This window comes from Lactuca serriola, chromosome 1, assembly GCF_051521515.1.
Source record: "Lactuca serriola cultivar US96UC23 chromosome 1, Lser_US96UC23_V15, whole genome shotgun sequence".
Lineage (NCBI taxonomy): Eukaryota > Viridiplantae > Streptophyta > Magnoliopsida > Asterales > Asteraceae > Lactuca > Lactuca serriola.
This window is the reverse complement of record NC_136408.1, coordinates 46,259,566-46,331,654: the sequence shown is the minus strand read 5'-3', so window position 1 is coordinate 46,331,654 and position 72,089 is coordinate 46,259,566. Positions and strand designations below refer to the sequence as shown.

Here is a 72,089-nt window from a genome sequence, read left to right as displayed (position 1 = left end):
ATTTCATTATGGTAAGTTTAATTTATGGAAACTAATTAATAATATATTAGAAATGGAAAATGAAATAAATGACAAGTGGAAAATAAATATATCTCTAAATTATGACAAAATGACATGTGGCAAATTGAATGAGAAAATGACATGTGGCAAAAAAACCTTCATTTATTATAGTAGATATGAAACAAATCTATTACAATAATCATCAATTGTTTTGGACCATTTCATAACTAATCCATTGTTTGAGTCTACTAGCAAAACATATCAATATACTTAAATAAACAAAAACAGGTAACATTCAAATCACTTCAAAAGAAACAATTCATATTATTTTTCCTAAATTAAATACTTAAAAGGTAATTTAGCATGTCACTATGTAAAACTTGTCGCACCTTTGGTGTTAACTCTCTTCTTCCCCTTTACTCCATTATGTGAAGAGTGCAATTTACAGGTCTTGAAGTTATGTCATTTGTTATGACACTTTGCACAAGTCATTGTTATTCAACTTGTTAGATATGAAGATTATTTGGAATTTTAAAGACTGAAAGTTTTTGGGCTTTTTTGTGTTTTTTTTTTTCAGTCGGGCTTGGCCTTTTAGGTTTAGGTCAGATTTTCTTGATTATATATTTATGAACAGCCGTATTTGTAACATTGTAGCAGAAAAGCGTATGTGGAATAAATCTCTCTCTCTCTCTCTCTCTCTCTCTCTCTCTCTCGCTCGCTATGGTTCGACAGTGGATGTAGCCTATCGCAAGATAATGTGAACCACTTAAATCCATGTGTTCTGTGTGCTTTGATTTCGTTTCTGATCTCTCGTATTTCTCAGAACTGTTTTATTTATCGTTTATTCATACCTAACAATTGGTATTAGAGCTATAGCTGAAGACGGGAAGGTGAAGATCGATAAATTTGAAGGCCATGATTTTGGATTCTGAAAGATGCAGATTGAGGATTACTTATATTAGAAGAAATTACACTTACCGTTATCTGAAGAAAAACTTGAAAAGATGGATATGGCAGAATGGAACTTGTTGGATCGACAGGTCCTTCGCATTGTCAGATTATAATTGGCGAAAAATGTCGCTTACAACATCTTCAATGAGAAGACCTGTAACGCCCTTTTATATATTGTATGGAAGGAAGTGCAGGACCCTGATATGTTGAGGAGAGGTTGGACAGAGGGTCATGGGGAGTATCGAAGTGGTACTCAAAACGACGGTGAGGATACATCAGGTCAGGAGCAGGCTTCAGACTGCTCAGAGTCGGCAGAAGAGCTACGCCGACAGAAGCCGATCGGACCTGAAGTTCCAGGTCGGGGATATGGTTCTCCTGAAGGTGTCACCTTGGAAAGGTGTCATCCGGTTCAGGAAGCGGGGCAAGTTGGGCCCCAGGAAGCGGGGCAAGCTACAACCTGGGTGGGCAAGGTGGCGTATAGGCTGGACCTGCAAGCCGAACTTAGTCAGATCCATATCACCTTCCATGTCTCCTAGTTGCGGAAGTGCCTGGTAGATGACTCCGCGATAGTACCTTTAGAGAATATTCAGGTGGACGGCAACCTGAACTACATCGAGCGGTTGGTAGCCATCCTCGATAGGAAGACGAAGGATCTGAGGAACAAGAAGGTTAAGTTGGTGAAGGTGCAATGGCAGCATCGCAAGGGCTCAGAATGGACTTGGGAGTCAGAGGACGAGACGAGGGAGCACTACCCTGAGTTATTTCCAGATGCATCATACTTCTAGGACGAAGTCTAAAATAAGCGGGGGAGATTTGTAACGTCCGGTTCCTGATATGTATTTTAAATTAAAACAATCATTTTTGTAAGGGGACTTGACGAGTTGGAGTCCCAGACTCGTCGAGTAGGAATGAATGAATGGACACGAGACTTAAAGTCTACTCGACGAGTAGGGCTGCCAGTGTGAAACCCCGATTTTCAGGGTTTGCACCCTATTTAAAGACCTTGACACCCCCATTGTGGCCTCCCTTATCACCTCCCATAGCCAGAAAACCCTAATTCGTGATCTTGAGCTTTGTGAGTGTGTGTGAGTGAAAAAGAAGTGATTTCTTGGTGTTTTCTTGAAGGAGGGAAATCTAGAAGTGCTTGGTTGAAGGAAGGAGCTTTGGATCCAAAAGAAGAACTCCATTTCTAGCTCATTTGATGTATAAAGTCTATACCTTGTCTATTCATCTATTAGATCCCTTCATGGAGTAGTTTAGGGCTTTAAGGAACCATTTTTGGAACCATTCATGGATGCAAGCATGTTTGGGGTCAACACTTCAGATCCAGAGTCTTTGAGGGACTCCATGGCATAAAGGTGCCAACTTTATGGCCATGGGAGTCCAATGCATCATATGAACCACTTTTTAGGGCTATTTGAGCTAAATAGCCCATGCATGAACGTAAAGTTTGTAACTTTACGTGTTGTATCGACCCTAGGAGGCCAGATCTGTGTTCTGGATGCTTTAAGCCCGACTAAAATCGACTGGATAAGTTTGGACTTTGGGGGACTCGAAAGAGACCGAAGGGGAGGCCAGCACCCAGATATGCTAGGCAGTTACCGGTTGAAAGAGACTAGCACCCAGATATGCTATGCGTTATGTGATTATATGGTATGTGGTATGATGGGGGAACTCACTAAGCTTTGTGCTTACAGTTTTCAGTTTTTGTGTCAGGTCCTTCTTCTTCGAAGGGAAAGGAGTCGGCACATTTGTAGCGCATCACACACATGATTTTCTACACATGAGATTCTTGGGATTTGTACTCTGACATTATTACTATTTTATGAGATGGGTTTGAAACATGTGACCTATGGTTTTAATGAATTTAATTAACTTGATGAGGTTTCTTATAAATTGTTATATCAAAAATGAAATTTTTGGTCTTGAATTTTGGTATGTTACAAGACCACATTTGGATTGATAAAAGAATTGTCCAACATGTATGAAAATCCATCCGCAACAAACAAGGTGTTCCTAGTTAGACAATTAGTAAACACGAAGATGTGAGAAGGAGTGTCTGTCACAGACCATGTCAATAAGTTCAACTCGATAATATCCAAGGTTAGGATCTATTGAAATTAAATTCGAAGACGAACTCCAAGCTTTATTATTATTATCTCCGTTCCCCGAAAGTTGGCCTAGAACAGTCACTACAGTCAATAGTTCTTTAGGAACTATGAAGCTCACGAAAGCATCGGAGATTTGATTCTCGGCGAAGATGTTTGGAGAAGGAATGCAGGAGAAGGTTCCACCAATTTACTCAATACGGAAGAGAGGGGAAAGAAACAAAACAGAGGTGGATACGGAAGAAAAAGGTCAGAGTCAAGGAAGAGAGGACAATCAAGAAGCAGAAAAGCAATTGTCTGCTGTAACTAGAAATAGGAAATTTCAAAAAAAAATGTCCTAAACCTCCTGCAGGTAATGGCAAGAAACGGATGAATGTGGATAAAGACTATGATGATGCTCTGATTAGCTGTGTAGAAATTTCAGTCGAGTCTTGTGTGTTGGATTCAGGAGCATCGTTTCATGCTTGCCACAACAAAGATGGTAAATTTTGAAGATCACTGGTATTAGAGATGTAACATTAAAAACTTCAATGGGTAATACTTGGATTTTGAAGGTTGTGAAATACATTCCTGGTCTGAAGAAAATGTTGATCTCAATGGGACAATTGGATGAAGAGGGACATGATGTAAAGTTTGGAATAGGTAAATGGAAGGTTATTAAAGGAAAATTCGTCATTGCTCAAGGAAAGAAGAAGGGAACTCTATATATGGTGGAGTTAACCTCAAGAGAAGCAAATGCAACTGTTGGAGACAGGGAGTCCTCTACTTTATGGCACCAAAGACGTGGCTATATGAGTGAGAAGGGAATAAAGATGCTTGCTTCAAAGGGCAGGATCCCACAGCTGAAGAATGTGACAGTCGACTTCTGCGAACCATATGTACTCGGTAAATAGAAAAGAGTTACTTTCGTGAAGACGGGTCAACCACCTAAATCAGAGAAGCTTGAGTTGATACATTCTGATGTTTTCGGTCCCACATTAGTTTCATCAACAGGAGGTTCCCGATATTACGTTACCTTTATAGATGATGCTACAAGAAAGGTATCGTTTACTTTCTAAAAAAATAAATATGACATTTTCTTTACTTTTAAAAGGTTCAAACATTCTATGGAAAATGAGATGAATCTGAAGATAAAATTTTTGAATTTATATAATATGGGTGAATACAGCAGCAATGAGTTTACTGATTATTGTGCAGAACACGAGATCAAAATGTTGAAGATTGTGCCACAAACACCTCAACAAAACGACATTTCAGAGAGCATGAACAGAACATTAAACGATAGAGCTAAGAGCATGAGGTTACATATAGGGTTTCCAAAAATGTTATGGGCAGACACAGTGAGCACAACTGCTTACCTTATAAATCGCGGACCATCAGTCCCCATTGGGTTTAAAATTCCAAAAGAGGAATGTCAGAAAAGGGAAGTATCGCTCTGTCACCTTAAAGTATTTGGTTGCAATGCTTATGTTAAGGTTAAAGATGCAAAAAAAAAAAAAAAAAAAAAAAAAGACAAACTTGAAGCCAAAGCTAAGAAGTGTATCTTTATCGGGTACGAGATGGATGATATGCATTATAGATTTTAGGATAACCAAACCTTGAAAGTGATCAGGAGAAAAGATGTCACTTTTAGTGAAGACGCCCTCTATAAAAATGATCTAACTACAATTCTGAGCAAAAGCAAACAAAGTCAGAAGGTGGTGTTCGAAGAATTGACAGATATTGATGTTTTTCAACCTGAAACAGGTGAAGGATCAGAAAATAGTGGGAGCGCTGAAGAGATAGTAAATAATGAATTCAGTGGGACTTCTGAAGATAAATACTTAGAAACCGAAATCACATATCAGTTATGTAACGACCCAAAGATAGTACCAAAAATTTTCATTTAAAGACCATTAGTTTTCATTTTGATTTTATCAAAAGCCATCATTCATTACAATATTCCAAAACATCAGAGTACAAAGACATCAAGTGCGGGGCCCTTCCCTTTTGAATTGGAAGTACCTGAAACCATAAACATAAACTGTAAGCATAAAGCTTAGTGAGCTTCCTAAATTACCATATACATAATATATATCATATAACAACGTGTGGCTATGTCAGGTCCGTATCAACCCTCGGGTCTGTATCAACCCAAAATAACAACAAATAGGTTTGTTGGGTCTGAATCAACCCCCAGGTCCGTATCGACCCCGAGCCCATATAGCTCAATACATAAATCATGCAAGCACACAAACAAAGTCATAGGATATAAATACTTCTAAACATACAATACAGTGGGTAAGCTTTGGTGCCTTCGGTCCACTTAAGATGGTAGGAAGACCCATCTTACACACAGACGAAAATCTGAACTGACACGCTGCTCCGAAATCCTCACTACCGATCACCTTTACGAACAACAGTAAACAAAACTCAGACTACCATTCAAACACCTAAAATACCCCCAGGTCAAACCCTAGTCAAAATCCAGGTCCAAGTCAACCCAGTCAACCGGATTGACACAATCAGTACGTGGGGAGTACTCCTTGTGTACATGAGGCATACCTTACAGTTGAACGAAGATCGAGGCGCTGACCTCGTACGCTCATTGTACCCTTCGGTACGCCCTACGTACGAGGCTGCTTGCCAACCTCCTAACTAAGTGCTTCGTCCTTTAAGCACCTACGTCCAAACTTCAGATCTAGGTGACATAAGATGCTCTAAACCATAAAGTTGGTCTAGCATGGCTATTAAGTCCTTAACACCAAAAACCCTAGCCTCTTAACCCATTAAGACCATCTAGCACTTGCATGGGGGGGGGGGGGAACTAGTGACCAAGAACCCAACTTTATGACTTAACACCCCTAAAAACCTATGAAAGGATAACTCAAATTCCTTGGAGTACCTTCTACTCATAAAGAATAAGTTTGGGACCAAAAAGGAAACAACTAGATCAAAAACTAGATGCAAGAGATTTCTTCATCAAGTTTAAAACATTTTTACCTCCACAAGGTGCATAAGGGGGACAAAATGTTAGATCTAAACCCTTGAGTGAAACACCACCACTTCAATGCTCTTCCTTCTACTCCAAAAGCTCCAAAATGACACCAAAAATGGCTCAACAAGCTTCACATTGCACAAATACTTTTTAGGGTTTTGAAATGTGGAGGGAGGCTGAAGGTAAGAAGGTGCGTGAAGCCATAAAGGTGTTTAAATAGGGTCTAAACCCTGAAAATTAGGGTTTGCACCATGCATGCATACGTGCAGTGTTCTAAGGCACTCCGGAGTACGCCCTGCGTACTCCAGAGGACTTTATATTTACGAATTTGCCACCGGGGGCTAAACTTGCAGATTAAACATTACTCAAGGGTTAAAACGATGTCACACCCCCAAACCAGGATGGCAGAAATGTCTAAGGGTGGACGACTTCATGAATCTTATCACAACAATATGTATAATAGTGATCAAAGAAAAACACACTCATCATAAATATAATTGATACATTGTCGTAAGAGTTGCATGTTTCAAATTCAATTATAATATGATGATAAAAAGATTTGTTTGACGCATTAGCGTCCCATCCTAAAAAGCTTGTAATTACCTGCTTCAATGATTTCCTAAGAATACAAGTAGTTTTGAAAAATGTCAACAATTAAGTTGGTGAGTTCATAAGAGTTTGTATGAAGAATTGTAAGTCTTTCCTTGTAAAATGACAGTGTTCGTTTCCAGAAAATCCAATATTTTCCTTAAAGATGGGTGTAGTCTTAAAAACCCTAAGACCGAAATGTACAAGTATTTTAATACTTAAAATAGTAATATGTAGTTTTAATCTTATTTAAAACCATTTGAATGTATGTTGCCCCGTAAACTAAATGTACCGTTGGTTCCCCATGTGAGTTATTATAATCGTGCTAAAACATAGATGGCCTGTTATGACGTTTTTCAAGCATCGGAATGTTAGACGTTTGTCACCCTAGACCTACCGGTCTAGCTGTTGCAAGCAGCTTAGGTGCGGGATTGTCAGTCCCATATAGATCTATACACAAGTATCACACTCTCTTACGATAGATTCTGGTTATAATACAGGACTTTTGTAGGTACTCTGGTAGGTACGATGAAGACATTGACTCACAAAAATTGATCCAACATGTTTACGTTTTGTTGTAATGAAAACCTTTATATGTATAACTATCACTTTTCCATGATAATAAAATAGTATAAAAGAATTATATAAATCCTTTGTATAATTATTCGTCTCGTTCAAAAATGTCGCAATAGTGTTAATGTCCCATAAACTATACTTGTTATAGTTTATTATAATATTTGATTTGTACCCATTTATATATATATATATATATATATATATATATATATAGAGAGAGAGAGAGAGAGAGAGAGAGAGAGAGAGGCTAGCAGGCTTAGATATTCATAAATAACAAGTGTTTTACACATCTAGCACCAATAAGTGAGTCCTTAGTATGAAAATGTTCATTTTTCTAGTTTTTGACTTTTAACGTGACAAACGGTAAATGGTGAAATATAACTATGTAAAACTTATTTTTATATTTTTGTGATATTTAAGTCAAATTAACTTTATATGTTTTAAACAATATATTTTTGTTCAAAACCTACAAAAATGGTACCATAACCTAGTTATGACCATTTTTGTTAGAAAATCCACTTTTACATAAAATGATAGATTTTTAAGTTTTTTTCTGTAAAACTAAATCTTTTGTATTTTTAACTAGTTTCAAGCAATATGTTCCAAATAACATATTTTGGTTTGTATCCCACAAAAATGGTATAATAACTTGGTTATAACCGTTTTTGCTTGAAAAGTCATATTAGGTTAGGTTTTATAGTTTTGTGTTTATAACTTTTTCTTAAGAAAAAGTTGCATGTTTATACTTGTTTTTCATAGTTTTGTATTTTAAACCAACTTTTACATCTAAATGTTCATAATGCTAGGTAATAACATTATTTCATGTATTTAGCACCTTTACACATCATATAAGTAAGCATGCATAACAACTTGTATATTTATACAAGTTTACTTGTATTCTCCCTTAAAACATGGAAAAGTCTAAAATGAAGGGGTATGAACTCACATTATGTGTATTTTCTTGGTGGATGAAAGGTTTTAGATGGAAAGATTCAAGTAAGAACACTTGAAGATTTAAAGAGCTTATGAATAGTAACACATGATAATGTGTATAAATGGATTGAAACTAGTTTATAAGTGTGTAGAATCACTAGATTATGAAGGAAATACTTACCAAAAACTCAAGAACCGCTTGGAAGAATTTAGCTATGGAAGATGAGACTAATTTCTTGAAGGAGTTGAAAAATGAAGAGAATGATGATGAAGAAAGGCCTCTCGGCCGAGACCTAAAAGAAAGAGGGGGAAGGGGGTTGGGGGTAGGTAGGGTGGGTTATGGGGGGTGGTGTGGGGGGACATGGATTATACAAATGGTAAACTACTCTAAGGTTTAAGTGGTTGCCCATTTAAGATGAAGGTACAACTTAATAACCGGTGACTTTTTATTAAAGAAAAGTCAAACCTTTATAAATTCTTGGTATTATTATAAAAATGATGATGTTTTTATAAAATAAATATGGTATAAAGGATGTATAAAATATTTAATTTGAATTATAAAAATTCAAATTATTATAACAAACATTATTATCAAAATAATAATATGTTACATTAACATTAGGTTGAATTCCAAGTTTGTTTCGTTACAGATTTGGTGTTTAGCCGGGTATAGTCTTTGTCGCATTTGGTGATGAATTCACCAAAAATTTGAATTTGTTGCCTTTGCTATGAATTTGCCACGTAGTGTTAGGTTTATGAACTCCACAACTTTGTGTTACAAGTATTATTTATTCCCAAATAATATATAGCTGAATTATCGAGTTGTTATGTTACTACCCTAATTAGGGTTTATATTTGATAGTTGGCAATCCAGAGAGGTACTTTGTATTATAATTTGTTAATAGTACATTACAAACATTAGGGGATATCCTAATTCTCCTAAATTTCTAATACAAGTTAAGTTGACCTGTTTGACGATTGTTGACTTTGTTTGACCATATTTGGATGTTGTCACAAACGAATACCTAAATTCTAGGTGTTACAAGTTAGAAAACGAAGCCCCAAATCAGACATGTGTTGAAACTCCTAATCTTAGAAGATCGACCAGAGATCGAAGACCCACTAGCAAATATTCTCCATCGGTTATTTACTTGTTACAGACAGAGAATAGAAAGCTGGAGTCTTATCCAGAGGTATTGAAGCTAAAAGACTATATAAAATGGAAGAAAGCCATGAAGGAGGATTTGGATTCACTTGACAAGAACCATACCTGGTCCTTGGTTAAATTACCAGTAAAAAAGAGAGCTTTGCAAAATAAATGAGTCTTCAGAATCAAGAATGAAGCTGATGGCAACAAGAGATATAAAACCAGACTAGTTGTAAAGGGTTTCCAATAAAAAGAGGGGGTTGACTACAATGAAATTTTCTCGCCAATTGTGAAGATGACTATTATTTGGTAGGTCTTGAGTATTGTGGCTGCTGAAAATTTATATTTGGATCAGTTGGATGTCAAGACTGAATTCTTACATGGTGACCTTAAGGAAGATATTTACATGTCCCAACCAGAAGGTTGATGGGTTTTGGTCATAAGACATCCTATGTGCTCATACAAACCCTAATGCTTGGATCTAGGTTTCTCTATTGTACATGCTTTGAATCCAAGACTATAAACCCTAATTCTAGCATATGGAAATCAATATTAACATATAATTAGGTTTATGATATTACCTTGATTGTTATGTAGCAATAACAATCCCAATTCCTCCTTGAATTGACTTTGGAAGGCTTAGAGTCACAAGTGTCACTCCTCTAATGGCTTACAAACACCATAAGCAAGTGGAGAAGGTATAAAGAAAGAGGAGAGGTGTTAGAATTCGTCTCTAGGACTTCTTGGGAAGGGTTGGACGAATTCATGAGCCTTAGGGGGTTTATATAGGTGTAAAGATTAGGGTTTTAGTCCTTATCCTTATCTAGTTGCTTGCCCACCAAGCAACCATAAGATAAGTCTTAGAAACCCTTATCCTAGTCGAATTCTAAGGCATTATCTCCTTAAATTTGTTCACCCTATATTTAAGATAATCCTTACCTTATTTTGTAACTATCACATAATTACAATTCAGCCCCTCTAGTTTAATTAATTACACTTGATCAAAAAATTAATTCTTAATTAATTATTGACCAATATTAATTAAACAAATATGATTTCTCCTTTAATATATTATTCTTATAACATATTAATAAATCATAATAACCTCTCTCTCTATTTATTTCTCCAATCAAGTTGCTTTGGTGAAGGCAACCCAAAAGGACCATGCACCATCGGGTCAAGTACATACCAAAATAGTTATGGACTTAGACACTAATCCAGCAGTCTCCCACTTGGATAAGTCTAACAGCTATTCTGCGTATGACTTCAGATCCTGATCTGCAATCGTAGCTTTCCAAAGCCGCTGTCAACTCTGATCATATCAGATACGTGTGTCCTTAGATAAGGGATCATATATTCCTCCATTCTAGATATCATATGAGATATGATTTCAAATCATTCTCTTTGTACTACTTCTCGATTTCTGATTTATGACGACTGACTAATTGAACAAATCAAATTAGCCCTAGCCCGGCCGAGCATTTACGTTTGTCATCACTAAACCATCGAGGGGCCCAAAGATATCGCTTTTATCCTACTTTGGATAAAAGGAACGGATAAACTTTGATACAATGCTTGCTTGCACTCACTTACCGAATCACACACAACAATATGTTTTATAACACCAAGTTACTAGTACGTTTACATATTATCAATGTGCAACCGATTCGCAAGATACAACTCACACATCTCGGTTTCAAGAATATAATATGTTATCGTCTCACCAATCACTCGTGATACAATCCATGGAGTGATCCAAGTGAGCGTGGGTTTAATCCAATGCTCAAATCATATTCGTAAGCACTCATGAATGTTGTAGCAAACATTTGCTTATGTCTAATACTTTTCTAGACAATCCACACACCAATTCATGACAGTCTTCATTCATATCTACTTCCAACATATGAACGACTGTGGCCCGTTTGAATAATTCGATTATTCTTAATAAACTCAATTATTCTGGAAGTCAAAACATGCAAATGTGAAACACAAGAATAGTACTAATCCCATATGGCCTCAAACCTTTGAGTATACATAAAACGCCTTTTATTTATCACCATATTGATTACTCATTATTTGTCGTTTCGGGTAATCAACTTCTTACTTGAATTCCAACACTTGTCCCATGCTCCTAGCATGCACACAATGTTTACCTATGGTTCTTGCTTTGTGAAATAGATCACATTGAACACATTTCCAATCCTTCTCATTTCACAACTCCAAATCCGTTTTTCATAAGTTAAAGAATATCAAATTCTTGTTACTTATAGAATATGCTAGATTCTAACATTCTATGCAACTATCCTTTCGTAATGTCACTGCACCAAAGTCACAAAGACTATTGCCAATGATATTACAAAGTCCTCTATCGGAGATTGTTACAAGACAATTCCTTAGATATGATGCCTCTCACTCAAAGTACATTCCTTTGAACATCCTTTTGCATAAAAGTTTCTAATCTAGACATAGATTTTCGATATTCAATTCTCAATATGGACACGCTTCCATACTTTCCATATGACAACAACATAGAATCTTTTCTATTCATAATAATGTCGATATTGTCCATCCAATATGGAGACATTTCCATATTTTCCAATACTATACTTCCAACTACTCACAAGCGACCAATCCTCGTCGAACTTTGGATTGTCCTTTGATAGTTGTTTAATGATTTTAGTCAAAACCGATTCTGTCCTTTTTTCCTTCTAAATGTGCTAGACATTTGGAAAATTTTAGAATGGTTAAACATTAAAGCATTCGCAATCAATCCTATACCCGAAGCGTATGGACACGACGCATAATGTTTTATTTGCTATGTTCTCAAAATTCGAATTGTGAAGAGGAATGTCGTAATCATAATCAAAATTTTAAGAACACACTATGTACCCTTGACTAAATTCCACAACCTAAGCCTTTAAATTTGAATTGAAGCATAATATTCTCTCCCTTAATTATAGCAAAACAACTCTTCAACTATTGCGACTTTGCAAAGTATGACTCTTGTTTTCTATAATTAATATTGCTAACCTTGCAATACTTTCCTTAATAATCATACAATCATAACATTTATGCTCCCACTATCATGATGATTATTATAAAACATAACACTTATGCTCCCACTAGCTTCGACATGTATTCATAAACATCTTAACTTTCAGAAAGACAATACCTATTGACTTTCTTAAGTCCATGTTTCTAATACTTAGTGCTTTGATAATCTTTTATCAAGGCTTTTTGAACTTATACACCTTTGCCTTCAATAGTTCATATGTGTGTCTAAACACTTAAGTCTAATTGCCAAACCTCACAATTCAAATTATGGAAAGGGATACCGTAACCATAATCGAATTCGAGAATGCAATTTTACAATCACTATCTTTTTTAAAATCTCTCTTAGTGAAAGCATTTCCTCACAATCATTTTCATGAAGGAGGAAATCTTATGACACTTAGATTTAAACGGTGTATGTGTTCCTATCCATGTGAATTTGTCAAAACTAAAGTTTACGACAAATTCAAACTCATATGGACCGAACTTTCTTAATCTTGATTTCTTGCCTTATGGTAGCACAGCTACCCACCATGTCTTCCAAGTAGTTAAGCAGCTCACCCTTTCCTATCAATGTACCTTTCATTGATTAAGGTGCTTTGCCTTTTATGCGTTCAAAATGAGAACTCATAGGACTCATATGCATAATTAACTCAAGTGGAACGGCACAGAAACAAAATAATGTCAACACGATAGGTTGTAAACCTCAACTCGTGTGCTAGTGATGATCGGTAAGGTTTATTTGATTTGTTCTTGAAACCTTTCAAGACCATTAAGACTCCCACTGACTCCTTGACATATAAGATTCTCTTGTCAAAACATTTCTTGACAAACAAATATTCAAGAGTTAGTGTAGTTTTTATCAAAACATTTCATAAATTGGTCCTAGTTGGTCTTTGTCTTATCCAAGACATCACAACTTTCCACATTTGATGAATGTTATAAACCTTCTTAATACTTATCCACTCAATGTCACAATCTTAACTTTAAGACTTGTTTTGGAACGAAGTATGATTGACTTCTTGATTTAACAATTTCCTCAATTCTTGATTCCTCTTCTTAAACATACAATTGTACTAAGACTCACTTAGAGGATCAATTGAGATATGGTTCTTAATCATTAAGACCTATCATAAAGCATAAAAGCTACTCTCCCTTCTTCTTAGAATGGAAAAACTTTTATCTTTCTGCCTACTTGATTCTTCTTATTCGTTTTGCTATTGATTTAAACTTTTTCAATCAATTCATAATTACACTTAATCTTGTAAGTATAATCATATTTACTAAACCTTTAGTGAATCATGACGAATATCATTATTACTCTTATGGTGGACCTGATCAACACGCAACTTTGTGTATTCGATCTCCAAGTCCTTCACTTGACACTTTGTCAATGAATTTGTCTAATTTCCAAATATGAAATTTCTCAATCATCGTGCAACCAAGTTGCATGATTCCAAATTTCTGTCCAATTGAAACTTGGGCGATGAGAAACTCTCCCTATTTGGTAAATTCTTGACATTCCATAATAAGAACCAAATCCATTATAGAAACATTTTAACATCAATTTTTTCATACACGCCATTGCAAGGATAAATGAATAAAATTTAAAATCAAAATTTATTTTATTGCGGAAAAAATTTGTCCTTACAATGCAATTCATTGAAAAACTTATGCTAATACATCTTTCTTAGCAATCTAATTGTAACTCTAAGTAGTAGCTCAAGAATCTAATCTTCGAGAAATGCGATCGAAATCCATTCCTCACACGGTTAGATTCTGCTCACTTCTTCCCTTAAGCTTCGTTTCTTTTCTTCGATCCTAAAAAACATCAATTGTAATCTTATCACATTATGTATTAATAATCTAGAATGAAGCTTAAAAGAGTTAGTCAATGGATTTTACCTATATAAGAGCCATACGTTTCGACTCTCCCATCTCTTAGATCTCTTAGGTAAATGGGGCAACTTTGTCTCCAATGCCCTTTCTCTTGGCAATAAAAGCAAATTGACTCTTTTGGAACATGACATGGAACTACTTCAGACATTGCCTTTCTCTTGTGATCAAACTTTTCGATCATAGCATGTCTTTCGTTGCCATTGTCTATATCCATAGAGGTCTCGAAGGCAGATTCACCAATCAACTTTGCTTTTCTATTGCGCCAAATCATTGCTGATTCAGCAGCAATAAGCATATAGGTGAGATCTATAAGGGTCACGTCGTAGTTCATCATATAATACTCTCTTACGAACTCACTATATGAGTTAGGAAGTGACTGAAAAACCCAATCAACAGCCATTTCCTTACATACAACGGATCCCAACATTCTTAACCTATCAATGTGTGACTTCATCCCTAGGACGTGTGCACACACCGACTTTCCTTCTTTATGTTTACTTGCCAAAAGGGCTTGAGTGATCTTGAACTTTTCAAGCCTTTGAACTTGTGGGTTAGGGAGAATAATTGGAGGAGGAGGAGGAAGTGAAGTATGATCTCTTGTTCCTTTTATACTTCATTATACTTAGTTACTTTTATACTTCATTATACTTATAATGGAAGGTTTCTTCCTATCCTACCCGTTCGGCTAATGACCCTCCACTAGTCAAGAGTGCGGTGGGTAAGAGTGGATACCCATTCAATCGCCATTTTATAGGCAATTTCCTTAAACACCCCTTATAGACCAACTTCGTGAATGAGGCATACTAACGGTAAGACTGACTTTTACTCATACATATATATAATGTTAGACTTTTAATGTTATATATAGTATAGGGTGTATTTTATACTTTTAAAATATTAGGTGGTCAAATTTAACAATTATACCTTTAATTCAATTAAATTGTAAACCAAAACTTTATGGATTTATTAAGCCTCTTTTAATTATACACCTTAATTAATTAATAAAACCATAAGGGTGAGATTTGAACTTTTTCAAAACTATACTAGAGTTTTAGAATTTAACATTCCTAATTAAACTTTTAATCAACTTTTAAATTCCAAAACTTGAGGGCAAGTTTTGAAACATTTCAATACATTGGGGTTTAGAATTTAAATATACATCAAAATTAAACTATTAATCAAAATTTAAATTCCAAAACTTGAGGGAAAGTTTTTGAAACCTTTTTCAAAACATTAGGGTTTTAACTATTTAAATTTCAAAACAACAAAACTTTTGGGTTCAAATTTAAACTATAAAACCTAAAGGGCAAAATATGAAACTTTTCATAACAACAAGGATCAAATAACAAATAATTCAAATTAACATTTAATCACATAATTATCCATATTTGATTTACATAATGATTTTTGCAAAACAATTTATCAATTTAGTCAAAATAATTAATCAATTATCACATAAGGAAACAATTATCTTATTAATTGATAAATATCTTCCATTAGATCAAAAATATAGTCATATATATATATATATATATATATATATATATATATATATATATATATCAAAAAATCGGATTTATATTGATCTAATATGATAAGGTAACTATCCATAAGCAAAAACAGCAAGAGATCGCGAAATACCCTCCATCTGACGAGTTGACTCGTCGAGTCAAGCTTGGACTCATCGAGTCTGCATGGACTCGGCGAGTTCAGCCATGGACTCGGTGAGTCCAGCCTCCAGAAACCCAAAAAACGAATTTTCCAGTTATACAATGCATCAATACAATTGAAACCAAGCTAGGCTCTGATACCACTGATGGGTTTTGGTCATAAGACATCCTATGTGCTCATACAAACCCTAATGCTTGGATCTAGGTTTCTCTATTGTACATGCTTTGAATCCAAGACTATAAACCCTAATTCTAGAATATGGAAATCAATATTAACATATAATTAGGTTTATGATATTACCTTGATTGTTATGTAGCAATAACAATCCCAAATCCTCCTTGAATTGACTTTGGAAGGCTTGGAGTCACAAGTGTCACTCCTCTAATGGCTTACAAACACCATAAGCAAGTGGAGAAGGTATAAAGAAAGAGGAGAGGTGTTAGAATTCGTCTCTAGGACTTCTTGGGAAGGGTTGGACGAATTCATGAGGCTTAGGGGGTTTATATAGGTGTAAAAATTAGGGTTTTAGTCCTTATCCTTATCTAGTTGCTTGCCCACCAAGCAACCATAAGATAAGTCTTAGAAACCCTTATCCTAGTCGAATTCTAAGGCATTATCTCCTTAAATTCGTTCACCCTATATTTAAGATAATCCTTACCTTATTTTGTAACTATCACATAATTACAATTCAGCCCCTCTAGTTTAATTAATTACACTTGATCACAAAATTAATTATTGACCAATATTAATTAAACAAATATGATTTCTCCTTTAATATATTATTCTTATAACATATTAATAAATCATAATAACCTCTCTCTCTATTTATTTCTCCAATCAAGTTGCTTTGGTGAAGGCAGCCCAAAAGGACCATGCACCATCAGGTCAAGTACATACCAAAATAGTTATGGACTTAGACACTAATCCAACAAAGGTTTCCTGGTAAATGATCAGGAGAATTTGGTATGTAAATTGAAGAAGAGTTTATTTGGACTGAAAACAACCCCAAGGCAGTGGTATTTACAATTCGATAGCTTCATGTAGAAAAATGGGTACAAGAGATGTGAGATGGACCATTGTTGTGAAGTTCAGGTCCTCTTACATTATTCTTTTATTATATGTTGATGATATATTGGTTGTTGGATCAACCATACATGAAATCAACATAATGAAGTAGTAGCTCTCAAGAGAGTTCAAGATGAAGGACTTGGGAGTTGCTAAACAAATTCTTGGGATGCGCATAGTTAGAGATACAGTTGTGGGAAATGTGAAGCTTTCATAGTAGAAGTATATCATAAAGATTCTAGAAAATTTCAACATGACTGCTGCAAAACCAAAAAGTACACCTTTGGGAAGTTAGATAAAAGTTTCCAACAAAAAGTCCCCAAAGACGGATAAAGGCAGAGAAGAAATGGCCAAAATCCAGTATATATCAACAGTTGGAAGCTTGATGTATGTTATGGTGTGCATCAGACCGAACATTGCACATGCAGTGGGAGTTGTGAGCTGATTAATGTCAAATCTTGTTAAAGAGTATTGGGAAGGGGTTAAGTGGATGCTATGTTACTTGAAAGGTACTTTTGAAGTCGCTCTATGTTTCAACAAAAATAAAGTGGTTTTGGAAGGATTCGATGATGCTGATTTAGGGGGATGTGCGGATTTAGGAAAAAACACTACTAGGTATGTTTTCACATCGGAGGTACATCCATGACTTGGATGTCCAGACTTCATAAAAGTGTTGCCCTTTCAAATACGAAGACATAATATATAGTTTGCAGAAGCAAGCAAATAGTTGATATGGTTGAAGAATTTTCTGTCAGAATTGGGAATAAAACAAGAAAACTGTGTTCTCCATTGTGACAATCAAAGTGCAGTGCATCTCACGAAAAATCCGATGTTTCACAGTTGAATGAAACATATAAAGATGTGATATCATTATTCATTTCATACGAGAACTGATAACTGATGGTACACTAAATCTGAAGAAAATCCTTGGTACGAAGAATCCAACTGATATGTTTACTAATGTGGTACCAACTGATAAGTTGAAGTTGTGCATGGCTTCAACTAGGCTTCCAAGAACTTGAAGAGGAGGTAGGGACTAGGGAGAGAGAGATAGATATATATATATATATATAGAGAGAGAAGTGTTCCAGAGGATACAAACTTGGTTGGCAGTTGAATGATGATCAAGCCTCCAAGTGGGAGATTGTTAGATATGGAGACTTATCATCAGATCTACAATTTTAAAGACTGAAAGTTTTTGGGCTCTTTTTGTATTTTTTTTTCTTTCAGTCAGGCTTGGCCTTTAAGGTCTAGGTCAGATTTTCTCGTTTATATATTTATGAAAGGGTGTATCTGTAACATTGTAGCAGAAAAGCATGTGTGGAATAAAATCTCTCTCTCTCTCTCTCTCTCTCTCTCTGGTTCGACAGTGGACGTAGTTCTTAAATCTGTTTTATTTATCGTTTCTTCATACCTAACACAACTTTCTTGCTTGGCTCTTGTTTCATTGACACCCATCTTTTTTTTTTGGCCTCCCTACATACATAATTACTTTTTGGTTAGTAAATGAAATAAAACATTGCAATGATAGTTGAAATACAAACATGTGTGTGAGTTCAAGAGGAGTGAAAGTGAATTCACTATATTTTTTGGCCACATGGTATAACCATTAATTATGTAATTATGTTTTGGCCACAGCCCACATGGTATAACCATTAATTATGTAATTGTGTTAAATTACATGGGAGCCCATGTTTACATCCTATAGGAGGGATGCACCCACTCCTCGACATTTGGAACATTATTTACATTTTAAATTTTATCCAAAATAGCACAAACATTATGTGTACACGTCAATCTTGTAATCTCTAAGTCCTACAAGTGCATGTTCTCTCATTTAACTTAATAATAAATTGATATGGTACTGCACTTGTCACTTGGTATTTTTCTGACCCATTGTAAACTACTTTATATTGATATAGAGACGCTTCTAATTTTATCCCCTCAAAAAGTGCAATAGAAGTAGGAGTGAAAGGACCATGACACTTGAATAGCTTTTATACAATACATAACATTTCCATGAGATACTCTCTACGTATTCTAAGTAGGTAATGATAGGTTTATCTCTACCATTATCTAACTTAGACTTAAACACCTCACAAATATAATATTATTTATATGTACATAAATCTTTGAAATGTACAAAATTTTTAGACAATTTTTTGTCTCACATCAATAGTAATATGACATTCCACTATCAATTAATGATCTTTTGAAAATGCATCAAATGTTGGTTATAAATGTACAACTTCACATTTGTCATGATTAAATTTTTGTCCTTTAATATAATATTTGTATAATACGTAATTACATGCTAATATTATAAAGAGAGTCAAAATCAAATAAAAATTTAAATAGTTAGTAATGCTCGAATTATACAAGAGGCCACGAGGGTTTGCATGCTCAAATACATACAAATTTGATGAATCGATTATGAAAATAATGTTTTTTTCCCTTATAAAATGATTACTTAAACTAGTCGTCCTTAAAAAAAAAATACTTATGATCCGTAAGAAAAGTCTGGTGCCATATAAGGTCAACGGTCAGCCTAAAATATATTTTGGTTAGTGTTAAAAAAAATTTAGAAAGTTTTTATTACATAGTTTTTTGTGTTAGACTAAACCTGGTTTAAAAGGCGACACTCATAATAATATAATTATAATTTTATTTTTGATCATTTATTTTATAGGCCGCTACTATTATTGTAATTATTAAGCATTTTCAATATTATGTGGATTGACATCTATTGTGTGGACGTGTGGATAATGCTATTATGTGAGAATGACAAAGAAAATATGTTGTTTGATAATATGAATACGTTCAATCTTATATAGTTATTTTAATTATTAAGCATTTTCACTAATTAAATAGTCTATAAAGTTATTATACACTTTTTTTTAATTATTCTCATTCTGTCAGAATGTTATCAGGATGTTTATTGAGTCGTATTCTGTAATAATTAAAATAAATAAAAAACGATGCATGAGAACAAAAATAAATTAGAGTTGGTGAGAATTCATTAAAATAACAATAGTTCTGTGAGATTGAACATATTCATATTACTAAACAACATATTCTCTTAGTAATTTTCATAAAATAACATTATCCATACGTCCACACAATAATTGTTCACCCAGATTATAACCTAACCCAACCATATATAATAAAACGTTATGCCCTTTTAAGTATTAACGACTAGTTGTGAAACCCGTATATTATACGGGTTAATTAAAACATAATGTTAAACATGAGCGATTAAATGAAAAAATTATTTTGAATTTGAAATATGAAATAAGTGAAAATTATGAGAAAAAAACGTGCAAAAAATTAATTAATTAAAATTATGTGTTTAATTGTTCGACCCGTGTACTAAACGAGTTATTATAATAAAATGTTAAAATACAAATATTTAAAGTGTAAATTTATTTGAAATTGAAATTGAAATTTCAAATTTGAAATTAATAATTATTATAGTAGGTTTAATTTATGAAAACTAAATTAATGATATAGTGGAAATGAATAATGAAGTAATTGACAAGTGAAAAATAAATATATTTCAAAATTATAACAAAATGACATGTGGCCAAATAAATGAGAGAATAACAAGTGGCAATAACATTTTCATTTATTGCCACATTTTCATTTATTAGGGTAGAAGATTTGTTCCCGAATTGATATGTTACAAGGCCCGATCATCAGAACTTCGGAATCTCACTGTCAATTAAAAAGAAAAATCATTATGATTTTCCTATCACACAACTCTAAATTTGCAGTCCCGATAAAACCTCGTTTTTCTTGCGTTCGATATTTTATATATCTAGTCATAAATAGCGACAACACCTACAAATGGAGGTTAATACACTAGCCACTACGCGATGTTGACAAAAAGGATACCAACTCCCACTATAGTATATAGTATATATTAGTTACCAAAAAGAGTTTTCCTCACATATCTACTATTCATTTCAACTTTGATTCCTGCCCATTGGATAGTCATATCATACACTCATTTTGGCCGTTGGATAGCCGTCACGTGATGTTCTCTTTCTTTCGCTCTATTCACAAATCCATTTCATATTGTTTTTTTACAGAATTAAAAAAGCTAATTCCAAATCATAATTAAATTGTAAAGGACAAAACTTCAAAAATAGTTCTTGTGGTTTTCGAAAATATCAAGTTTAGTTCCTAAGTTCAAAAAACCTTACAGATGGTCCATGTGGTTTCAAAACTTTTAACAAATGGTCATTTTCGTTAACTGCGTTAGCTTTTGGCCGTTAAGTAGAGGGTATTTATGTCATTTCACTGACACATGGACCATTTATGAAGATTTGCTTTATTTTTTTTATAAAAAAAAAGAAAAAATATAATTATTTAATATTAAAGGGTCTCTCACACACACACTCTCTCTCTCTCTCTCTTATGGTGAAGAAAACTTAATCACCACCACCACTGGAAATATGCAAAACCACCACCTGAAATCAACCACTAGTCGACTTTCCTTTCCACCTCTAACAACAGTTATCACTAACCACTGGTAAACCACCAAAACTAACCAACGACATCAAATCTGAATGAAATTCAAATCTCAAATCAAAACAAAACCTGGAAATCAAACCTTAAACTAAAATTCAAAAATCAGATCAGAACCAAAACCTTCAAATTTATTGAAACCATCATACTTAACCACCACCACAACCGGTAGTCTACACCACCACTAGAAAATAGAGCACCATTGTCGCCCCTTACCCTCTAACCTCACATGTTGTAATGTGTTCATCACCATCCCCATCACAGTCTACACAATCAAGCTTTACACCACTTATCACCACCAGTCGACACCTGCACTCTCCTCCCGTCACCAGAGCTGATTCCAACTCTTAGATCTAGAGAATGCAGCAGTAATAAGAGATCAGATTCCTTCCATATAAATCATCGAGTTCTGAAACCCTATTAAAGCATCAACTTCTATAAATCCTATTGAAGCACTGGTAACAAAATCAGGGATGTTCGCTTTCGTCTTCGGTGTGCTGGAAACTCGATTAAAGCATCAATTCTGAAACCATCGACTTTTGGGATTTTTATTGATTCAATTCCAGTGGGGATTGATTTGGGATTTTTCTAAAACCTAAACCTTCAAAGACAAAGGACCTGTAAAAAATCTTGGCGATCCAAATCCAGTTGGAGTTGGACCGGTGAAAACTGAGAATTTCGGGTCTTGATCCCAAAATCACCGGGTGATTCGAGTGACCCGTTTGGAAATGGGTCTGGGATTTTAATTTTTAACTTTGATCCAAGCAGAACTTTTTGGCTAGTTGTACTAGGTTTACAAATATTGTCATTAGAGTTTTCTTGAATGAGAACAAGAGAAATTGCAATTCCTTCAGAACCAACTTTCTCAGATGGGTGTTTTTTTTCAACGACATTTGTGGGTTTTTCTGGGTTTTTACTGAATCCAAATGGGTTGCTGGGAAAATTGATTAACTGTTTGTTGGTGTCAAGAATGGAGGTCGGTGAAAGATTTTTAGGCAAGAATCCACCATTGAAGAACCTTGGAGAACCAAGAAAAGATGAAATAGATCGGGTCGGGTTCTGTGGAGTAGGGGGTGAAAGAGACGAAGCTTGGTGATCCGCCATGATCGGTGATTGTTTTGTTACAGCTCTGGATCTGTTCCTCAACATCACTAACATGGAAACTAAAATCTCCTAACAGAATAAAGAGAAAAACAAAATGAAGAAAAAGATTGACAGATTACAAAGTGTTGGTGGAATCAAAAAAACCCTCAAGAATTTGTTGTCCAAAAGGAGAACGAGAAATCAAGAAAAACAAGAAGTGATTCGAATCAACACCCAGGTGTTGGTGACAAAATTGAGATTAGATTTTCTGAGATTCAATCTCCCCATTTAATCTCTACTCTTCGAAAATGGCGACACAATTAGCATCCGAGAGAGAGAGAGAGAGAGAGAGAGAGAGAGAGAGAGAGAGAGAAAGAGAGTGTGTGAGTGAGTGGGACCCTTTACATATTAACTTTTATTTTTTATTTTTAATTAAAATAAGAAAAAACCTCATAAATGGTCATTGGGTGTTGAAATGATGAAAATGCCCCTCACTTAACGGTAGAAAGCTGACGAAGTTAGACGGAAGGACTAAACATTAAAAGTTTTGAAACCACAGGGACCATCTGTGAGATTTTTTGAAATTAAAGACTAAACTTGATGTTTTCAAAAACCATAGGGACCATTTTTGAAGTTTTTTCAATTGTAAAGCCTTTAATACAATATAATAAATAAAGATTTTGAAAATAGAAACTTTAAATTTGCACATAGTAACTTTTATATATTTACATTTTCTACCTTCAAATATTTTTAGTCTAACAGTTTTAATACCTCTTAATATTAAAAATAAATTATTGGTATTCGTAAGTTTCAACTTGTGATCCCTTATTATATTTTGAAGTAACGTTTTTCATCCATTATATAATTTTCTATAGTTTTCGTTTGTATTAATATTACTTTTGTTATTATAATTTCTTAATTAATTGTTATTTGTGGTATTAACTAAACAAGATACACTTTCGACTTTTAGTTTTTGCCGTTTTATTCATACATAAATCTGTTTATACTTTTATGTGTGCTTAATAAATGAGTCATCGTACAACGCACGCAACTACGCTTTCATTCACATAATTATTGTTCATTTGCTTTAATAATTTCAGTCCAAAAAAGACTAGGTCCCGATATACATTTTAATATTTTATAGAATATAATATAAGATGTGGAATAAACATTTTCATAAAGATAGCAAATTTGTTTATGTTAATAAATTTTTCATATTTATATTTTCTAACCTAATATTTTTTATTTTTTGATTAAACAGTTTTTATCCTTCATAATTTTAAAGTTAATTTATTTGTGTTTTTAAGTTACGATTTTGATATTACATAATAGTTTTTATAGTTTTCATTTTTATTAATATTACTTTTTTATTTAAACCTTATAAGCTGTTATGATATTTATTGTGGTATTAAATCATAAAATTAATACATTCAAGATACACTTTCAAATATTTATTTTTGTCTGTCTCCTCCATACATAATTATTTGGTTCGAAATCATATGTTATACTTTTACGTTCCACTTTACGGATAACTATTTGCAATGTGAACCAAAAAAGTATACAAATAGTTACGATCTAAACACACTTGAATTTTTAAACTATATTGAAAGCCGTCTCACAATTTCTCCTACGAAACTTTATCCATGTCGCATTGTGTTTTTCAACATATCAGATTTCCGCAGCATCGCGCGGATGGTTCAAACCCTAGTTATTATTAATGTTAAACGTAGTTTATATAGTGAAATAGAATTTGCGGAATTACTTTTGGGATAATCGATAATATAATCACTTTTTTTTTCAAATATAGGTAATTGATCTAATTTTTTTAATGTGTTAGAAATGTTTATTATGTCCGATTCGGAGTCAAGCTAATGAATTTCGTAGTGTTGTATTTTCTGATGAGACGTGACATAAAACATCTCGAAATCTTGTATTTCGGGCTATTTGGATAGAAAATACCTTTCGAGCTTATTTCGTTGTTCATTTAAGACACTCACTTTGGACTCCATAATTTTTCATGTTTATGTGAGTGGATTAAGGTGCCAATTTTATCTCAAGCACCACCGCTACACAATTATGTTGTTGAAAGTGAGTTTATCCAACCAAATCGTGAATAAAGGTTTTACAGCCTCCATGTGTATTGCTGCAATATGGAAAAAGGTGTATCGGAGATTAGTTACGCACATTAAGAGTTAAGACGGAATTGGAATTAGTTTGAGTTATTCTCGTAGCAATATGATGCGCAATAAAAATCATTTTGAATACGATATTAGTTTTCAGTTTCATTCTTATTAAAAATTGTTATTGATTGTTAAAATTTCATTTTTCGGTTTTTACTCTCATTAAGTCTTGTGATTGATGGTCAAAATATTTGTAGAATTCTGTCATTTTCAAACTACTTGCACCTACGGATCATAACAGTAATACCCCCCTCAAAGAAATACTAGGAAACCATGTTCCTAATGGTTGTTAGGAATGAATATAACTAAATCTTGCATGTTGCCTACAAAGTAGGCAAAAAAGAGAGTTGGGAACCATAGGATGGTTTTAAAAAGTTTGTATAGGCTACGTCATGTACTTTTAAGTAAATGTGAATGACTTGACATTATTTGTCAAAATAAATGAGCAAGGCGTACATCCCTAGGGTGTGTTATATATTGTCAATGCCATCAATACGTTATCGTAAGATGAATGCAATCTACATATAACAAAGTTGATTGAGATGTTTTGTGGCACAATACAATGATGATATTCTCAACACCACAATGTCTAAGATAAATATATAAACATTGACATATAACTACTTTTTGACATTGTGTGACTGTGGTGCTAATATCTTCTACAACATACCTATGTAATGAAATCACCCCTTATGCATAGATTAGGAGTGAGCTTGGTAGATATCGAATCCCAAATTACCGGTACTTCAGTACCATTATCCATTAATACCGAATTTGAAAAGCACCAGCAAGCCATGTTTGAAACTCTGTAACTTAGTCAATACTTATCTGCTAAGTAGATCTAGAGCTTAACTTAAAGCCAATATAAAGAAGAATATGTCAAAAAAATCAGCTTATTCCAAGCTCATATGAGAGAATTATGGTTATTCAAAAAGAATTTTTTTTGCACAAACTAACAATAATAACCCTTGTTTAGGGCAATGTAGCTCAGCCAATACTTATCCAATTAAGTAGATTCTAGATCCTAAATTGTAGACAAGACATAAGAATATGCATAAAAACATTAGCTTATTCTGAGATCGGATGAAAGAGTTATGATTGTTCAAAGATGACGAAAAATTCTGCACAAACTAAAATCGCTAAAAACAATGATAACCTCCCATGTTGAGCCTAACCAATGGTACCATACCGAAATTACCGAGAACGGATTTTTAAGATTTGGATGAGACAAATATCAAACTGACTTACCTTATACGATATCAGTATCGATACCCGTTCGGTTTGGTACCAATGATACTTTTGTTCACCCCTAACATAGAGGGTGCTTTGAATAGGATGCTCAAGTATGGAATGATGTCGTATACAAGATATGACTTTTATATGTCAGAATTTAAAAATAACAATAATCAAGTACACTATGTGGTCACTTGATAAAGACGATGAAATCATTAGAATTTACATAATGTTTTTATTTCTTTCATTTCTTTTACATTCCAACTATTTATTAATATGCATACATAGATGAAGTACATTATTTTCCAACACCCTTCGCATAGGAAACAATATATCATGATCAGGTCGTTACCGTCTAGGAAAGTTGTTGCATTTTATCTTTTATGTAAACGAATTATAATTTGGATTCACAATGTCACCTCTTCTTTTTATCTTTTACGTTTCAAACACTAATATTTAACCATAAAATCCAAAGACTTGACCTTATTATTAAATTGCAATATCAGACGCGAGTAGAATCAGAAATTACATCTAGACCTAAAGAATTCCATCCCAAGGCTACGAGATTTTTAAACCCCACTGATCGAAGCCAAGAACCATATTTTCTTTTAGAACCACTATATAATGACAGAATACGATTTTTCAATACTCATCAAAATCCCTAGAAACCATAAACCGATATAATTTACTCATTTTAGACCCATGTTTATTAGCCCATATAAACCATTTTAACCTCATTGGAAGATCAAATAGATCTCCATCCCAAATAAATGTATTAAAAACACTATTTTGACAATGGGAAGATGTAGATTTCTCACTAATCTCATGTACCTCATTAAAATCACCAAAAACAATCAACAATTTCAAAAAGCGATTTCCCTCCACTGTTACAAAAAATAATATCGCGAAAAATCTTTTCTTTAGAAATTAACATCGAGTTCCATATGGAAATATTGCACCCAATTTCACTGCAACATACGAGTCTCTTGAATAGCATTAGGCAATGTGTAGTCTTTCCACATTTCATGCATTGGTTTAAACGTTTCAAAGCTGTAACAAAATATAAACAATAAACTTTCAAAAAAATCTTATTAATCCTTAAATGGGAAATCTAATGGATGCATTGTGTGGCCCTTCTTGGAATCTAAAACTAAGATGGCTTTCTTCAAGCTAAAGCTAAATCCTTTTTTTTTTTTTTCATTTTTCATTTTTTATTCCATTCCATCATAGAGAGAGGAAAAAGAAAACTCACTTGTGAAGGTCTTGAGGCAAATCCAATGATCCGTATTTCTTGTGTTGTTTCATTGACATGTGTTTTTTGATCGTTTTGAGTGGCTTTGTAAAGCTTTTTTAAGTGTAATGTTGCCAGATATTTTGCTATTTTTTACTATATTATCAAGATAGAGACAGTTGTCAATTTTCATTCTTCTAGATCCCTGAATGTAATTTTGGGCAGAATCACCTCTCTCTAGAACTTCATGCAAAATCTTGTCCACCACATTTACCTACACTTATCTTGTTTAGTAGTTGTACTTTCAATATGAACAAAACACTTATCTTGTTTAGTAGTTTGGCCTAAGAAAGAATATTTGCCTACAAATACCAAAAGTATTATCAACTGCAAAGACTCCAATATAGCATGATCCTTTTTTGCTAATAACTAACATGACTTACCACAGAAAATGAAACTAACCCTTTTTTCATCTAAAATAAACAAATTTTTATCTCAATAACCTTTCAAGTGATTTATTAACATGCAAGAAAATGATATTTTGAACTTGTAATTGTTAAGCAATTACGATAATTACAGACGCATCAATCTTTTAAGTGATTTATTAACACGCATGTAATCAAAATATTCGGGCATGTAAATATCCAGACTTCATCAATGCCATTGTAAAAATCTTGCACACATAAAGAACATTTTTTTTTTTTTAATTTAAATTAGAGTAAATAGTTGCTTGTTTCCACAATAAATTGGTACCTTGGTTTATGCCACCATAATCAACGCCTTTTTTCAATAAATTGATATCAAAACATGAAAAAGCAAACATGAAGCAAAATTAAATATAATAAAACAATGTAAATCAAGATGGGTTAGCTCAATAACCTTTTTTGGACATGGTGTTTGCAGCAGATTTAGACTTCAAATCAGCAGAACTTTCATGAAATTTTGTTTTGCTTAATTTTACTTTATTTTGTAACTTAATGTAAAGATATATTATATAAATTACAGAAATAGTAAAATTTCATTTTATTGATTGAAGTTCCATCTTCAATTTGGCTGCTTGTTCCTTGTTTCCTTCTTTCTCATACCCATTAATAAAAGCAGAATAAATTCCCGAATTCGGTTCATATCCTCTTCCCACCATTTCTGCTTGAAGCTTCATACCTTCATCCATCCTCCCCTCATTGCACAAACCCTTTATCAAAAGCTCATAACTTTCACCCTTCATAACCACATTGTTTCTCTTCATTGCAAATCTTGAAACCTTCAATGCTTCTGAAACCTTATTCTTCTCACAAAGTTCCTTAATCAACACATCAATGGTAGACCCCAATGGTGTAAACTCTTTCCTACACATATCCTTATACAAAAGCATTGCAGAATCAACATCCCCAGTTTTACAATACCCTGTTATCAAATGCTCATAAGTGACACAAGTACTTTCTTCTCCATCCAATCCCATTTCTTTGAAGAATTCTTCAGCTTTATCAACCTCTCCAGCTTCACAAAGGCCACCGATTATGGTGTTATAAGCCATGGCATCATGTTTTAAACCCTTGTTTCTCATTTCTTCCCACACTCTCATGGCTTCCTCCATTCTTCCATTATCACAATAAGCCGCCATTAAAATGTTGTAACTGTATGCACTGGGTAAGCACTTGTTCACAATCATATCACTCCACAATTGTTCTAAGTTCTCAATTAAACCGTCTTTATAGAAAGAATGCATAATTATGTTATAAGTATGTACATTAGGAACAACGATTTTGACACCAAGTTTTTGATCCCCAAATTGGCGAGTGGATCCGAGAAGTTCGTTGTAAACTTCATATCCAGCAATGCTCCCGTGGTGTTTAGAAACTGACATGATTAAAGAATTACAAGTGCTAATCATTGGGGATATACCTTTAGTGCGCAACATCCGGACAATCTCGATAGCCTGATTGATTCGTTTGGATTGAAGGCATGCTTTGATCAGTAAATCAAACACGAAAGGTGCAGAATCACACGTTCTGTAAGTCGTAATCAAAGTTTCGAAGATCAAAGGTGGAGTCCTTAAAGGCGAATCGGTATTAGCATCAGGAAATTTACGAAGCGCGGATTTAATCAGAGCTAGGGCATGGGATTTTTGGCGGGAACGAGCGAGGGTGTGGATGATTGTGGCGTAGGATAAGAGGGAGTGGTGGCACATGGAGTGTTGGATGGAGAAGAGGAAGAAACGGAGAGCTAAGTGAGGAGTGTTACGTAGTTGAATGGTGATTTGGGAAAATTGGGAAGGATCGAAACCGGATGGGAAGAGCGTACGAAGGTGGGTCCATCGGGATTTGGAACGATGGTGTTTGAGGACGGAGACGGCGGTGGCGACTGCAGTTTCATTGTCGGATGGTGGCTGTGAAGAGGCAGAGCAAAAGCGGAGGGTAGGGGTTGGGTTCAAGAAGATGGGGCGTTTGGATACTGTATAAAACAACGCCATTAATGGAGGAGGATTTGAAATTTGAAGCTTGTTCCAGCCTCCCCCGACTGCTTAAAAGAAAGAGGGTAATATAGTAATCTTCAAAAATCCCTCTTGAACTTGATTCCGATTTCCTGCCAAATGTTATGTCAGGTTTACTGATAATTTTCCAAAATTACCATTTTGACCAGTTATATCCAGTCAAAATGGTTAATTTGAACAAAAAAATCTGAAAAATTTATGGTTGAATGAAAAAAATAAGATAAAAAGGTTAAATTGAGTTGCAAAATTGCCATAATGTTTCTGTAATAGTACAGTACCTTAGGTGAACTTAAACTTCATGCAATCTTTTTAAATTTGCTTTTAACATTTGTAGTTCATCAGAATGATATGGTTAAAATTTGCTTTTATTACTTTCTACTGCATAAATTAACATGAAAAGTCAACATGTTAAAACCAAATTTTAACATGGGTAAAGGAGGTTAAATTTGCTGTATACATCCATACTTTTAAGTTTTAAACCGTGGATGTCTTTGTATTTGCTATCTCATCTCATCGTCTTCTGTGGTTTTAACTTTTACGAGTTCTTTCTAATTTTCTTTAATTTTTGGTATTTAGTACTTTTATGTGTTAGTGAAACATGTTTAAGGCATTATCGAAAAGAAAGGAGGCATACAGATCGAAATTTTTTATGATATCAAGACTAAACAAGAACCAAAATTCACACGAAATTAGTTGGGTTCAAGACCATGTTATGATCAATCAAGAAGATTGAGCTTATTACTAAATGGGTATGGAGCTAATGTTATGATCAATCGAGGGCCATTTAGCTTATGAGTTAGAGCAAGGTGTGTAGAAAATGGATGGATAGAGCACGTTCGGCCATAATAAACAATAAATGAAAGCAATTCAAAAACACAAGTCACATATCCACAGTTGAATAGAGCACGCTCGGCCATAATAAACTCATAAACATGTTCGAAGTGGCGTAATGCGGGAAAAACAAATTTGAAGGTAAAGGGGAATGAGAGGAAAGAATTGAGAAAATTACAAGAAAGAGGGAAGGCGGCGAGCATCAATCAAAACACGGGAGGAGCAACGGACAGTGACAGATGGCGGAGGAGCAAGGAAGGCGGTCGTCTCTCAAGGAAGCAATGGCTATGGGGTCGCCAAAATCGACATGTGGCTGTGTTAGGTTTTCAAAACAACGGGGAAAAGTAAAGACGTAACCATTTATTTTATTTATTATTTTCTTTTTCCGGTTCTCCATTATCTTATTTATTCGAATTTTTTTTTCCGGTTTTCTTTATACCAGAGAATAAAAAAGCTAAATAAATGTTTTTTTATGTATAAGTGTGTAGCTTTTTTTTTTAACATATATGGTCATTCTTTTTCATGTTTTCATGTTCATAAAATACTATTACGACCGATTGTTATAGGTACAAACGGTTACCAACGTCATTAACAATTCCAATAAAATTCCGATCATCTCCACCGATAAAATTGATTTTTTTGCAAGCTCTTGACACATCATAAAACACATACTCTCTCTCTCTCTCTCTCTCTCTCTCTCTCTCTCTCTCCATTGGGTTTGTTCTTCATGAGGTATGCTCTACTTTCCTTTCAATCTCGAATATGGATTTGTTTTCAAAAGTTTAGAAAAGCTCACAACTCTTTCTCTTCTTTTATTTCAATCTCAAGAGTAGAGCAAACCCCGACCTTAAAAAATTCAACCGTTGTAGTGCTCTTTGAAACCCTAGCACAATTTCAGTATCCACCAACGAGCTCTTGAAATGCTAAGAAAACAATGATTTTAATTGTGGATTTTATATTTGTGTTCCGGCATAATCTGTGTGTTCTTTGTGCAAGAAATTAAGCTTTAAGGGTACAAAACCTACAAATCATTGTGGGTGTGTGTGTGTGTTCTTGTGTTACAAATCTAGACAATCGTAGTGTGTGTTATTGTGGAATCGATGTATATGTTTGTTCTTGTGCAAATCGATGTGTGTGTATGTGTGTGTGTTCCTATACAGATTGATGTGTGTATATGTGTTTTTTTATAGAATCGATGTGTGTTAAAGCTATAAATATTGTCAAATGTGTGTTTTGTCATGGATTGAAACCCATAAATCCTGTCAAAATTCAAGATTGTGTGTTCTTGAGTTATTGAGAAAAATTATGTATCGACAAACTAAACCTATAGTAGTCGATCATAATGTTATTTTTAAACATGGAAAACAAGTTTAATAATCATATGCGTACAACATAATAATAATAAATGACTAAATATGTAAAAAACTAAAATATATTACCATTATAAATCTTTAACCATTTTCAGTATCAAAGAAACAAGGAAATAAAATCAATTACTATATTTCTTATATCTCATTTCTTTTATGTACCAAAACCATTCTTTTTAATTGCTTTTGTCTCATATCCATATGTTCTATATGTAGTGTGATAGTCGTTGTCGTTGGATACCACTTATTTAATTTACTGTAAACAAAATCATTTATATATATGTAGTGCGTTGGTCGTTGTCATTGATGAACCCAATTACCTACCTATTAGGACTACGATATGAATTAATGAACGTCTCCCCATAAACCGTAATGACCTTCAAGGAGTTCTTACTTGTAAGGAAGATTGGAAATTAAAAAGGCATGAGAAATCTAATAGGAGCATATCGTACATTGCATTAAAAAAATCGTCCAAAAGTGTTGTATTCAAGTTATTGAGGTGTATGTCCAGAAAATAATGTAATATCTTGTTAGTGATTTCTATCACTAACATTACATAAGTGTAATGTGATTGATTTTGTTGATCTATGTTACCTTGATAAATATTAAACAAGTTAGGGTGTGTCTGCAGTGCACATTTGTTTAAGTTTGTATTGGTTGAAAGTACATTGCTATTTAGGGGCGAAGCTGTAACGACCCAAAAATCAAGACTAAAAATTTCTTTTAAAACATTACTAAAACCATATTTACAAAACTGTATCATAAATCATAACATAATTTTTAGAGTATTAATTCAAAACATAATCTCATTATCAGAGTCAAACATTCCCAGGCTAACTGACTATGGTGTGTGCACTGATCTCTTCCCGAGCTCCTCTTTTGAAAAATGAGTACCTGAAACCAAAACTGAAAACCATAAGCACGAAGCTTAGTGAGCTCCCCCAATCTACCACATACCATGCAATAACATATAAAGCACATACTGGGCCTTGCCCACTGCATCGGACCGAGGTCCGGACTAACTGGGGCCTTGCCCCTGCATCGAACCGAAGTCCGGAACTGACTGGGACCTTGTCCCCTGCATCGGACCGAAGTCCGGACTAACTGGGGCCTTGCCCCCTGCATCGGACCGAAATCCGGAAACTGACTAGGACCTTGTCCCCTGCATCGGACCGAAGTACAGACTAACTGACTGGGACCTTGTCCCCTACATCGGACCAAAGTCCGGACTAACTGGGGCCTTGCCCCTGCATCGGATCGAAGTCCGGAACTAACTGAACATCACATAAAATAAACATATCAACTAGCATGAACACACATATACTGCATACTGCATCGGGCCGTAGCCCGGAACACATAACACATAAATCCGGTCTGAGCCACGAAGGCATCAAACATACTAACTACTGCATCAGATCAAAATCCGGAAACTACTGCTAGCCAAACGAGCCGGCATTGTGGCCTTAGACCCGTTCCTACTGGAAGGAAACTCACCTAAACTGCTGAGCTCCGCCGATAATCCTCTGGCTGCTGATCGACAATCCCCTGAGTCGCTGCTCCTCCAGCTCTCCGAGCTACCAATATCAATATGACACTTAGTCTGACAATCCTCTAAAAGTCAACAAGGTCAAATCTGGACAAAGTCAAAGTCCTGGTCAAAGTCAACCTTCCAGGTCAACCCTACTCGCCGAGTCCACCTAATGACTCGTCGAGTTCATATGCTCAGGGTCTTTCTATTCGCGTCTCGACTTGTCGAGTCAGTCCATGACTCGCCGAGTCCAACTATTTCCGAGTCCTGACCTGTCCAACTCGCTGAGTCTCCACCCGACTCACTGATTCGAATCTCAACACGAAGGGATTGGGGTTTCGCGACCTGACTCGCCGAGTCCACCAATAGACTCGCCGAGTCCAAGGCAATCTTCAACCAACTCGTCGAGTTGTTCTTCCAACTCGCCGAGTTCATGCTTAACTTCATCCGACTCGACGAGTTGTTCATCCCACTCGTCGAGTTCCTCCTCATCTTCATGCTACTCGCCGAGTCCACTCGAAGGACTCACCGAGTCCATTCAGATCTAAATACATGCAGAGGACTTTTGAGTCATGCATGGACTCCAAACTCGGAATAGGTCATAAACTTGTCCTAAAAGTCCCATAAATCTGAATTAGCAACTTCAGATCTGGGCTTCTAACTCGGATCTGGGCTTCTAACTCGCCAAGATACACATAAATCTGAATTAGCAACTTCAGATCTGGGCTTCTAACTCGGAATAGGTCATAAACTTGTCCTAAAAGTCCCAAATCCCAAGATAAAGGTTGATCTATATGCAAAAGAGGGAAGGTAGCGACTCATTACCTTCAAAAGCTCTGGCAGACCTCACAAACTCTGGATCTACTGCCAATTCTTGAATCCCCAATGTGTGCCTTCCTCATTCTTCCTTCAAATCACCCAAATTGGCAAGAAAGCTTGATTGAGCAACAATGGAGGCTTAGGGTTTCTGGTTCTGGACTATAGGGCCACAAATGATCCCTAGGGAAGAGATTAAGATGCTTAAATAGGGTACCAAGTCCCGAAATTAGGGTTTCCCAACCCAGACCTGACTCGCCGAGTCCACTTGCCGACTCGCCGAGTCAGTCACTTGCTTTACACCCGGATCCCACTCCGACTCGCCGAGTTCCTCCCTGGACTCGACGAGTCAACCCTCTTTAACTTAGGGTTTTTCCTTTCCTTTCTTGACCTTTCTGATTTCGGGTGTTACAACTCTCCCCCACTTAAACTAAACTTCGTCCTCGAAGTTTGCTATGGCCAACTGTCCTGCGAACTGCCTCCAACTCTCTGTCTGGAAAAACTAACACCCTTTTGTCCATCACTCTAGCCACTCACAGTGCTGGTCACTACTGTTGGTACATACTGAATCCTTCTCTTTTCCATAATTTCCTCAACGTTACTTCCTCCGACTGAAAATCATGTTGCCCCTCATCCGCCTACCGGATGCACTAAGACTACCCAGTTCTAACTAATCTGCCGATATCTGAGTTACCGGACTCCTACCGGTCACTACACTCCATCGCAATCTCCTAGTCGCTCCCAGCGACTCCTGAAGATACTTCGACTATCTATAACTGTTCTATCCATTCTGCCATCCATACTGAATCGATGTTGCTGGAACCAGCCTACTTATCTCTCATTTGACTACTCAATTCCTACTAACTCGAGCCTTCCATCCTGAAAGAAAATGTAACGACCCAAATTTCACGTCCAAAAATTTCGTTTTAAAAACATTACTTTAGAAAACATTAATTGTAAAAAAAAACATTGTTTGATCAAACCATAACATAAAGTGAACCATGTCTAAAAATCAAGTCATACAATCATCATAATATCAGAGTATAAATCCCAGAGAATCTCGTGAGTGCGGAAATCCATGTGTGTGCATGATGTGCCGCTACCGCGCCGGCTCCTTCCCCTTCGACAAAGAGGTACCTGAAACCAAAACTAAAAACTGTAAGAACAAAGCTTAGTGAGTTCCCCCATAATACCCCATACCATGCAAACATATAACAACCAACGTTCAGCTAAGAGTTACGGGCCTTGCCCACACTCGGGAAGATACGGGCCCTGCCCACACTTCGCTAGCCGGGAGATACGGGCCTCGCCCACACTTGTGAAGATATGGTCCCTGCCCACACTTCGCTATCTGGGAGATACGGGCCTAGCCCACACTCCTACCTCGGAGAGATACGGGCCTTGCCCACACTCAACTGCTAACCCATAACATACAAGTATCACACAGACAACAAGTATAAGCAACTCTATCATATTAACACATATATCATACTTGACTAAACCCAGAGATACGGGCTCGGCCCACACTCTAGTACTAGCATCTCGTCTGCACGGGTCGGCCTTGGCGCCTTAGACCCGTTCCTACTGGAAAGGAAACTCACCTCGAAATAGGTTGTTGGTCTGTGTGGGAATTGGCTGTCTACTGCTGCTGCTGCTAACGTCCCTCGACTGTAATTCCCACAAAAACGATCAGTCAAACACGCTAGATGTTCTTAGGGTAAAATGACCCTTTTACCCCTCACCAAGTCAAAGACCAGGTCAAAGTCAACTTCCAGTTGACTGGACTCGCCGAGTCCAGAGAGCAACTCGCTGAGTCCATCTCTCATTGATCCGGTCCCACTCACCAGGTCCCTCTTTTACTCACTGAGCCACCCCTGACTCGCTATCCGGGACTTTGGGGCTGACTCGAGTACCAACTCGCCGAGTTCCTCGAGCAGGTCCTCTGCTTGCTTCCAATCCACACCAAAACACCCCATTCGAGGGTTTGGGGGTTTCGGGACTACGTTATACGGTTAATTCCGTGCACAGGTACGAAGAGTTGAGCCTTCAACGCCTAAACCCCTCGTGTTCTGTGGATGTTCATATTACTCGCCGAGTTCGAAGAACTACTCGGCGAGTTCCAGGCAATCTTCATAGGACTCGCTGAGTTTGTTCATCCAACTCGCCGAGTCGACGACCATCTTCATAAAACTCGCTGAGTTCCACCTTGGGACTCGCCGAGTCCTTCGACCCACTTCCTGAGTAGGCCAGATCTAGGACATGCAACACTTCCAGACCACAGATCCATGGTCCTAGGGTTCATTTACCACGTAAAGTTGTAAACTTTACGTGCATGCATGGCCCTATGAGCTCAAACATGCACTTCCAAGCTATACAAGAGGTCCTATGCTCATTGGGGACTTCCACTACCTCAACCACAGAGACTTTATGCTACTATGAAGTCCAAAAGGTCCACATCCGAAGTTCTTGCAGAACATTAGCCATAAACACATAGAGATTTAGGTTTTTAGGGCTTAAAACCTCTTTTCTTAGGGACAAAAGGGGACTAACGAGCTAAAGATCAAGTTAGGGTCTTTTCTACCTGAATAGAGGCCTTTCACAGAGTAGATTTCGGATCTCCTTCCCTTCTTGCCCTCTTCATTCTTCTCCTTCTTCTCCCAAGCCCCAAGTCACCTTCAAAATGTTAACAATCACCCACAAGGACACAAAGGAGGCCAGGGTTTCGTTCTACAGGTCTCTGGGAGTGCTAAGGGAAGTGGAGGCTGGGTTAGATCGATTAAATATGGTGCAAACACCCGGGTTAGGGTTTAAGTCCAAACAGGGTCTACTCGCCGAGTCCATCGGACCTACTCGCCGAGTAGACCGAGTAAATCCCGTGTCTAGTCCCGCTTCTACTCGGCGAGTCTGTCCCTCAACTCGCCGAGTCCAAGGATAATTATGCAAAATAAAGAGATTTAATAACCACGAATACATACCAGGAATCAGGTGCTACAAATCTCCCCCACTTATTTTAGACTTCGTCCTCGAATTCTGCTGCTCGATCCTGAAACAGCTCGGGATAATGCTCCATCATCTCGTCCACCGGCTCCCAAGTCCATTCCGAACCCTTGCGGTGCTGCCATTGCACCTTCACTAGCTCCACCCTCTTGTTCCTCAAATCCTTCGACTTCCTGTCGAGGATTGCGACTGGGCGCTCGATGTAATTCAGGCTGTCATCAACCTGAATATCCTCCAACGGCACTATCGCTGAATCGTCCACTAAGCACTTTCGCAGCTGAGAGACATGGAAAAGTGCTGTGGATCTGGCTGAGCTCGGCTGACAGATCCAACCTATACGCCACCTTGCCAACCCGGGCTACAACCCTGAACGGTCCGATGAACCTCGGGCCCAACTTGCCCCGCTTCCTGAATCGGATGACGCCTTTCCAAGGCGACACCTTCAGGAGAACCATATCCCCGACTCGAAACTCCAAGTCGGATCGACGCTTGTCGGCGTAACTTTTCTGCCGACTCTGAGCAGTCTGAAGCCTGCTCCGGACCTGCTGGATCCTCTCGGTCGTCTTGAGCACCACTTCGGTGCTCCCCATGACCCTCTGGCCAACTTCACCCCAGCATATTGGGGTCCTGCACCTTCGTCCGTACAACAACTCAAAAGGCGGACGATCAATACTCGCGTGGTAGCTGTTGTTGTAGGAGAACTCGGCCAGGGGAAGATAGGTATCCCAACTACCACCGAAGTCTAGCACGCACGCCCGTAGCATATCCTCCAGAGTTTGGATGGTCTGCTCGCTCTGCCCATCCGTCTGTGGGTGAAAGGCAGTGCTAAAATGCAGACGAGTGCCCAACTTGTCATGAAATCTCTTCCAAAATCTGGAAGTAAAACGCACATCTCTGTCCGAGATCACCGATACTGGCACCCCATGCTGTGCCACAATCTCCCTGATATAGATGTCGGCCAATTTCTCGGCCGATATGCTCTCCTGAATCGGAATAAAGTGAGCACTCTTGGTCAATCTATCCACGATGACCCAAATCGAATCCACTCCACGTGCGGTCCTGGGAAGCTTCGTGATAAAATCCATCGTGATATCTTCCCATTTCCACAGTGGAATATCCAACGGCTGCATCTTGTCATGCGGTTTCTGATGTTCGGCCTTGACCTTCCTGCAGGTCAAACACCGTTCGACGTACCATGCCACATCCCACTTCATGCAGGGCCACCAGTAATCCAGACGAAGATCCCTATACATCTTCGTCGCCCCGGGATGAATAGAGAATCGGGACTTGTGCGCCTCCTCCATCAAAGTCTGGCGCACACCCCCGTGATACGGCACCCATACCCTACGATGCAATGTCAATAATCCTCGGCTATCATAGTCAAAGGAGGAAACCTGACCCACCACACGCTCGCTCTTCCGATGTTCCTCCTTGATAGCCTCCTGTTGAGCCTCCCGAATTTTCTCCAACAGGGGAGTCACCACGGTCATCCTCAAGCAGACGTCCCTGATCGGCGCCGCCTTGCGGCTGAGCGCATCGGCCAACACATTGGCCTTCCCCGGGTGGTAAAGGATCTCGCAATCATAATCCTTCACCATATCCAACCACCGACGCTGCCTCATGTTCAGATTTGTCTGATCCATGAGGTACCTCAAACTCTTGTGGTCCGTGTAGATGGTACATCGAACCCCGTAGAGGTAATGTCGCCAAATCTTGAGGGCAAAAACCACCGCCCCCAACTCCAAATCATGCGTCGGGTAGTTCGCCTCGTGAGGCTTGAGCTGCCTCGAAGCGTAGGCAATAACATGCCCCCTCTGCATCAGTACCGCGCCCAACCCAAAAATGGATGCATCACAGTAAACCACAAAATCCTCCACGCCCTCTGGCAAGGCTAAGATTGGCGCCTCGCACAATCTCTGTCTCAGCGTCTCAAATGCAGCCTGCTGCTCGGGCCCCCACCGAAAGACCACGACTTTCTTCGTCAGCCGCGTCAGGGGCACGGCTATCTTGGAGAAATCCTGAATAAATCTCCGATAGTAGCCTGCCAATCCCAGGAAACTCCGAAACTCAGATGGAGAGTTCGGAACCTCCCATCTCATCACGGCCTCGACCTTGGCCGGATCGACTAGAATCCCGTTCTGGTTGACGAGGTGTCCAAGAAATTGCACCTCGCGCAACCAAAACTCACACTTGGAGAACTTGGCATACAAGCTCTCCCTCCTCAGGGTCTCTAAAACCTCTCTCAGATGCTCCTCGTGTTCCTCTCGAGTCTTGGAATAAACCAAGATATCATCGATAAAGACTATCACGGACCGATCCAGCATCGGTCTGCATACGCGGTTCATGTGGTCTATGAACGCGGCAAGAGCATTGGTGAGCCCAAACGGCATCACCACGAACTCATAATGGCCATAGCACGTCCGAAACGCGGTCTTCTGCATATCCTCCTCCCTGACCCTCATCTGATGATAACCCGAACGCAAATCAATCTTGGAGAACCAAGATGCTCCCTGAAGCTGGTCAAAAAGGTCATCAATCCTCGGAAGCGGGTAACGATTCTTCACCGTTACCTTGTTCAGCTCCCGATAATCTATACACATCCGATGCGACTCGTCCTTCTTCTTCACAAACAGAATCGGGGCTCCCCAGGGTGAACTGCTCGGACGAATAAACCCCTTGTCTAGCAGCTCCTGCAGCTGCGTAGACAATTCCTGCATCTCGGGAGGAGCCAACCGATACGGTGCCTTGGCTATCGGAGCCGCACCAGGAATAAGGTCAATCCTAAATTCGACCTGTCGCTCCGGAGGTATCCCAGGAAGCTCCTCTGGGAAAACATCTGCAAAGTCTCGGACCACCGGAACCTCGCTCACTGTCGCCTTTCCCGCCTCCCGGGTATCCATCACATACGCGACATATCCTGCGCATCCCTGCTGAAGGTAGCGCCTAGCCCTCCCTGCTGAACATACAGCGGGTCCATACTGGGGCCTCTCGCCATGAATCACTAACTCTCCCCCGCTTGGGGTCCTGACCCGCACTAGCTGTTGCGCGCAATCTATCACAGCCCCATTAGGGCTCAGCCAATCCATGCCTATAATCACCTTGTTCCCACGCAACGGTATGGGAACCAAATCTACCAAGTAGCGCTCCTCGAACAAACGCAGCACGCAATCTCGAAATACCATCGATGCTCGCACCGATCGATCATCAGCAATCTCCACCTCCAAAGGGCAATCTAACTCGCCTGATGGCTCATGAAACTTCTTGCTAAGCGCAAGGGAAACGAATGATCGGGATGCACCCGAATCAAATAACACCTGAACTGGGAGGCCGTTCACATGGAACGATCCTAATGCATACATATACATACAGAGCACATATCAATAACATGACATCATAAAAATAAGATAGAGGGAAAGAATCATACCCGTCACCACATCGGGTGCGGCGCGTGCCTCCTCGGTAGTCAGCTGGAATGCTCGACTCCTCACCACTGGAGCCTCTGCCTTGCCCTGCCGGCCATCCGTGATCCACAGGGTCGCTGGAGCTGGCGCCTTCACCGGCGCTGAAACTATCAACTGGGGGCAATTGGCCTTCTTGTGGCCCCTCTGGTTGCAGTGAAAACACAACAACTCTGATGTATGAATAGTTGAAACTGGAGTAGTACAATCCCTGCTAAAGTGCCCTGCCTTGCCACACTTGTAGCAACCTACTGATCCCATCCTACATGCCCCCACATGCGTCCTGCCGCATTTCCCGCAGCGGCTCGGTCCTGACTGGCCTCTCGGCCTACTATTTGATCCATTGGGCTTCTTCCCCGAAGCCCCTGCTGCCTGACCCTCCTCTAACTTCCGTTTCCGGATGTGCTCCAAATCTATCTCCCTCTCCCTTGCCCTGGCAATCATGGAATCCAGGGTAGGGCAAGCCGAAAAGCTAACGTGCTCCCGGATGTCAGCTCGTAGCATATCATGATAACGAGTCCTCCTCATGTCCTCATCACCAGCATATTGGGGCACCAATAAAGCCCTCCCCCGGAACTTGGCGGTGATCTCCGCCACAGTCTCCGTCGTCTGTCTCATGTCCAGAAACTCCCTGGCCAGCTGTTGAAGCTCGACAGCCGGCGCAAACTCTGCCCTGAACCTGGTCACAAAGTCCGTCCAGGTCATCGCCTCGATAGCTGAGGCTCCCAACGAGTCACCCACGGACTCCCACCAATCCCGGGCTCGGTCCCGTAAACATCCTGCTGCATACCTCACCTTCGACCCCTCGGGGCAGAAGCTAGTCAACTGGGCAGACTCGATGTCTGCAATCCATCGCCTGGCAGCAATGGGGTCCTTCACCCCATGGAAATCCGACGCACCACTTCCCCTGAAGTCCTTAAAGGACAATGTGCGAGATCCCGACTGGCCAGATGCTATGTCGCTCCTGAACGCCCTGAGGCGATCCTCCATCAACTCGATGATCCCTTCCTTGATCGACCCGAAGATAATGGGAGTCGACTCAAGAATACCCCTGGTGATCTCTGACGCGATGAACTCGCGTAGTCCCTCATCAATCGGCTCGGAACCTAATCCCGAACCTGACTCCTCTCCTGAACCGCCATCTACCGGCCTCGATCGAAGTACCACCATTCTGCAATACATAAATGACAATCATTAGTGATACTGACACTCCTTGAGGGATCCTATCTACCACAAGTTCCCTGGTCTCATCTTGGCCTCCCTTCGTTCGGGTACGGATCCTCTGCTTTCAGTAGTACGGGCCCATACTATCTTCCACATCTATCCGTACCTTCTCCAAGGTATGCCTTGACTCCACCAGATCCCTTCCACTATTGCCAATCACTGCTATACTCATCCTAGGCTTGCCCTAGGGAAATCTCTAATTCCACTATAGCCAGTCCTTAGTTGTTGCAGGCCTCCTTGTAATGCCAATTAGCCATTACCCGAATACCATCACATGTGACAAGGCTCAGATAATCCTTCGAGTACCCGACTCGTCCCTACAACGGTTGGACTCAAACAAGAGCTGCGCAGTAGGATCAAATCTGGCACTCTAAGATTATTCAACCCTGATCACATGTGACGTGACGCATTCGCCTAATGGCTAACTCCCATTATTTAGAGTCCCACGTAGCACAAAGCAAGCAACATTCAGATAAGGGTAACAAGCTCAATCAACTCTATCTGCTTTCAGGAACTGAGCTAGCATAAAGTGCTAAGCTCATACTACCAGGCATAACCTAATCAGGCTATCCTACTTACTGTCTACTCAACAACTAGCATGCAATTTCTCATATAACTGAAACACAAAAGCAGGCACATAAGGCATCACTCCTAGATCCTCAGTCTTATTCTAGCATGTTGTTCTACAAAAGCTGATAAACACAACATAAACTTGTATGGGTACTTTGGGGAATACTTACTTGAGCTCGGCCGGTTGCGCACATCACACACTTCGTTCTTTCTCAAAACTCTTTTCTCAATTTTAGAAAACATTTTCTTTTGGAAAATCTTTTAATCCCTCGATTTGAGTTCAGACACTCCCGAAGGTGTGTCCGAATCCCTCAAACCAGGGCTCTGATACCAACTTGTAACGACCCAAATTTCACGTCCAAAAATTTTGTTTTAAAAACATTACTTTAGAAAACATTAATTGTTAAAAAAAACATTGTTTGATCAAACCATAACATAAAGTGAACCATGTCTAAAAATCAAGTCATACAATCATCATAATATCAGAGTATAAATCCCAGAGAATCTCGTGAGTGCGGAAATCCATGTGTGTGCATGATGTGCCGCTACCGCGCCGGCTCCTTCCCCTTCGACGAAGAGGTACCTGAAACCAAAACTAAAAACTGTAAGCACAAAGCTTAGTGAGTTCCCCCATAATACCCCATACCATGCAAACATATAACAACCAACGTTCAGCTAAGAGTTACGGGCCTCGCCCACACTTGTGAAGATACGGGCCCTGCCCACACTTCGTTATCTGGGAGATACGGGCCTAGCCCACACTCCTACCTCGGAGAGATACGGGCCCTGCCCACACTCAACTGCTAACCCATAACATACAAGTATCACACAGACAACAAGTATAAGCAACTCTATCATATTAACACATATATCATACTTGACTAAACCCAAAGATACGGGCTCGGCCCACACTCTAGTACTAGCATCTCGTCTGCACGGGTCGGCCTTGGCGCCTTAGACCCGTTCCTACTGGAAAGGAAACTCACCTCGAAATAGGCTGTTGGTCTGTGTGGGAATTGGCTGTCTACTGCTGCTGCTGCTGCTAACGTCCCTCGACTGTAATTCCCACAAAAACGATCAGTCAAACACGCTAGATGTTCTTAGGGTAAAATGACCCTTTTACCCCTCACCAAGTAAAAGACCAGGTCAAATTCAACTTCCAGTTGACTGGACTCGCCGAGTCCAGAGAGCAACTCGCTGAGTCCATCTCTCACTGATCCGGTCCCACTCACCAGGTCCCTCTTTTACTCACTGAGCCACCCCTGACTCGCTATCCGGGACTTTGGGGCCGACTCGAGTACCAACTCGCCGAGTCCTCCGAGCAACTCGCCGAGTTCCTAGAGCAGGTCCTCTGCTTGCTTCCAATCCACACCAAAACACCCCATTCGAGGGTTTGGGGGTTTCGGGACTACGTTATACGGTTAATTCCGTGCACAGGTACGAAGAGTTGAGCCTTCAACGCCTAAACCCCTCGTGTTCTGTGGATGTTCATATTACTCGTCGAGTTCCAGGCAATCTTCATAGGACTCGCTGAGTTTGTTCATCCAACTCGCCGAGTCGACGACCATCTTCATAGAACTCGCCGAGTTCCACCTTGGGACTCGCCGAGTCCTTCGACCCACTTCCTGAGTAGGCCAGATCTAGGACATGCAACACTTCCAGACCACAGATCCATGGTCCTAGGGTTCATTTACCACGTAAAGTTGTAAACTTTACGTGCATGCATGGCCCTATGAGCTCAAACATGCACTTCCAAGCTATACAAGAGGTCCTATGCTCATTGGGGACTTCCACTACCTCAACCACAGAGACTTTATGCTACTATGAAGTCCAAAAGGTCCACATCCGAAGTTCTTGCAGAACATTAGCCATAAACACATAGAGATTTAGGTTTTTAGGGCTTAAAACCTCTTTTCTTAGGGACAAAAGGGGACTAACGAGCTAAAGATCAAGTTAGGGTCTTTTCTACCTGAATAGAGGCCTTTCACAGAGTAGATTTCGGATCTCCTTCCCTTCTTGCACTCTTCAATCTTCTCCTTCTTCTCCCAAGCCCCAAGTCACCTTCAAAATGTTAACAATCACCCACAAGGACACAAAGGAGGCCAGGGTTTCGTTCTACAGGTCTCTGGGAGTGCTAAGGGAAGTGGAGGCTGGGTTAGATCGATTAAATATGGTGCAAACACCCGGGTTAGGGTTTAAGTCCAAACAGGGTCTACTCGTCGACTCCATCGGACCTACTCGCCGAGTAGACCGAGTAAATCCCGTGTCTAGTCCCGCTTCTACTCGGCGAGTCTGTCCCTCAACTCGCCGAGTCCAAGGCTAATTATGCAAAATAAAGAGATTTAATAACCACGAATACATACCAGGAATCAGGTGCTACAGAAAAGCTACCAGCCTAGCTATCCTGACAGATCACTTATACTTGGCAGAAGGCTCAACTGATCCTGCTGAGAGGGACTTGCCATTTCCAAATCAACCAACTATACCGTCAGCACTTGCATTCCAACACAAATACTAATATTGTCCAAAACCCTGAAACTATCCAAACACTGAACTGCCTGCAATACTGAACATGTTTGAAACTCTAAACTGCCTGAAACACTGAACTGACTGAAACACTGAGCTGCCTGAAACACTGAACTGCCTGATACACTGAACTGACTGAAACACTGAGTTCCAACTCAACTGTGGAGTCAAAGGACTCCTTACTTAGTCGCTCCCACGACTTCTGAACGAAATCTTTTTCTGGAACTAGTTTCCACTAGTTATCCTGTCACTGTGGCTCTAACAACCTCCTGATCCACCGATCAGGTCCTTACGTCACATCCTGACATCATCAATTCCATGACTAACAATATTATGGCTCCCAGACTGACGGTAGCCCTTACCATACCCGAACCCCAACAGTCCACTACTACTCTGATCTCATAACTGAGGTGACGATCTACTGACAAATCGTCGACCTTACCATAACTGAAATACTTGGAAATCCGAAATCTAACCCGTGGATTCCCATATCCTCACTACTGCACCCGAACTGGTGGGTACTACTGCTTTCCCGCGTCCAACACGCACTCATGCTACCTACTAATCTGATAAAGGCTGCGGCTACGCTCGCGGACTTACAACTCTCTAATACTATCTGGCTGCTAGTGAATGCTACGGCTACCCCCGCAGACTTACAACACCACTACTACTACCTGACTGCTAGTGAATGCTACGGCTACCCCCGCAGACTTACAACACTACTACTACTACCTCACTGCTAGTGAATGCTACGGCTACCCCCGCAGACTTACAACACTACTACTACTATCTGACTGCTAGTGAATGCTACGGCTACCCCCGCAGACTTACAACACTACTACTACTATCCCGAGGACATCCTGACTATCCCTGGTCTCGCTAGTGATTCCTCATCCTGATTTCTCAAAACCAGCCCTCAGTCTTTGAATACTGCATCATCCTCGACATCTTATATCCTTAATATACTTAGCGCTTCGTCGAGGAACTCTTCGACTTGGTTCCCAAACCAACCGTCCACTAATCCGAATACAAGAAGCTATTGTTGGGAAGTTTCCAAACTCCCAACTCCTGAATCTACACAATCCTGCATGTTGACTCTATCACTGGCTACTAATACGAAAACATCTCTTGCTAACTGTTCTCAGGATCCTCATTCCGATTCACTTGAGCCCCTATAGGTGGTCCTCCAATCCAGGATTCTCAACCAACTTCTAACCATCTCGATTGCATGAACTAACTGTTGGGAAGGTCCTCGAACTCCCAATTCTGAACTTCTCGATCCATCGATCACTGTGCTACTATCATTTCCTCTCAGAGGCCGTGCACTCATTCTGAGTCTACGTGGCTCTTATCCTTGTATACTCGGAGGGTTCTCCCCCACTTGGATTCGGCTAGATCCTTACTGCTCACTGGTCGAAAGGGTTTCCAACCTTCCTTCCATTAAAAGGGCGATATGTTGTCCGCCGACGCTTACCCTTGCCAGCGCTCCAACTAACTCTTACCAGATCCGCACCCTTCTTGCTATCTGACTGAGCACCCTTCGATCCTTAACTGTATTTGCTTTAGGGACTACATCCCGAGAATCTGCGTTTGGGGTGCACATCCCCAATCCACTTCCTTACTGAACGCTAGCTACTCCACTAAAAACTCTGGGTTATCACTACTGAAAATATAACTGATCATTACCCAACTAACGCCTTCCACAAGTAGTAGGGCACTACTGCATCTTACACATACATGCTACAGTTACTGTATCCGAAGTAACCTGATCTAGAGGGGACGACCTCCAATTCACCATTCTAATTCCAAGGTATGCAGATGGCATAAAACTTCGTCACAAGCAGGTAATATGATACCCCAACACTTAAGCTTATTGATAACAATGCAGCAACATAACAATAATATCACAAATAATAGATGACAGAAAAGCAAAAGATACATACCTCCATCACTCAGTGCTGCACAAATCCCTGCTGAAATCTACCGGAAGACTCAGCTCCAAGCCGTAGGCGCCCTTGCCTGGCCTTGATGTCCGTTGGTGGCTCTCAAAGTCCCAGGGACAGGAGCTGGCACCTGCCCTACTGTATACAAACTCGGACAGTGGGCCTTCTTGTGGCCCCTTTAACTGCAATGGAAACATAACAGATCAAGTCCCTGGGCGATGGTAACAACACAGTCTCTGCAAAAATGACCAATCTGACCGCACTTGAAACATCCAACATCGCCACCACTTCTATGCCTGCACACACCCATGTGCGTCCTTCCGTACTTCCCGCATCGACTGCGGCTCTGATAGTTCCTCGTCCTCAAATCCGAACCCTTGGGCCTCTTACCCGAACCTGAGGCTACCTGAGTCTCATCCGTTTTCCTCTTCCTTTCCGACTCCCTACCCGCCGACTGAATAACAACTGTCTGATCCTGGAGCCTCTCGATCAATCTATCAGTGATCCTCACGACCATATCGGGCAGATTCTCGTGAATGGCTCACGAAACTTCCTCAACTATCCAATCATGCAGAGGTCTCTCTTGGAGACAGGATGCCCTACTCCACTCCTGTCCCCTGATGGCAAAAACTAGAAATAGGATCTCCCTCCCTGATGGATCCCCGAACTCCAATAGAATCGGGATCTAGACGAGCCCCAATCTGTCCTGAAACTATCCCGGCCTTAAAGGCCTCAAGATGACTGTCTATGAGCTCCACAATGGCCTCTCTAACCGAACCGAAAATCACTGGAGTCTGATCAATGATGTTGCGCATGATCTCTGCGGAAATGAAATCCCTCATCTGATCATCAAGCTGCCCAACTCCAAAGCCCGAGCCAAATCCCTCCTCGACGCCTTAACTGCTAACTTGTAGCTCGCGCAATGTCACCATACTGAAAATATAACAATTCCTGATCAATTACACACTACTGCTGCGGAATCTCTCACACACTCTACTAGTTCCCTGGTTTTTGTCTTGGCCCCTCTTGAATCGAGTACGGATCCTCTGCTTTCAGTAGTACAGGCCCATACTACCTTCCACATCTATCCGTACTTTCCTCAAGAGTTACCTCAACTCCACCAAGTCCCCTTTACTCTTCTACTGATCTCTGCTACTCTCATCCTAGGCTCGCCCTAGGGAACCTCTGACTCTACCCAAACAGTCCTCAGCTACTGAAGGCCTCCTTGTAATGCCAATTAGCCACCACCTGAATACCATCACATGTGACGAGGCTCATATAATCCTTCAAGTAAAAGACTCGTGCCTACAACGGTTGGACTCAGACAAGAGCTGCGCAATAGGGCCAAATCCAACACTCTGAGATTATTCAACCCTGATCACATGTGGTGTGACGTATTCACCTAATGGCTAACTCCCATCACTCAAAGTCCCACAAAGCACAAAGCAAGTAGCATTCGGATAAAGGAACATACTCAGGAAAAACTATTCTCATAACAAGAAATTGTACTAGCATACAATGCTAAGCTCATACTATTAGGCATAACCTACACAGGCTATCCTACTACTGTTTACTCACTACTAGCATGAAATTCTTATCAAGCTGAAACACATAAAGCAGGCACATAAGGCATCATCCTAGATCCTTAGTCCTATTCTAGCATGTTGTTCTACTGAAGCTGAAACTGAAACTGAAACTGAAACTGAAACTGATACTGATAATCATAACATAACTTGTATGGGTAAATTGGGAGTACTTACTTAAGCTCGGCTGATTGCATGCACCACACCCTTTTCTCTTTTCAAAACTCTTTTCGCTTTTTCTAAAACTCTTTTCTTTATACTTTTTCTAAAATTGTTTTCTTTTCTCAAAATCCTTTTGTAACCATGGTTTTTCTTTTGAAAACTCTATACCACTTCCTTAGTTTGAGTTCAGACACACTCGGGAGTGCGCCCGAATCCCTCAAACCAAGGCTCTGATACCAACTTGTAACGACCCAAAAATCACGACTAAAAATTTCTTTTAAAACATTACTAAAACCATATTTACAAAACTGTATCATAAATCATAACGTAATTTTTAGAGTATTAATTCAAAACATAATCTCATTATCAGAGTCAAACATTCCCAGGCTAACTGACTATGGTGTGTGCACTGCAATCTTCCCAAGCTCCTCTTTTGAAAAATGAGTACCTGAAACCAAAACTGAAAACCGTAAGCGCGAAGCTTAGTGAGCTCCCCCAATCTACCACATACCATGCAATAACATATAAAGCACATACTATGCCTTGCCCACTGCACCGGACCGAGGTCCGGACTAACTGGGGCCTTGCCCCTGCATCGGACCGAAGTCCGGACTAACTGACTGGGACCTTGTCCCCTGCATCGGACCGAAGTCCGGACTAACTGGGGCCTTGCCCCCTGCATCGGACCGAAGTCCGGAACTAACTGAACATCACATAAAATAAACATATCAACTAGCATGAACACACATATACTGCATACTGCATCGGGCCGTAGCCCGGAACACATAACACATAAATCCGGTCTGAGCCACGAAGGCATCAAACATACTAACTACTGCATCAGATCAAAATCCGGAAACTACTGCTAGCTAAACGGGCCGACATTGTGGCCTTAGACCCGTTCCTACTGGAAGGAAACTCACCTAAACTGCTGAGCTCCGCCGATAATCCTCTGGCTGCTGATCGACAATCCCCTGAGTTGCTGCTCCTCCAGCTCTCTGAGCTACCAATATCAATATGACACTTAGTCTGACAGTCCTCTAAAAGTCAACAAGGTCAACTCTGGACAAAGTCAAAGTCCTGGTCAAAGTCAACCTTCCAGGTCAACCCTACTCGTCGAGTCCACCTAATGACTCGCCGAGTTCATATGCTCAGGGTCTTTCTATTCGCGACTCGACTCGCCGAGTCAGTCCATGACTCGCCGAGTCCAACTATTTCCGAGTCCTGACCTGTCCAACTCGCTGAGTCTCCACCCGAATCACTGATTCGAATCTCAACACGAAGGGATTGGGGTTTCGCGACCTGATCGCTGATTCCACTAATAGACTCGCCGAGTCCAAGGCAATCTTCAACCAACTCGTCGAGTTGTTCTTCCAACTCGCCGAGTTCATGCTTAACTTCATCCGACTCGACGAGTTGTCCATCCCACTCATCGAGTTCCTCCTCATCCTCATGCTACTCGCCGAGTCCACTCGAAGGACTCGCCGAGCCATTCAGATCTACATACATGCAGAGGACTTTTGAGTCATGCATGGACTCCAAACTGTAGATCCACTCTTCTAAAGCCTATTCCTTACGTAAAGTGGCAAACTTTACGTGTAGCTAACGAGATCTAGGCTCAAATCACTATAAACTAGGGTTTGAGACAAAGGGGCTCAACAATCAACCCATAGACTGATGCTTTATGATTCTCTAGGCCAAGATACACATAAATCTGAATTAGCAACTTCAGATCTGGGCTTCTAACTCGGAATAGGTCATAAACTTGTCCTAAAAGTCCCAAATCCCAAGATAAAGGTTGATCTATATGCAAAAGAGGGAAGGTAGCGACTCATTACCTTCAAAAGCTCTAGCAGACCTCACAAACTCTGGATCTACTGCCAATTCTTGAATCCCCAATGTGTGCCTTCCTCCTTCTTCCTTCAAATCACCCAAATTGGCAAGAAAGCTTGATTGAGCAACAATGGAGGCTTAGGGTTTCTGGTTCTGGACTATAGGGCCGCAAATGAGCCCTAGGGAAGAGATTAAGATGCTTAAATAGGGTACCAAGTCCCGAAATTAGGGTTTCCCAACCCAGACCTGACTCGCCGAGTCCACTTGCCGACTCGCCGAGTCGGTCACTTGCTTTACACCCGGATCCCGCTCCGACTCGCCGAGTTCCTCCCTGGACTCGACGAGTCAACCCTCTTTATCTTAGGGTTTTTCCTTTCCTTTCTTGACCTTTCTGATTTCGGGTGTTACAGAAGCCCTTAAACCGATAGGGCTCCAGGGGCAGTGCCCTTGGGAGCAGGGTCCAAGGGTTAGAGCCCCTGGTTGGGGTCGAGCCTAGTAAACAATATTTCCAAATTTGTGGTTTAAACCCGATGTTGTGATCCTGTATTTGAACTCATTTTTAGTGGCAATTTTATGACAACTTATGGTGGTTGTGAAACTGTTTTATGACAATTTTATGATAGTTTTTCTTGTCAGTTTCCAGACAATGGTTATATGCCCTTTTTTTTATCATTATTCTGGTACACACAAGATCATATCATATTCTTCATTCTTGAACTTTGAGTTTTATTCGATTAAAGATTTTCAAGTGTACCCTTGAAATACTTTAATCTGAAAATGTTTTTCACAACTCTCATTGATCCAACATTATAATACCCCAATTTTCTAACAGATCTTATATTTGAGTTTTATTCGAAAACATTTGAGGAAAACTATGTGTTTGTTAGAACTAAAGAAAAGACGGTTTTGAATAGGTTATAATTGTTTCTTATATATAATGTTCGACCCATGTGTAACTCAGTAGTACCCTCATCATAATGTACTACTTTGGACATGTGACATAATGCGAGAAGATTTATGAAGGTGTGTTGAGAAGAGAAATTTGGAACATTATTAGAGAGTTGAAAATACCTAGACATATTATTTGCCTTTGATATTAACCGATCTCCCTTCTCTCTATTCTAATAAAAGAATAGTTTTATTCTCTTTTTGACATGTGTCATCTTATTAGACCTCCTAATTAATGCATATTTTAATATTCTTTTGCTACTAATTAATATTTGCCACTTGTTAACATATTGATTTTTCATTTCAAATTTGAAATTTGAAATTTGAAATTTTCCATTCTATCTACATTAAATTAATAACATTAAAATAAAATTTTTAATAAAATTAATACAAATTATAAAGTGATATAATTTCTCATATTTTATTAAATCAATGATTATAATTTTATATAACTAAGAAATCTCTTAATTAATAATTTATTTAAAATAATTTATTTAAAAATAATTGATTAATAACTTTGAGTTTTTACTATAAAAGTTTAATTAATTTTGTAACCATGTTACCCACGGGTTATAACCTAGTTACTTTAATACTTGTTTCTAAACATTTTGGAAGTTATTTTTCAAATACTTGGTGAACTTTGAGACTATTCTATACTAGTTTGAAGTAAAAGTTTTATTTTAAACTTAGCAAACAGTATTTCCAAAGTCCAAACAAGTTTTATGATGGGTGTTTTAAGCCATATATATATATATATATATATATATATATATATATATATATATATATATATATATATATATATATATATATAAACTACAAAGGTTCAAAAAACAAGCTTTATGACGGGCTGAATCCATAAATCTACAATCCAACAAGTTGTGTTACCACATGTTCCATATCGAAAAGGACCTTTATTTAGTAACAATTCAATCCAAACAATACATACTATTGAAATTTCAAGGTAGCAACATTTAATAAGATTGATTGGAGATTGAAAGAACAAAAGATATCTAATTACATCGTATATAAGCTTCCAAAAATCAAGTAATAGGACTAATTTTGTATACCCACGGTTACAAATACTATGAGCTCAAAATCAACCAAATTATTAGTAATAAAATACATAGCGATAGAAAGAGAAGACCCAAACCATTTTTTCCATGTTTAGATTAGCTATGAACTAATTGAATAAATGTGTAGAGGAAGCTTGCCACAATCGTTTAAGATCCACTACCACAAATGTAAAAATCATACGACTAAGTTAATCGATCATTTGGCTTCATGGATTCAAGTGGCAGGTCTTGTGGCCACTTAGACAAGAACGACTATGACTTAATCGCCATTTATCCGTATCACACTTCTCACTTTCAAGGTCTCTATCTCACCAAACCAATTCCCCATGCCAAATTTTTAGTTTCTAGTTTCTAAGTGGGAATCAATTAGGAAAAGTATATGAAACACCTACCTATCCATCACCTTTCTGCCTACGACCTTAAGTATTTCAAAATGTGAATTGATGTGGAAGGAAACAAAAATAGCTTAGAAAATCGAAGTTGAGGGTTGTAAGTATTTATAAGTGTACCCGTCCCAACTCCACCATCATCCCTTGTTACAACAAAACTGGTTATCCCAACCTCACCCTTTGCAACCCCTTTCATTACATGTGACAACCACCATATCAATGATGTTTTTTTTACAAGTTACTTTCATATTAGTAATAGTTCAGGGTTTGGAATCAAGTAGCACCTTCACATATGTATAATAAAAAAAGAAATATAAAATATGGATTATGGGCAAAATGGTAATTTTAGTAGGAGTTAATGGTTCAAACTTCACTTTATAAGATGTAAAAAGAAGGGACCAAATTATAAAGTAAACATCTAGAATGGTTGACCTATATTATTATGACTCAAAATTATTGTCACTTCAACTAATTAAATGGCATCTTAATGATCAACATGTTTGAATAGTTTTTCTTTTTAATAATTTAACTAAGTTATCTTCATCTATCTAGATTATTTGATAAGACCCCTCAATTATTATTTTTTAAACACTTTCATATATTAATAAAAAAAATATCAGTAGGCATTCATATTTAAATACAACTATAGTGGGTCTTTATTTTATATCATAAAATTGTTAAAATTATTATGTCATAGTAATAAAAAGACAATGAAAACATTGTATAATCGTTATAAATCTTATATTTGTTAATGAAATGTCATCAAATATTTAATAAAATTAATTAATCAGTAAAAAATACCAAAAGTTTGAAACTAGAATATAATTAAGGGGGTAAAATGTAATATGATTAAATAATCAATTTTTGATGTACAAAACATAAAAGTATATATTGATAACACGATATATATTAAGTGATCAATGGAGAAAAAACATATGCTCTCTAATGGCATTGAATTGTGACAAGTGGTAAACAAATAATATTAAGGCTCTTGGGTATACTATTAACACGACCGAATTAACGTTAATATAGACATGTCACAATGTCGTAAACACTTCTATGGTGTGGAAGGGTATGGCCTCAACCATAGGGTGTCACACCATTAAGGGGCAACACAAAAATATCCCAATAAAAGATAATAGGATAATTTTTTATTAAAAAAAGTACGATTTCATTAAATAGGACAAACTAGCACAAAAGTCTTACATTTTAAAGTTGATCTCTTCGCTACCCATTTATCAAAAGTACTTCATCACTCTTTCCATCTTAAGATTCATAAATGCTTCTTTTTCTACACTAAACATTGTTCATAAAATCATAACTCATTTTATTACATAAGTAGGTCTTAAAAAGTTTCATTATGGAAAAACATCTTTAAACGTTTGTGGTTGCAAGAGGTAAAACTAAAATCAACTTTAATAACCTATAAACCAACAAAAAAGAATGATGTCCCACGATTTTCACCATCAAATGAGAAAGGTTCACACGTAAGAAAATGTTACCATTAATATAAAATCTTTGACAAAAAAAGACACATCTTAAATAAAATTTTATATTGTCGTATTTTATGTATATAATTTAATGGGGATTTGGTTATATCGTAAATTGCATATTTGAATACATAATAATAATTTAAGAAAAAAAGAACAAGTTGGTACTCTAGCCTTATTGCACTGAATTAAACAAATTTGATATTATTACTATATATCATTAAACTAACAAAGGGAAATTGCCGAATGGGCCTTGTGGCTAATTATCTCTTCTAGTAATTACATGTTGTAATTCCAGGATTCATTAGAAAAAAAGAAGTCTAATATTTTTAACTCGTGTGGAAAGAAAATGACAATATGTTAGTTCCGCTACTGGTTGTGGTTGTATGAGGATTGTCGGTTACTCGTCTAACTATTAAAAAAAAACCTCCAATAAAATATGTTCTACTAAAGACCATTTTTAAAGAAAGAGAAATCATATATTCTTCACTTTTTATTACGCCTTGACATATTTAATAAAATTAATAATTTTTTTTACATTACAATGAATCGAAAAATAGATAGAAAGATATATATAAATATTCATTTTTTTAATTTTTAGAACCAAATAAAATTACAAACACATTGAATTTTGCATGTTATAAGTAGGGATGAAATTTTCACCGACCCGGTGGGGAACCCGATTGACCCGCCCCAATCGGGGACGTGTATTCCCCGCCAAAACTGGGGATGGGGCCGAGGCTGGGTATAACACTCCCCAACCCGCCCCGCCCCGCCCCCGCTTTGATGACTATATATATATATATATATATATATATATATATATATATATATATATATATATATATATATATATATATATAACGTCATTTGTTGAATTTGAATTAAGTCCACTAAAATGAATTGATCTATATTAGACCTTTAGAGATAAAGTCCATATACCGAATTATGTTCCCAATTCTAAGAGTTCATCAATCGTCACTTTGTTCGACGATCTGTATACCAAATATCACTTTTCGTTTTGATGTTTGTTAAACTTTATGATTGATGTAAACAGAATCTGGTTATGACGTATGGTTTTGATCACTTATTAAACTTGATTTTTTTTGTAATTTGAGTTTATTATGTTGAAAGATTAGGGATGTGTCGTGGATGAGTTGGAAAAAAGCTCAAAATACAAAGAAGAAATGATTTGATTCCCTGCATCTGTCGACAATGGGGATAGAAACGAGGTTAGACATTCGGGAATGGGGACAGGGATGATCAACCCCGCCCCAAACCCGCCCCGTTTCCATCCGTAAGAAGTCATAAGGAGGAAAGATGCAAATATAGTCAAATACAAAAGCGGAGGGTGAAGAAAAGAATTTTGTGTTGACGTGGCAGGCGCTTCCTTATGAATATTTAGGTTCGAAGGGAAATCAAAACTCCCATTCTCAATCGACCTCTAGGCAAGTGTCTGGGTGCGACTTGTGGTTGAACTCCATGGACTCCGACGTGACGATGGTACCCGCCGGTGAAGGATCTAGTCTTCCAGGACCTTCTTCCTCTTCAAAGAAACCAAAGCGTTTCGAAATCAAGAAGTGGAATGCCGTCTCTCTCTGGGCTTGGGGTGAGTATACGAAACCCTAACATCGATTTTTTCGTGGTGTTTTGTCAGCTCATGTTCCTGATATCCGAATTCGTGCAGATATTGTGGTTGATAATTGCGCGATCTGCAGAAATCACATCATGGATCTGTGTGAGCGTTTTTTCTTATTCATCGCTATTTAAGAATTAAACAATTTGGTTTGTTCTTGTAATCTGATATGTTTTTGATTAATTTAGGTATCGAATGCCAAGCTAATCAGGCAAGCGCCACCAGCGAGGAGTGTACTGTTGCTTGGGGTATGCTTTGTCACCTAAACCCTAACTCTGAAATCTTGAAATCATAGTATATTGCTCTGCATGTGGCCTAGTGTTCCATCGTTCTTCTGTAAACATTAATGCTATATTTGATTTCTAAAATACAAGTTCTGGTGTGTACAGAGAGCTAAAGTTGGTGTGTAAATTCATCATTTAGGTCTTAATTTCACCAAACATGGATAACCCCCTTTTGTTGTGCCATTTATAATGTTACTTTTTTCTTGATATTGGTTTCATATAGCTTCTTTGATGAATGTACTTTTGATTGATTTCCCCTTGATGTGTTGATATGTTAACTATCTTTGACTTAACATAGTTGGTAATGTCATCAAAATTCATCATAGAAACCAGAAAAGAAGCAATAGTTAGTTTACATCTGTTGTTGAAATCAAGAGAAGAGATGAACAATATAATCAAGAAATATGCATAGTCTTGTCAACAATTTATATATGTATATCTATTAATTTGTGAACCTTGGATTTGGATTGACTGACAGGTGTCTGCAACCATGCTTTTCACTTTCACTGCATTAGCCGCTGGCTCAAGACTCGTCAAGTGTGCCCTCTTGGTATAAAACGTTATTAATACAATTAAATTTGACCCACCTCTTATACTACATTATTTACTGGGGTTAAAACAGTCTTTTTATTGTGGTTTTGCAGACAACAGTGAGTGGGAGTTCCAGAAATATGGTCATTAGAGCTAAATTTGGAAAGTTACTGGAAAGGACACATTAGGCTGCTGCTTTGCTATGCTTTGTTGCCCTTTTTTGTAACATCATTTGATCCCAGGATTTTGGATTAGTACAACAAACATGTGTGCAGATTCGTGAAACTGTGTTTTCAGTATCAGTTATCTCTTAAGGAAATATTGTTTGCTTCTTTTTATTATGGAATTGCTTCTTATCGACGGTTACTTTCTCTTTTATTGTGATCTTATACACTCATAAAGGACTACCTTTGTTTGAATCATCACCATTTGTTCCAAAATGTATGATATTTTATTGCAGTGTTGATTTATAGCATGATTATGGTTTAAATTTTCTGGTTTGCACATTTGCTTACAAAATGATGAAAGAACTTGCGAATATCCCAGAGAAGTTGTTTAAGGCTATAATCTTACAATCATCAAGTCCTTAATTTGTGCATTAAAACTGATTTTTGTTCAAAAATACTTTGTATAGTTGATAATGTGGATCAAATTACTTATAAATAAGGTTATAAAAGTTGTTGAATGGTATTAAGTTGGTCACTAGGGGCTGAAGATTAGTTCGGGATCTTAAATTGTAAATTAATCAAATTTTAAATAAATAAGTAAACATAGAGGAATTTACGAAAATGACCAAAATTCTTAATAACTTAGATCTTCCCATTCAATGGACGCCACGAAACTTGTCTGTGGCCAAGGTGGCAAGCCTTGCCACCATGAGTGTGCACACTATCCCGGCGCCTTGTTGTGGTCGTGGTCACTACCACATTTGAGAACGGGACTTCTTCTCTCTTGTAACAATCTTCTCGTTTCTCTTCTTTCTCTTTTTCACAGCGGTAAGTGTACTGGTGCGTTGAGAATATATCAAAAGGCCTTAGCTAAAGATAGTAAAAAATATTAGCATTTATCCCAAATAACCAATGAAACCACCGATGGGTTAACTTGTCTACGGTTTCGTCAACTTGTATGTAGTTTCGTCAACTCACCTGTGATTTCTTTGTTTGACTCGGTAACTCATCTATGATTTCGTCAAATGGGATGTGGTTGCGTGGCCCACCTACAGTTTTGCAGCCCATTAGCCTGATATATTTAAACCCTAAAAAAATCTACCTCAATTCACACTCCCTGATACGGGAATCAATTTTTTGATGGCCGAAGATGTTTCGCAAAACAAAGTTTCAAGTAATCTTATATATAGTGTATTTTTTTTATATAATTGTTTATTATTATTATTATTATTATTATTATTATTATTATATATGTTGAAATTTAGAAGTAATACGTATGAACTTTGTCCGGAAATCAGAAAAAATAAAGAACAAAACCGCAAATGGCATGGCCATCTGCGATGGTATAAGTCATCAATGACGAAATGTGCATCAACAACTTGTACATTTGCAGATGACTTGAGAGGAAACCGCATATAGCTATATGCTATCTACGATTTTGTGTCTTTGAAAATAGGCAAAGTGAAATTTTATTTTATAGATAACACGAAAATACAGGTGATGGCGATTCCGCATACGAGTTGACAAAACCATAGATGTGTTCTCCTAATCTATATTTTATTGGCTATTTTTGGTTAAGCCCTATTTTTTTTTTGGTTAAGTCCAATGTTTTAAAAATCGGTTTTTTAGTTGAACCGGTATGGTGGTCAATTGCCGGTTCAACCAGTATGATGGTTGGTTTTCGGTTTAACAGGTTCGACTGTTGGATCAACCTGATTTCTAGAATCACTCCAAATACATTACAAAAACATATAACGATAAGTTTTACATCAATTCACATATATCAAAAAGAAAAAAATAAAGTATAATGCTGAAACGAAATATAGTTTTAGATGAGTACAAACATATTAAAAGGCTTTATAACATTTACTATGTGTTTTTATTCAATTTAAAAATGTCTATATAGACCTGAAAAGATCACTAAAGTTTTTTATGCAAATTGTTTCATTTCTCTGTATTTTTATTCCATTTAACTGGTTTAACGAGGTTTTTGTTAAAAGGCTGATTCGTTCCGATCCAGAAATAGACATAAAACCGGTTTAGTTGAATCGATCTCTTCCATAGTTCGCGGTTTGACCGACCAGTTCAAATCGGTTTTCAAAACATTGGTAAGTCATTAAGAAACTAACCCATTTTTGTAAATTTCTCATAAATATGACTAATATAATAACAAAAATAGATAAATACAACTAATATCATGGTTCTAAAAAGCTCGCCATGACATGACATGACTCTAAGGTTTGTAATTGACGTTACGCTTTGAGAAAATGATGTCTTGAGCCATATATGTATAAAGAAAATGAATAATAGTATACAATATATATGAAATTATAATTATATACAAAAATTCTGTCTTACGTCACACCTTAACAAATGTCGTGACTCCCCACGGTTCATAAAACTTAAGACTTGACATTGCGGCTACAACACGCCAGGTTATTTCGAACATCGACTAATATCATAACAAAACAAGTTAATATGACTAATAAATCACTAATACTTATTTAAATAGTGTTTTTTAGATGAAACTTCTTCAAGATCGAGATGTTAATAATTCATCGGCTTCGACAACTTCATCAGTGCTAGTCGGTCGCATACCGTTTAAGAAATCAGAGACTAGTCGGAATTTTTACAACAATGTTTATAAACAAGTTGATGTTTGTTGTGTGTATTATGATGTCGTAAAAAAACACATTTAATAATTAAACAAGTCATGAGTTGAATGAATTAAAACAGCAAGAAATTGTTACTATTATTTTTGTAACAACCAAATTACATTTAATTTCTATGAATATACTTAATCGTATTAATAATATGTAAATTTTGACAAAGAAATTTGTTTCCATAAAAAGTTTCTGAAAATAGCGAAACAAAGAAAAGGAAAAAACATTGCGACGCCTGAGAGATTCGAACTCTCGCGGGGAAACCCCATGTACTTAGCAGGCACACGCCTTAACCACTCGGCCAAAGCGTCGCTTGTTGATTACATCGAATAACTTAATAATATATTCTTTAGTTTCTGATTGTAATTAGAGATTAATGCCAAAATTTCTCCCGATTTTGGGTATATTAATGAGCTCCAAACAGATAGCGAATCAAATTCGAGTTTATATTTCGAAACCCATGAAATGTGTTTGCATTATTTCACATAGTTCTAATAAAAAGATTTCCATGGTTGCTTTACTACCATAGTTCTAACTATTATTTATATGCTTTTCAAACTTCCTAAGTGAGTTGAAGCCTATCTCAGCTCATTCGCAACCATACTCCAAAACAATTTTGTGTATTTTTCATCTTAAACTTGCATTCCAATACATGATTTTCAAAATAGCAAAAACACTAATTGCATCCAAATGGTAATATACATATTTAGATACAAGTTTCCATAGTCAACTCAAGTGCCAAAAACAAGACAAACATGACCAAAAATCAACAACTAATACAACCAAATACCCAAAATTATGTCCGAATTCTATACTACAATCTACATTACAAACTGTGCAACAGAAATCATTCAAACACATGTGATTGTTAATGTCTACAATTTACTTAAACCAGCCAATGATACAATCCCCATTGCACCAGTCAACCTTACAAACAAAAAAACCAAATAAATCCCAACAAGACCTGTTCCCAACATTCTATTAGGCCTCATATCATTTCTCAAAAGTACAAAAACAGCCCAAACAAGCCCTAAAATCAGAAACCCCATCGTGTAATAAAGACTGTTATCTTGTGGAACACTATATGACACTGGTTTTGCAGACCACGCCCCAATCAACAATGAAACTCCCAAACCCGCAAGTGTATTGAACATGGGACCCGCATAGCAACCCGATAAAGCAATCTGAATTCCATCCCCACCATCTAAAGCCAATGCAACATTTGACACCAAATCCCCCATTGAGTTCCCCCAAGCTAATACTGTAAGTCCAAGAATTGAAGGGTTCACTTGTAAAAACACACCAAATCCAACTAATAACGCGACTAATTCGTTTGCAATCAAGTAGAACCAAACTATACTCATAAGAAACCCACCCAAAACCCATGGGAATTGGTACCTACGTGGCGGATGATCTGGCCTTGTGTAGAGATATGATAACATACCAAGGGTAAAACCGACAATTACTCCAAGAATGTAAACAACATTCTTGCTTCGAGAAGTTAAACTCTCTTGGGTGTTGTATATGAAAGAAAGAAGAATAGGGGACAATGAGGCACTTGCAACTGCATATGGTTTTGACCATGTTTCCTCTTCGAGTAATGGAATGGTCAACCTTCTTGGAAAAGTCAACGGGAAGTTGAGAAGTGACCATATGTTAGTTAAAGAGAACCATGGTTGATCAACCTCGATGGCATCATCATGCCATCCCCATAAATGTCTTTCTTGATTTGAATATATTGCAACATTGGAAGCCCACATCCATTCGGGTAAAGAATTGGGTAACTGTGGACCATTGAAATCCGTTTCAGCATCAAGTAAAGAACTTTGTATGTCATCATCTTGATTCGATCTTGAAAAGATACTAAGTGGAAGCAATGGTGTGACAGAATCCAATTTTAGCCTCTGAACATGTTTTTTAAGGATTTCATTTGTGGCGATGAAAACAGCGTATATTATGTATATGGAGACGAATGCGATTGCAGCAAAGACTGTAACTTTACCAATGATTAGAATCAAGAAAAGGAAGAGTAGTGTGAAGAGGAAGAACCCAATGTCTCTGAGAAATGCTTTTTTGTCAATTTGGACTTGTTGATCTGCTACACAAAGAGAGACGATTCCAACAACAATGGAAGTGACAAATACTGCACCTCCTAATACACTGTTGAGACCCACTTCACCATTGTCACGTCCCACAAAAGCTGCAATACTTGCAAATACATCAGGGGCTCCATTACCAAGAGGAAGAAGAGTAACCCCAGCAACAGTTGGAGATAAATTCAAGAGACTTGAAAGCTTTTGTAAGGAGAAACAGAAGTAATCTGCTGCTGTGTTACCCAAAAGGTAGAACAATGCTATGAGCCATAGAACCAAAAGTATAGCACCGAATGCACCTTCATTGCAGTCGCAATAGTAGAAGCTTAAGTAGTCAAAAAGTCCATCAGATGAGCAATCTGGATTCGCTTTTAAGAACTCACAGCTGCTTGGATAACCCTGATGATCCACCAATCCAGTACAGATTCCAGGGCTAGTATTTGTTAGAGCTGATGAGTTTGCATTTAGTTCAATCGTAGACCTACCTCTTGAACTCCATTGAGCATCGCGAAATGGAACTTTCTTCGATATATTGAACTGAGTGTAAAAGAGGGCTATAAAAACCAGGGTAAATGTAGCATTGAGAATTTCACGAAACCGGAGACGTATGCTACCTAGATTATTCACAAACTGCATCATTCTAGTATTATCTTTACACCTTTAAGAATGAGCAACAGAGCGGATGATCGAAACCCTAACACAAGTATTCCTCGGGACTAGGGTTTCGATTCATGTCGGAAAATCAAGTATTTGAAAGAGGAAAACGGAATATTCGGAACAAATGCTGAAGGAAGCTTAATTATACCCAATTTATTGGGGAAAAGGATGAATGTATGAGATTCAGTCTTACCGGAGAATTTTCAGAGGTATATAGGGTTTACAGATGACCCTACAAAGAACGATTACAGCTCTAAGAAGACACGGATTCTTGCGGTGTTTTATCTCGGGAACAGACCATTCGGATCGCCGGGAATCGGATAATTATCGGCGATGAATGGCAAACCTGGTAAATTTTGTCAGAGCTCGATTGCATGAAGACATGAAGTTGTATTTCTTCAGGGATTCAGGGATTCAGGGATTGACCGGTGGGTTTTGTTTGTTTTACAAATTAAACCAGTTCCTATTTCCAGTTGTACCCCTCATGACAAACAAACACAAATGTAAGTATGTAACAATAATAAGATATAGGGAAAATGACTTGTAAGACTAACTAAGTATTAGACTTGTACAAAAAATATCATTGAATTTTTTTTTTACATATATCACCAATCAACTATAGTTTTTGTACACATATGACCATTAAACTTAAACTTCATCTTCGTTCAAAAAATATCATTATGTTACCGGTAATAGTAGGTCACCAGCCACGTAACATGCCACGTGGCATGTCATGTGGCTGCTGACGTGGATTTTATTGTATATTATGTACACATTATAACATTAAACTATTTTTTGTACACATTATACCATTAAACTTTTTTTTTTGTGTACATTTTACCATTAAACTTTTTGTACACATTTTACCATTAATCTTATATAATTTATTCAAAAAATATCATTTCAAAAAATACATATTTTTACATAAAATGAGTTTTCCATCACCTATTGTGACTCCTTGATTTTGTAAGGTTTGGGGGAAACGGTTTGTTTTTTACAATGATACTAAGGACATTCTTTTACAACTACATTGTGAATTTATGTTGGTCATACATCAATTGAAACCCACAAAGTTTGAACTTGAGACTTTTATCTGGAGCGACGAAGAAATACCCAATTGTTCATTATTTTAGCTAATGTCTAGTAAACATATTCTTATAAGTCATTTTCTTAGGAAACTACGTTCGAGGCACACTTATAAACTCATGAAACATTTTGTACATGTTACCTTATTATAATCCCCCTTCTTCTTGATTATGATTGATGATTAAAGAAGTGCATTGAAATTATGTCGTTGTTAACCGATAGGAAGATGACTTATAATGATAAGTTTACTAAAATTTAGAAAATCAGTAAAATCCACATCAGGTGATGGAAAACCTACTTTTATGTAATGATATGTATTTTTTGACATGATATTTTTTTCAATATATTATATAACATTAATGGTAAAATGTGTACAAAAAAATTTAATGGTAGATGTCACCAACACTTTTCGTACCAGACGTTGTCTCGAAAGGAGACAAGATCTGGCTTACTTCCTATCTCCTGAGGGATAGAGCATGAGATTGATAGGAAGAGGTTGGTAATGAGTTGAAGGATGATGTGGTTGATGCTATGTCATGGGATGACTTCCAGACCAGATTCTGGGCAGAGTGTGCCCAGGCGATTGAGGCGCAGCAGTTGGCGCCAGAGTTGTTAGATCCTCACCAAACGAATGAGACTGTGGCAGAGATCACTGCCAAGCCTCGGGAAAGAGCTTATATGGTACCACAATATGCAGTAGATGAGGAAATGAAGAAGGAAAGTTATCAGGACATACTGTAGAATGATAGCAGGGAGATCATGAGTATCTCGGGGTGCAAGACCCTGAATGATATGACTTCTAGAGCTCGAGAGCGGGATATTGACTTGGAGCACATTGTTAAGAGGGAACCAGATCAGTTGCTTATAGTGAAGGGTCTCGGGAGGAGACCGTAGATTTCAGATCAGCTTCTGAGAGGCCAGCGGGGTCAGAATCGGTGCAGCACTTGTGGGAAACTGCACAAGGGAGCCTTTCGTTCCAAGGGTTGAGCAAGTGTACCCTGAGTTATCCTTGGTTTGTGTCCGAATTATATTTTCGAGGGGTGTCATATGCCAATTGCATGCCAAGAAGTATTAGCGAGTAGTGATAGAGCATTTCCCAAATGACGGGATTGGGAGGGTATAGTGTCATCTTGGTTTATTCCACGACTGAGGAGCAACACGAGAAGCACCTGAGGGAGGTGCTAGAGACTTGAGGAGGGAGAGAATTTTCGCAAGGTTCTCTAATTGTGAGTTCTGGTTGCGCGGGGTGCAATTTCTTGGGCACCTTGTCAATCGGAAGGATATTTTAGTTGATCCGGCCAAGATAGAGGCCTTGATACAGTGGGAGATTCTGAGGTCTTCAATTGAGATTCAGAGCTTCCTAGGTCTAGCGGGTTATTACCGGAGATTTATTCGGATTTTTTTTAGAAGTTGGGTGATCTTTTGGATTAGTTGGTGTTGAAAACACTAGAAAGGGTAAGTGTGGATCTAGCAAATTAGTCATGGGTGGTGATAAGGATTGGGAATTCTTCCAGTTTTGTGTGCTGTAGGGCACTAGCTGAATCAAAGTGGGGGAGAATCACCCAAGGATTCAGAAGCAGGAGCAGTTTTGAGACTAGGATAAGTTTCACATCCTTATTGGGAAGGGAGACAACCCATGTGGCTGTATGGTTCGAGGAGAGTGTGAGATGGAAGTTTGGAAAAACTGGCCAATGATGATATCGCATTCTCGGAATGTTTACTAGCAGGATTTAGGGAATCTGGTTGGGGATCCCAATCAGGACACGAGTTCAGCTGAGTGCGGGGCAAGCGCGTGTTCGATCCAGTATTAGAGTGTTGTAAGCCTGCGAGTGTAGCCATAGCATTCACTAGCAGTCAAATAGCATCAGAGTGTTGTAAGTTTGCGGGTGTAGCCGTAGCATTCACTAGCAGTCAGATAGTATCAGAGTGTTGTAAGTCTGCGGGTGTAGCCGTAGCATTCACTAGCAATCAGATAGTATTAGAGTGTTGTAAGTCTGCGGGTGTAGCCGTAGCATTCACAAGATTAGCAGATAGTACTAGAGTGATGTGAGTCTGTGGGTGTAGCCGCAGCCTTCACTAGGTTGGTAGATAGCGTGAGTGCGTTGTTAGGACGCAGAAAGATCAATAGTACCCACCAGTTCGGGTATAGCAGTGAGGAAATGGAAATCCACGGTTTGGATTTTGGAATTTCCCATACGGATGAGACCTGGTTAAGCCAATGATAAGATTGTAGAAGCGCTGCTATAGAGATGAGAGGAAGGAAGCAGTGGATTGCTTAAGGTCATTTATGACATGAGGCTACCAATGGTCATGTAGCAATCACTCTAGCCTTGGGTTTGGTGACGTCAGGATTTGACGTATGGACTCGATCGGTTAGATCAAAAAGTTATTAGAGCCTCAGTGGCATGGTAACTAGTGGCATCTAGTTCTAGAGAAGGAACTTGTTCAGAAGTCGTGTGAGGCGACTAAGTGGGAGTCCTTTGGCTCCGCAGCCGGGCCAGAACTCGGTATTTCAGATGATTGGCGGAAAACTGAGACCAAGTAAGTCTCGATAGATGTTGGGAAGCAGCCATGTGGCAGCATATGGTTTCAGACAGTTAGAGTTTCAGGCAGTTCAGTGTTCAGACAGTTTAGTGTTTCAGGCAGTTCAATATTTCAGGCAGTTTAGTGTTTCAAAAATTTTAGTGCTTCAGACAGTTCAGTGTCTCAAGCAGTAATGGTATTTTGAGATTTCATGTATGGATAGAGTCACAGATAGCTTGGGATATGCTAAGTCACTCACAGCGGGATTATCAGGACGTTGGCTAGGTATAAGTGAATCACATGGATAAGTGGATTTGTGATTCTGTTTTCTAGTGTGATCCTTGAGTTACCAAAAGTTGAGTAGGCAACTGAGTAACAAGTGGATTGGATTTAGCAATCATGAATCAGTAGAGTGGTATGTCAGGGATTCGGACCATCTCAAGACATCATAATTTAGATGAAGTAGATGTGATCTTGTTGCGAGGAAGTAGTTCGCCTATAGATGTTTGGGCTTTGCAATGATTGGTCACAGCTACCCTGAGAAGGTTAGGGTGTACTCAGGATTATGGCCATGTTACTTGAGTGGTTAGCGTGTAAGGAATGGTAAGGAAGGATTTCGAGGACGAAATCTAATTTAAGTGGGGGAGAGTTGTAACTCCCCGTTTATTTAAATAAATTAATAAATGTAAGTCCCGGGATGATTTGTGAAGAATATTAGAAGTCGACGGTTAAAAGTGTATGTTCGAGACTTAAATTGAAAAGATTGAAGGCTTAAGGGCTTATTAGTACTTTAAGGATCTATTATGAAAGAGATTTTTGTAGAGTAGGGGTTGATTGGTAAATTTCAGACTTTAATTGTAAACAATTTCAGAAGATAGGGTTAAAAAGGTAAGTATGTGTTTTATTTTGAAAAAGATATCATGGGGAGGGACTAGAATGGTTAAATGGGCAAAGTTGGAGCATGGACACGGGACAACTCCTGTCACCCTCCCTTGATCCATGTATATATGCATCTTAAATCACTCAAAACCCTAACCCTAAGGGATATGCCTCCAGACGCCACCCCTCCTACTCTCTCATCTCCGGTCATAAGAGGTCGCCGCCATGCCATGGAACTGCCACCATCGAGATGAGCTGCCGGCAAAAAAGTGAGTCACCGAGAGTCCGTCGAAGACCGGGAAGAAACCTTCCGTCGCTGTGGTCGCTGCTGCCGTGTCGGACGAACATCGCCATTGCGGCGCTGACTGCCGGAGGCGTTGGCTGCCATTATTCTGTCGCTGTGCAAGTATTGGGCTGCCGAGAAACCTTCAGTCGATTCTTCTCTTTTTCCCTCTCGTTCCTTTTGTTGGGTTGACGCCATGTATGGCGGCTGTGATCACCGGTGAGCCGTGAACCACTGTTTCAGATTGCTCCGGCGATAACAGCCTCCTAGTCGGCTGTTTAGAGCTTGGTTCTTGCGTCATTTCATGTGGACCGCCACCATCATTGGGAATGGTGGCTGCCGCCGCTGTGCTGCTGATGTTGCTTTTCTAGTGCTCCTGCCGCCACTATGAGCCACCAAGGGAGGGTGGCTGGATCTTTTGAGAAAAAAAGAAATCGTGTAGGTGTGTATGTATGTGTGTTGGATGTTTTGTTTAGCCGGAAAGTCGGAAGTAGCCACTGCCACCACCGTGAGGTGGTGGCTGCCGCCTTGTACCACCGCCGACCACCACTAGGGTGGTTGTGTGTGTGTGTTAGTTAGTTAGTGTGTGTGTATAAAGCATTGTAATTGTAATTTCCAAAAGATTAATGAAATGAAATGGAAAACCACCACCCTAGGGTGGTGGCCGCCGCCGTGAGCCGCCATCGACCACCACTACCCGAGGTGGTAGTGGGTGGTGCCCCGCTAGTAAACCCTAATGGGCTTAGATATTGATTTTGGGCCTGTTGGGCCATGTTTGAATGGAAACCCTAATTAGGGTTTAGAAAACCCTAATTGTGAGTAATTGGGCCTTAGACTTATTGGACCCATCTTTGGGCCATTGGGATTGGAGTGTGTGTTAAGCCCAAATCACTCCATATCACTTATCTAGTAGAGTAAAGGACTTAATGGATTAAGTCCTTAATGGGTTAAGTAAGAAACACTTAACCCTAGTTATCATTTAATGTGAACCCCTAATTTCACTTGGGCTTTGTGTTGGGCCATCCAATAATAATCAAATGGACTAGAGTAATTAGTTGGGCTCTAGGGTAAGGCCCATATGAAGGATTGGGCCCAAATTGGGCCATAGATGGGCCATAGTTGGGCCTAGAGGATTGTATGATATTGGGCCCTTAGAATGGGACATGTTGGACTAGACTAGACATTTGGGCCTTAAGGGAAGCCCATGTAGAGGTTTGGGCCCAATTTGGAAAATTGGGCCATATGTTGGGCTTTGATCCCTAGTTGACTTTGGGCCTATGGATTGGGCCTTGGGCTTGGGTAAGCCAAGCTAGGGGTAATGTAGTAATTATCCAAAGCATGTATTTTTAGTTATGTGTTAGAACCCAATTATTAATTGGGTGTTATTTGGTGTTGACAGTTCGGGAATCTGTCAGCCAACAGCTGGGGTGGAGTCTGCGGGACTTCAGCAGTGTGGGATTGTGTCTATGGGACTTCAGCAGTGTGAGGTGAGTTTCCTTCCAGTAGGAACGGGTCTACGGCCACAATGCCGGCCCGTTTAGTTAGCAGTAGTTCCGGACTTCAGTCCGATGCAGTAGTTCAGTATGCTTGGTGTCTTTGTGATACAGACATGGTATGAGTTATGTGTCCCGGACTAGGGTCCGATGTAGTATCCAATATATGTGTTTATATTATATGCTATGATTATGTTATGCTATGTTTAGTTAGTTCCAGACCTCGGTCCGATGCAGTAGTTAGAGTGCTTGATGTCTTTGTGATTCAAGCATGTTTTGTGTTATGTGTTCCGGACTCTGTTCCGATGCAGTATGCAGTATATGTATTCATGCTAGTTGATATGTTTATGCTATGTTATGTTCAGTCAGTTCTGGACTTCGGTCCGATGCAGGGGACAAGGTCCCAATCAGTTCCGGACTTCGGTCCAATGCAGTTAGTTCCGGACTTCGGTCCGATGCAGTTAGTTCCGGACTTCGGTCCGATGCAAAGGGCAAGGCCCTAGTTAGTTCCGGACTCTGGTCCGATGCAGTTTCCGGACTTCGGTTCGATGCAGAGGGCAAGGCCCTGGTTAGTTCCAAACTCCGGTCCGATGCAGTTTCCAGACTTCGGTCCGATGTAGAGGGCAAGGCCCTGGTTAGTTCCGGACTCCGGTCCGATGCAGTTTCCGGACTTCGGTCCGATGCAGAGGGCAAGGCCCTGGTTAGTTTCCGGACTTCGGTCCGATGCAGTGGGCAAGGCCCAATAGATGCTTTATATGTTATTGTATGGTATGTGGTAGTTTGAGGGAGCTCACTAAGCTTCGTGCTTACGGTTTTCAGTTTTGGTTTCAGGTAGTCAGTTTTCAAAAGAGGAGCTCAGGAAGATTGCAGTGCACATACCATTTGTTCAGCCTGGGATGTTTATACTCTGATATATTTGACAGCTGTTAAGATATTTTGAGATACATTCTTTATGATTCTTATATGACGTTTGATGGATATGGTTTTATTACTAATTTAAAACGAAATTTCCAGACTGTATTTTTGGGATGTTACAAAGATATTTTTTGATTTGTACATATTTAATCACTGAGTTGTTTATATCTACATTTACCTATTCAATTTGTTTAACTGTATACATTTAGTCGTTATGACCGATTACTTCAGGTAAACCGGAAAAAATAACTTTAAAATGTAATATATTTCTTATTTTGTATATATTTAGTTATTAATATTTTTTGTATACATTTAATCCTTAATATTTTTTTGTTGCAAAATAAGTATTTGTTGTTTTTGTGCACATCAATATTTATAACCAATTTTTTTTAGGTTTTTCTCACATCTTACGCAAGACAATCAAGGTATCCGAGGATGTTCATGCTTATGGTCACCGTTGCCTCGACTGTTTGATTGCTTAGTTCTTGTGGTTTGACTTAGGTCTTGTGTTCTGAACGTTAAAACTTCTCCAAACGATCTCAAATTTTAACGGTCTTTATATCTGCGTGTTCGTATTTGAGTCTACTACAACTTTTGTTTAGATTACTTCCGTTAAAAAGTAACACATTTTTACTTACGATCTTTATAGTCATGCATTCTTTATGAATATGTATGTATGAACGTTTTTCTATAAAATCGTAATTATAATACATTGTTTTTTAACGGGAATAATCTAAACGAAAATTCTAATAAACTCAAATACGAACGTGTGAATATAAAAATTGTTAAAATCCGTGATCGTTTGAAGAAGTTATGATGTTTATAACACAAGACCTAAGCCAAACCACAAAAACTAAGTAACTAAGCAGTCGATGTTGCAGTGTTCATAAGCATGAACAACCCTAAACCTTATTAATGATTGTCCCGCATAATATTACATGAGAAAAACCTAAAAAAAACCTTCATAAGTATTGAATGTGTACAAAAAACAACAATGACTTATTTTGCAACAAAGAAAATATTAAAGACTAAGTGTGCACAAAATATTAAGGACTAAATATGTACAAAATGAGAAATATATAACTTTTTTAAGTCATTTTTCCGGCTTACCTGAAGTAGCCGATTATAAAGATTAAATGTATACAATTAAACAAGTTGAATGGGTAAATGTGAACGAAAAAAAACCTAGTGACCAAATGTGTATAAATCGAAAAATATATTACATTTTTAAGTCATCATCCCTTTATTTTATTTGCATATGGACCATCCCGTTTACCTTGCCCCCTTTAAATCAAAGAGCGATTATCCTCTTTCTTAAACGTAAATACATAATGTTAGACCCACTAGGTAAATAAAAGAATTACTAAAGTAAGACACATATGCTAATATTATATCTATCTTTACCTTACTTACATAAAGTCTTCGTACAGATTTCCTTCCAACATTTTTAGCAATGGCCCGAAGAGAAAGCATAGTCTTGAGTCCTATAGAAGCTACAATCAATCCTATAGATTAGAAACTCTAACATATAATATTGATGCACTCTAATTCCTAAAAACATTGTTTTTCATTTTATCAGTGGATTGTGAGCTTAATTATCCTTTTGATGAGAATGTCACTAATCTTACTTAATATCTTCAAACATGCATATTGGCGTGTATGGTGAATCGCTTGGTTAGATATCTCCTTAAGTGAGATATCATTTAGTTATTGGTTCCTTATAAAATGGATAAGGGAGAAGATGAAACCTAGCTTTATGTTAATCCTCTAACTTACTTTAGAACCTTTTGTAGACCATGAGCAAGGCACATGAGGATAAATTCGTCATTTTGGGTTGGTATAGCTATTCCGCCTATTGGAGGTATAATCATGGTGATGATTGTCCAAAAAATTAAAACTTGTTTCATAATCCAAGAACCTAATGTATACTCAAAAATCATCTTCTTCACCCAAAACTTTCTCACCATAACGTTCTGAAAAACCTAATCATACGACAAAACAAAAGGTTCTAAGAAAGCTCTCCATGGTAATTTAATGTGGAATGTGCTCTCTAGTACTCTCGAAGAAGTCAGGTACTTCATATATTTTTTTATGTGTAGATGGCCGTCCTATGATGTTTTCATTACATATACATCACGAAGGTGAATTCACAAGGTATCCTGGAAAGCAATACATCAACGGTACACATTCTTAATTACATCGATTTCTTGGAAGAAGAACTTTTACTTATGAATTTTTTGATGAAGTGGTTTGGAGACTTCGTAAACATGAGACTCAAATTTGTAATTTTAATACTTCTTGGTTCAGAATCCATATGTAACACTTGAATCCAGGTATGAACTTATGATTTTTTTTATTTAAGTTAAGAATATGGTTTGGTCCTTTGGCCCAGACCACAACGTAGTGACAAACTTACCACGACGT

The 72,089-nt window shown here is 38.3% G+C and overlaps 3 protein-coding genes, 1 non-coding gene and 1 pseudogene across 4 annotated transcripts; 1 reads left to right on the top strand and 4 right to left on the bottom strand.

Moving 5' to 3' along the window:
- Positions 1 to 22,091: 22,091 nt before the first annotated feature.
- LOC145054409 (FCS-Like Zinc finger 8-like) lies at positions 22,092 to 22,677 on the bottom strand (annotated as a pseudogene).
- A 4,499-nt stretch (positions 22,678 to 27,176) lies between these two features.
- LOC145086769 (Tetratricopeptide repeat (TPR)-like superfamily protein) lies at positions 27,177 to 30,890 on the bottom strand. The gene is made up of 2 exons (XM_079024612.1): positions 30,724 to 30,890; positions 27,177 to 29,806 (listed from the first exon to the last, which is right to left on the bottom strand). Exon 2 carries the CDS (start codon positions 29,691 to 29,693, stop codon positions 28,242 to 28,244), a length of 1,452 nt encoding a protein of 483 aa, XP_078880738.1. The 5' UTR covers positions 29,694 to 29,806; positions 30,724 to 30,890; the 3' UTR covers positions 27,177 to 28,241.
- A 24,957-nt stretch (positions 30,891 to 55,847) lies between these two features.
- On the top strand, positions 55,848 to 57,266 carry LOC145086759 (RING-box protein 1a). Its single transcript, XM_079024605.1, has 5 exons — positions 55,848 to 56,064; positions 56,143 to 56,193; positions 56,280 to 56,339; positions 56,854 to 56,925; positions 57,020 to 57,266. The coding sequence occupies exons 1-5, from the start codon at positions 55,938 to 55,940 to the stop codon at positions 57,055 to 57,057; spliced, it is 348 nt and encodes a 115-aa protein (XP_078880731.1). The 5' UTR covers positions 55,848 to 55,937; the 3' UTR covers positions 57,058 to 57,266.
- Positions 57,267 to 59,965: 2,699 nt separating this feature from the next.
- On the bottom strand, positions 59,966 to 60,047 carry TRNAS-GCU (transfer RNA serine (anticodon GCU)). Its single transcript has one exon. It is a non-coding gene; the product is annotated as a tRNA-Ser (tRNA).
- Positions 60,048 to 60,492: 445 nt separating this feature from the next.
- Positions 60,493 to 62,959, bottom strand: LOC145086753 (cation/calcium exchanger 4-like). Its single transcript, XM_079024598.1, has one exon. It carries the CDS (start codon positions 62,466 to 62,468, stop codon positions 60,612 to 60,614), a length of 1,857 nt encoding a protein of 618 aa, XP_078880724.1. The 5' UTR covers positions 62,469 to 62,959; the 3' UTR covers positions 60,493 to 60,611.
- Between the last annotated feature and the right edge of the window lie 9,130 nt (positions 62,960 to 72,089).

What these genes read in the sequence shown, in the direction of transcription:
- LOC145086753 (XM_079024598.1), bottom strand. Translation starts at nt 62,468, where the DNA reads ATGATGCAGTTTGTGAATAATCTAGGTAGCATACGTCTCCGGTTTCGT.
- LOC145086759 (XM_079024605.1), top strand. Translation starts at nt 55,938, where the DNA reads ATGGACTCCGACGTGACGATGGTACCCGCCGGTGAAGGATCTAGTCTT. An exon ending in GGAGTGTACTGTTGCTTGGG is followed by an intron (nt 56,340 to 56,853) that starts GTATGCTTTGTC and finishes ATTGACTGACAG; the next exon opens with GTGTCTGCAACCATGCTTTT. An exon ending in TCGTCAAGTGTGCCCTCTTG is followed by an intron (nt 56,926 to 57,019) that starts GTATAAAACGTT and finishes GTGGTTTTGCAG; the next exon opens with ACAACAGTGAGTGGGAGTTC.
- LOC145086769 (XM_079024612.1), bottom strand. Translation starts at nt 29,693, where the DNA reads ATGGCGTTGTTTTATACAGTATCCAAACGCCCCATCTTCTTGAACCCA.